This window comes from Chelmon rostratus, chromosome 23, assembly GCF_017976325.1.
Source record: "Chelmon rostratus isolate fCheRos1 chromosome 23, fCheRos1.pri, whole genome shotgun sequence".
In the NCBI taxonomy this organism is placed as follows: Eukaryota; Metazoa; Chordata; class Actinopteri; order Chaetodontiformes; family Chaetodontidae; genus Chelmon; species Chelmon rostratus.
In genome coordinates this window covers 1,705,232-1,766,179 of record NC_055680.1, presented here as the reverse complement: position 1 = coordinate 1,766,179, position 60,948 = coordinate 1,705,232, and the positions used below count along the sequence as shown (strand labels likewise).

The 60,948-nt window shown below is 41.1% G+C and overlaps 1 protein-coding gene and 1 long non-coding RNA gene across 2 annotated transcripts; one reads left to right on the top strand and one right to left on the bottom strand.

The window, feature by feature from the left end:
* The first annotated feature begins 2,352 nt into the window (after positions 1-2,352).
* On the top strand, positions 2,353-6,833 carry rwdd (RWD domain containing 4). The gene is made up of 8 exons (XM_041965294.1): positions 2,353-2,522; positions 3,132-3,212; positions 3,395-3,504; positions 4,079-4,229; positions 4,704-4,812; positions 5,889-5,938; positions 6,059-6,061; positions 6,150-6,833. Exons 1-8 carry the CDS (start codon positions 2,499-2,501, stop codon positions 6,180-6,182), a joined length of 561 nt encoding a protein of 186 aa, XP_041821228.1. The 5' UTR covers positions 2,353-2,498; the 3' UTR covers positions 6,183-6,833.
* A 24,717-nt stretch (positions 6,834-31,550) lies between these two features.
* On the bottom strand, positions 31,551-33,009 carry LOC121626834. The gene is made up of 3 exons (XR_006007975.1): positions 32,867-33,009; positions 31,952-32,067; positions 31,551-31,872 (listed from the first exon to the last, which is right to left on the bottom strand). It is a non-coding gene; the product is annotated as an uncharacterized LOC121626834 (long non-coding RNA).
* Positions 33,010-60,948: the final 27,939 nt, after the last annotated feature.

The following is a 60,948-nucleotide window of genomic DNA, read 5'->3' as shown; positions in this document are numbered from 1 at the left end:
ATGAACCCTCTTTCAAAGTCGCTTCCATCTTTTCTTCTTGCCGTCTTGATACAAAATCCGAATCACCTGGGCCCGCTCAGCATTTTTATACACGCCACAGAGCATGGATGGATGTTCTGTGCTTAATTTTACCATGCAGAGCATGTGTGTTCGTTATGTTTCTCCACTGCTTTGTTCAGGGTTTTCCTTTAATTTGTCACCCCCTGTACACACCTGCCTTCCCTCCAAATGAAGCTATGCAATATACTGTAATGCCTTCCACACAACAGCACCGTAAACTGCAGCCTCAGAGCTGACAATGAAGTTGATTAAACACCATCCTGTTGCAGTGTGAACAAAGCAAATTCAAGCTGACACTGTGCTGTTACATTGCATTTTTTAATCAGAGTCAAGTCAGGTTTCTGAGACAGTCATTCCAGGGATTCAGGAAGGCAAACAAACGCACATTTGATTATTTTGCTTAGCAGCAGAAAAAAAGTTTTGCTCTTTTAACACTGATTTGCAACAGATGATTCATTTTCTGACAGGAAACACAGAGCGTAATAATAAGAAGGGGTAGAAGACGATAACGAGGGAGAAGAAGAAAAAGACAATTAAAATCTCCACATGCTGAAATGTTAAGCTGAACTTTAGAAGTTTTACACAATGAAGACTGTTGGTTTTGTCCCTGTGTCTTTCAGTAAGTGATTTCAGAGAATAATTACAGTGCTCAATAACTTATGGCTACATGAGGATTGTATTATTATAGACTTGAAAATGGGAACCTAACCCAACAATAGCTAAAGGCACAAACCTGTTGTAACTTAAAGGATAAGTCTTGTGACAGTCTTGATGTCAAATTTCATATGTAGAGCCAAACCAACAATGGACTGATCCTATTAATAAGAACTGTGTGTGTATTAAAGCCTGATATATCTTCTTCCTCTGTGCCACAGAGCTCCACTGTCATCCAAGAGCTTAAAAACATATCAATGAGCCACACTGTTGCACTGGATGACATGCCCCTCACTGTGGGTCATTTAGACTGAATTTCTTCCTGTTTGAGTAATGCTTGGTAAAAACTACAGAGACCAGCTGTGGAAACTGCTGAGCCTTATTTTTTAAATGGAAATATTGGTGAGACCTTTTTGAAGATTTTTGAATCTTCAGTAGGAACCAGTTGACCAGGAGCTGAGAGCCACAGACAGAGTGGAAGTCAGAAATACCTGTTTCCAGGCCTATTTGACGAAGTAAACCTCTCCATCTTATCACAGTAGTGCGATAACTGAATTCACTTCACACTAAAAGCCAGAACCTTCTCAGCAACCTCCTCCCTCTTCATCTCTCTTGATCCTCCTCCACCATAGCTGCCTTCTTCACCTGAGGGGAATAACTCAGAAGATCAACGTAATCACAAGTCACACACCATGTGTCATTTTCAGCTGCACACTGGAAATTATCACTGCTTTCCCCACGCTCAATAGAGCTGCAGGCATTTAACCTTATACTCTCATCTGCCTGTGTATTATTGGTTCATTACATCAAAAGTAATTCACTTTCACGCTGTGGCTTGAGTTAAGCAGACGTATTCTGACTTTACCTTAGTATTGCACCAGTTGTCTTTGTCAGAGCGGTTTGGATGTCGTGTTATAGCATGTAGTAGTACATGTTAGAGCAGATTGTAGTTTAAGATGAGACTGACTCATGAAAGTTTTTCTATGCTCAGCTATATGCTTCTCCTACTATAAATGCTCAAGGTAAATCCAAATTATGATATAGGAATTAAAAATGAAATTAACATTTTTTACTTAAAAAAGGAAGGCAGATGTGAGCAGCAGGTAGTTCATGAAAAAAGTCCAAATGGGCATTAGCAGGCAGATAAGAGGGCAGAAAGAGGCAACATCAGAAGCAGCTTTACTGGCCGAGTGTGAGGACACATACAGGGAACTGTATTTGATATTGCATTGTATTTTTGCTGCCCTGTTCTCACAGTTCCCTGAACAATTCACAGGACGAAAGAAAAAGGCATACAGCGAAAACAAGGACAACAAAGTGAGCAAGATAAAAAGGCAGGTAAAAATAAACATAGAAGATGGTAAGACAATATGTGTATAAATGTATATAAAAAGCAACAATGATTGACAATGATAATGTGTACATACAGGTGAACATATCATCAAATTTTAAGTTGATATGATGAACTTGATGAACTTAGTGTGTACACATGCTTTGCCAATAAAGCTAATTCTAATTTTATTTACTCTAATATTCACACATTTCTAAAAAAAAAAAAAAAAAAAAAAAATGCCGCAACTGATGATGTGGTTCAAAGTTCACGTAGCGTTCCCGACTGCGCATGCGTGTACTATCATGGTGGCACTGGCAGTGGTTCCAGCCGGGGAAGTTGGGGAAATATTACATAGTAAAGTTTTAATGGTAGACATGGGTTGTTAACTCTGGAATCTTTATGATTGTGGGAGTTTGCACAGAGTGACTCATACAGAAACAGAAGGAAAGTCATGACAGCCAACGAGGATCAAGAGGTATGAGTGGATGATGATGCAGTAGTAGGCTAGCTGCTGTTAGCAGGTAACTGCTAATCACTTGACACTAGCGTGACGGCTAACATGTTGGTCTGGGTTGACGAGCCCGGTTCACAGCTTTCCTGCCAGGTACACAGCAAAACCTGGCAGCTTTTATTCAGCGTGCAAAGACACATGAGAAGCTGAAACAACGGTCAGGCCAGAGTGTCCAATGTCTTTCTAGCTGCTGTGAAGCCTTGACAAGCGTCTTTCATAGCGGGGAAAATGTCACGCCAAACTCCATTCAAAAGTCTGCCAAATTAAGGGGTTTGAGGAGTGCGTGCTACCGAAACCACAAGTCAAGACCGTTTCTGGTGACAAAACGTCCTCGAATCCATTCGGTGTGTGTGTTATCCATCAAACAGCAGCATTAGCGTTATACTATTTAAATATATATTCATATATACAATAACCTTAACGTTAATAGCCAAATGGTTGACAATGGCAAGTTTAAGTCGTTTAAGGCCTGGAGGTTTACATGAATGTTGATTTAATAAATGGGTCTTGTGTTATGGTTCTGTCTTGCTATTTTACTAACATCTTGTCGCTCCCTCTCTTCTACACTCACAGATGGAGTTGGAGGCTCTTCGCTCCATCTATGAGGGGGATGAGTGTTTCAAGGAAGTTAGTCCAGTGTCCTTTCAGTTTAGGGTGAGTACCATCCTCTATACTCTCCAAGCCTTCTTTATAAAAGACTGTATCCTTCCCCAACACCGTTTCAACAGGATATACAACAGATCAAACCACACAAGATGCTTTTTCACTTGTACTTTCTGAAACTTTGACAAACTGTAATACGTGGTCTCACCTTCTGTTTTAATGTTACACGACAGATAGGAGACCTCGAGGACACCAAGGCGTTCATACTGGATGCCACATGGCCAGAGACGTACCCAGAGACAGCCCCACAAATGTCCCTTGATGCCTTTTTCAACAACAGAATGTAAGTTGCATTCTGTAGTGCTGCATTGTCAAATATCCTTCTTCCTCATTAGTTTACATTGGAAACACTGATGGTGGGTGAGAGGACGACAGCAGGGTTCTGACCTGCATGACTGTACAACAGCTAACAGATATAGTTTGAAGGAGTATCAATACTGTCATCTATTGACAGTATTATGATTCATGTATGTATCATTGAAGTTATATGTTTGTTGGAAATTACATTTAAAGTCATATATATGTCTCTTTTCCTTTCAGATTATTCTGAAAAATAATTGAATTTGAAAATGAGTGCAGTCTATCAGGGTTGCAACCAGGAATTTGGAAACATGGAGGTCATGAGACACCAGACACAAAAAGAATGTTTTTAAAATTATTTAGATACGTTTTATTTTGTTTATTGCACCAAAATGTGAAATTTCCAAAGCCTGCACATGGGGTATTTAAATAAGCCTAAATAACTAGCAGCGTTTGTTTACCTTGAGTTCATGGCTGCAGTTGACACTGCTGTGGTTGAACACATACTTTACATGATGGCCGTGTTGTTTCTTTCCCTTACGTTGATTTAATAACAGCTCTGCAGAGACAAAGCAGCTGATCCTGTCAAAGCTGGAAGAGCAGGTGGAGGCCAACCTGGGCACTGCAATGATGTACACTCTGTTTGAGTGGGCCAAGGAGAACCAGGAGGCCCTCATGGAGAACCACAAGCCTATAGTCACTGCTGTGGTCAGTATATCGCACTACTCTTACTAAATCCATCAGTACAGTTTTCAAAGTCCTGTGTCTGGGCTTCTGTGCTGCTCAACCACAGAGAGCTCTTGTCTGTCAAACACTGTGGGCATTGTGTGACAAGTACAATTTAATTATTAACGGTTATTATAGGGTTATATTGCTAACACTGTAGATCGTTGTCTGTTACCATTTGAGGATGGTTTAAAGGCATAGAAAATGGTGATATTGCCCAGCACTCCAGCTAAATATCGCATAAACTGCAACAAAGAAGATGCCATGCAGGATTTTCACTTTCATTTACATTTTATACAGTTACATGTGGAATATTTTCTGCCAAAATTCCATCAAAAGCAACAGTTTCAGATTAGAGGAAGAGCCTGATCATTGATTGTTTGAATGATTGTTAAGGTAATAACCAGTGTCATCAGGTTTGAACAAAATGACATGATTATTTCATGCTTGTTGCAGACGTTGACACCCAGTAGTGAGGTGACGACTACCACCACGACAGCCAAGAAGAAGGAGAAGAAGGAGCAGCTGACTAAAGCTCAGAAGAGGAGGATCATCAGCAGAACAGGTACATGAAAACACTCATTTTAGCATTTTAGTGTCATACATTATCATCAGCAAAGAGCAGTGTGCAAATCTGCTGCTTTTCAGAAACGCCCCTCTTACAAATACATCTCCACTGCAAACCTCTTCCTGTCTGTGATCACAGTGATGCAACAACTTCAGCTCAATCAGTGCTGTTATTAACAATGGCAGGGGAAAAGTCTCCATAATGAGACAAACCTTCCCAGTGGGAATGTCATAGTTTTCAGGAGGGTTCAAATCTCCAGCATTGTTGTAGCAGCTAACAATAGCTAAAGTGGTGAGAGTATGATAGTATCTTAGCAGTTAATATTGGCATCTAGCAGTTAACATTAACAGTATAGGTAAATCTAGCTTTATTGTCTTCTTCTGTTCCTCTTAGCAGGTAGCGGTTAGCACTTAACATTAGCTAAATGGTAGCATCGGAACTGTATTGTCTTCTTCTGTTGTTCTTAGCGGTTAGCATTAGCATTAGCTAAATGGTAGCATCGGTACTGGCCACTACCTGGAGCATCTCTGGGTCAGTTGAACGTGGCGGTGCTGTTTGGATTGTGTAGGAGCAGTGTGAACTGGCACTAGGGAGGGTGACTCTGGGACGCCGGAGTTCACCGCCTAGCCTCCTGGAGGTGTAGTGGGACTAAGTAGGCGAAACACCGTTGAAGGGAGGTTTCCACCTGATGACCCACAGAGACGTGTTAGGAATCACTGCTCTTTGGCAGGTATAGAGGCAGATTAGAGCTCCAAGGTTCTTCACTGAGAATGAATCCTCTTTTTGAGCACAAGTATCTTGTGTTTAAATTAACTAACACTTTTATTGTTATTGGCAGCGGTGTCAGATCGACATCTCGCAATGGGGTGTACATCATTTTGTACACCATTTCTGAAGATTCATTTGATAGCTGTGAAAAATTTGGGATCTCCAGTTGTCAATCCTCCCGCCTGGGTGTCACTGTGTAAATTTGTCTGATTTCAAATTCATTAGTCGTAGTTATAACCACAGCCTGTATTTTGAAGTCAACAGACAGCATAACAAACGCACGTCACATTGATTTCTGCTTTCAGATAACAAAGGGGAACTGCCAAGAGGATGGAACTGGGTTGATGTTATTAAAGTAGGTGCATTTTACCTTTTCTTCACAAGATGGTGCTCTTATTCAGCCTGAAGTGAAATTTCATCATCAACCTTTCCATGTTTTTCTCTCTCTCACCATCCCCACTTCCCGGTCTTGCAGCATGTAAGTGAAAGCCACCAAAGTTAAAACCGATTTCAAATCCTTCACACACTGCCACATCTCATTGTTTTCTTCTGTGTTTCTGTTGCAGCTGAGTAAAACAGGAGGCAAGGATGATGAGTAGGCCTGAGGGCAGTGATCCGGTGCTGCTTTGTACGAGGAAGTGCAGTGAAGTCGCTGCAGCCTGTTGATGCTGCTGCTGACCCTGTCTAGACGCCTTCACATCCTTCAACTTCAATGTTCATCACTCAGCATGGCTGCTTCCACCTCGAGAACCAAAGCTGGCTCCGTAATGGTGGACTCCAGGAAGGACACACACACAAACACACACACTTACACACAGCCAAACAGAGACTTTGAGCTGCAAATAACTGTAAAAGCCCTTGGAGTGTTTTCTGTGTTAGTGGAGAGCAGCCATGTGAAGGGGACCAGAGCGTCAGCTTTTGTTTGTCATACATTGTTACACAGCGCTCAGATATTCATCGGGGTGGAGTGTGCTTCAAGTACTCGCTGTCACTGCCATGTTTTCAGGCTGCCAGGCACTTTAGCCAGAAATGTTGGAGTGTAGTTCTAAATGGATGCGTCAGAGTGTGAAGAAGCATCCTGCTGTGACTTCAAGGTATCGTGTTACTTTGTGAAAGCAGAGAAATTTTTAATGATACAAAATGTTACTTCTTTCCCCAGTTTCTTATTTTGACACGTGTTTCTTTTTCCCGATGAATTGAAAACCTTAAAAGTTTTATATACAAATAAAACCATATTTGGTCTAATTTGGTCTGGGCTTGTCTTACAATTTCTGTTCCTGCTTTGCTCTGCTTCGATGAATTCATGGAAGTTTCTCCTGTGACAGTTTTGTGTATGAACACAGATCCCATAATTTCTATAAATACATGATACAGATTGACAGCAGCTGTCGTCGAGCACTTCATTGTGTAATACATGTTATTGAATTTATAGCAATGGTGACAGTTTTCAAGCTACAGTGCAGCGTAAATTTCAAAGTGTGAAGCAACGAAACTACAAAGGAAGTGGAGTGATTTTGCCGTAGGAAACACAATTTGCCTTCGGATCTACAGCAAGAACATCAACAAATGCTGATCATTATCATATTCAAATTCCTTTCATCAGACATGAAAAGACTACACTGTAATTAGGTGGTTTATTAACAAGCAGTGCTGTCCTCAGCTCTTCCATCGATCGCCTTGCTGCTGTGTGTTTGACACGTGAAGGCTCAGGTTGAGCTCCAGAGCTCCGAGCCTGAGCTTTAGCTTTACCCCCACTGATAAACCTCCCTGTGGCAGCTGGGTCCATGTAACTCTAACTGCCTTTAGTCATTATGGCTAAAGGCACCAGACTCATCATGAGAGCCAACCCGACCAACAAAAACACATGTTATCAACACCTGCACCCGATCCCACCTGCAAATCACCAACTTTATGCATTGCAGCAGCACGACTGTCAGGATGGCGCTGCGATCTGCTTCCTGCTCTCCAACGGGCCGATCCTGCTACTGGAGCAGATACTGTCAGAGTGCTGCTGCCCCCCCCCCACACACACACACTGATGGGAAGGTTTACATCTGACATCAAATTGTTACAAATTTGCTCTGAATTGTTGAACAACAGCAAAACAAGTAGTCCTTCATCAGAGACATTAAGTCTGTATCTCGCCTCTTCTTCCTCTCGTTATCTCCCTCTGGTCCCTTCATGTCGTAACAGTGAATTTGAACAGAACATCGGTCCACATGTGGAGGGCTCGACTGTATGTTTTTAGCTGCTGTTTGGCTGCTCTGTGTAGGCAAAGAATGGAGTCAAATAAACTATTGTTATGTAAAACGTTGCACAGCTGACAGCAACTGCTTTCTCAAGAATTTTAGAGAGAAAGGGTAGGTTAGATGTAGGTCTGTAGTTGGTTAAGACCCGTGGATCAAGAGTAGGCTTTTTGAGGAGAGGTTTTATTAGAGCTACTTTAAAGAACTGTGGTACATAGCCTGTTGACAGAGACAGGTTGATCATGTCTAACACAGAAGAGCCAATTAAGGGTAAAACATCTTTTAACAGCTCGGGATCTAAGATACAGGTTGATGATTTTGATGAGGAAATTGTTGAGATTAGTTTGTGAAGCTTGACAGGAGAGAAGCTGTCTAAAAATACGACAGGTTTAAAAGCTACTGCCATGGTTTCTGTATTTGAAGATAAATCAGTACCCACTGAGGGCAGTAGTTGCTGAATTCTGTCTCTAATAGTTAGAATTCTTTCATTAAAGAAACTCATGAAGTCGTTACTACTGAGGCTTAAGGGAATACGTGATTCAATTGAATTATGACTGTCTGTCAGCTACAGTGCTGAAGAGAAACCTGGGACTGTTTTTATTTTCCTCTATTAGTGAAGAGTAATAGGCTGCTGTAATGAGATCACACCCTTAAATTTAGCTATAGCACTATCTGATAGGCATCTGGTGCAGGATTTTTTCCTCATGGTGGGTAGTTTGGTAATAGGAATTCAAAAGTAATCAAATGATGATCCGACAAAAGAGGATTCTGTGTTGAAATTATTAAGTGTTCATTTTTCTATGCCAATTTCTGCCAATTATCAATGAAACCCACACCGTTTGCCGGACACCACCTCGACAGCCAGTGATTGAGTGATGACATGCGGCTCAACATGTCATCGCTGGTCAGATTTGGCAGGGGTCCAGAGAAAACTACGGAGTCCGACACTGTCTTTGCATACAACACACCGACTCCACATTAGCTTTAGTGTCATTACCGCCCACGTGAATGACAGTCTTACTGTATTTACGCTTATCCTTAGCCAGCAGTTTCAAATTTAATACAGCGTCGCCCGCGCTGGTGTTTCCCGGCTGCTCGGGAGCTGCCGAGGGACGGTTAGCAGGAGTTACACTTGGTCGGTCCTCACCGACTTCAGGGGCCTGGCTAGCTACCCCTATGGACTGAATTTCCATGGTGCGGAGCCGCGTTTCCAATTCACTAAGCGTCGCCTCCAGCAAAGCAAACAAACTACATTTCTTTCATGTACCAGTGTGTTTGTCATGTACCAGAGAAGCCATCGCTAGCTGCTAGGCTAGGCTAATGTGTCTGGCAGACCGAACAAGTGTGTGAATAAATGAGATTATAATACGGTCGCTAGAGAGATAGACTTGTGAGTGCTTGAGCAGAACTAACGTTAGTTTAAATAGCGGGGGATTAACCGCTGTGACAAAAGAGCATTCACGCAGTTTCACCTCAGACGAGCGTGAGCAGCAGGAGTGTACAGCTACTGACGCAGCAACCGGAAACAGGAAATGGGACAATACGCTTACCTCAGCACGTCAGCACGTCCCTAAAAAAATAGTAAAAGTAAAGGCAAGGTTAGGAAATTGTGAATGGAAGAGATTTGAAGCATTTTCACCAGAGCTCTGCTTGGGGTCTGCTTGCTAAAAGGTGGGCCTGCTTGTGATAGGGGCTCCAGTGTGGCTGCGCCGTCTGTAGCCACGTCCCTGTAGCAGGTAGGTGATGTCAATCTGATTTGGGGGCGGAGCTAAGATTATCCGTTGGACTGTGATGTCACTGAGCGAGTGACGTCACACATGAAAGCACACGTTTGTATGATACACAGATCAGGTTACACTACAGTGCGTATTATCTCATTGACAACCGTAGAACAACTTGCTTTATTGAATTTACTATAAACGTACACATACGTACACATACACATTTTTCATTTATTCGGAGGTAGACAAAAAATCAAGGTCAGATGGATCAGTGGCTGAAAGGCAGAGAAGACACAGAAAGTCTTCTTGACAACATTTGTTTAGCTCCTGAGGAAATAGACGCCTCAGAGCTGCACAATATGTTCTTGGATCAACAAGAAGACGGCAGACAGTTTAACTGTCTGGACCTAGAAGGGAGATATCAATGGCTAACAGCTAGGAAAAAAGTAGTCAGCGATTTAAACAAAGACCTTCACAAGAAAGTTCGCAAGCTGCACATTAAACTCAAGCATCAGGTAGAATTAGAGGAAAATTGTAGGCTTGTTGAAGAAGAAACACAAATCATGACCCAAAACTGTGAGAGTCTCGAGGAAGAAACTGTGGAAGTAGAGGGGCAAATAAAGGACCATCAAGCCTTGGAGAGTGAATACAAGAAGACACAGACTAAAAACAAAACCTTGAGCCAGCAGTGGAAGAAGCTCAAGCACACGGTTCAGGACCTCAAGCAGAAAATATTCAGGCAAAATGACTTGAAGAAGAAAATTCAAACAACGCAGGAGAAGAACCTAACCTTGCTCTGCCTCATCAATGACAGGGAACATCAGCTAGAGGATGTGACCAAAAAGCTTGCCAACGAAAAAGAGATGAAGATTAAGTATGCATCAGTGAACGCTGAAAAAAAGGAAAGGAGGCGCCACAATCACATCCTCCGATGCAGAATCCGAGAGTTGGAAAAAGATTACGAAAAGGTGAAACCCTGTCTCGCTCAGTATCAACAGAACAAAGCCGAGTTGGATGAGCTCAAGGACGAGAACGCTGCCCTCACTCAGGAAGTGCGGGAAATTCAGAATAAGATCAGAGAGCAACAGTCTCTTCGCTCAGTCAAGAGTTCCAGAATATAATTTAATTTAATTCTTTTCTTTTTTTAAATTTGATTCACTTTATTGATCCCAAACTGGGAAATTATTCTCTGCATATGACAAGAATGATGCGCAGATAGGAGGAAGGTCAGACGCTGGAGGGCTGGACAACAAGCTGCGAAACGAGACTGTTAGGGCTGCAAACATCAAAGTCAAAGGAAGGAAGGAGGAGGACGTGAGTTTCCACTCCCAGCCCTGCTTCCTTCCTCCCTTCCTTCTTCTTTCAGCTGTGGGGTTTTCTCCGGGTGCTCCGGTTTGCCCGTCGACTAATTCAGTCCAAAAAAATGTTGCAGTCCACAGGACTTGTTTCCAAAATGCATCAGGCTTGTTGAAATGTCCCTTTGCAAACTTCTGACACTGAACTTTGTGGTGAGGATGCAGGAAAGTTTTCTTCTGATGACTTCCATGAAGGCTGTGCAGGTGTTGCTGCACAGTAGAACAGTGCACCACGACTCCAGAGAGGAAATAAACTTGGTATCTTCCTGAAGATCTTTTCTCTGTCAAACAGGGGTGTTATTCTACACTTCCAGCAATCCAGCGAGCACTTTTCTCTCAAACTTTACTTTGTTTTCCAGACTTCTAAAATAAATAATAGTAATAATAAAATAAAACTCAACTTCAATCTTACATCTTCTACTCACTTAAGTCTTTATTGATGAGCACCGTTTTGCTGATTTGCATGACAAAAATATCTATGTATCTAAATAATAAATATCTAATATATATATTTATATATTTTGTTTCTTTTCTTGAAAGATAGCTGTGCTACATATTTGTTGTTTCTAGGTATTTAAATGAATATAATCGGTGTCAAGCAAGTCTCAACAAGCCTACACTTGAAAGAAGAGTAACTGAAATGCTGTTGAAACGATGGTTATATGTCAGTAAAGTATTTGTATCTAACTGACTAATTGAATCGAGATGCTTCACTATAAGAAACTGCCAAGAAACTGTCCAGAACATAACCCACCTAAAACTGCAAACTGCACTTTGTTTTTATGCCCACTAAACTAACAAGATATAGCCCGACATGTTAGTAGTGACATTTAAAAGTGTTGGTACACTGAAAAAAAGTTGGAGTGTTATTTACTTACTTAAGAAAACTTTGGATAGTTTTTGCACTTGGATAAATTCAGCAAGGGCGATCATCAAGTAAACGGATATCAGTTTTTTTACTCGCACACCTCAGGTAATTTAATGTTGATTATTAATATGGTCATTGAATTTTACTCTCTCCTTCTTTGTAAGTTTTACTTCAAACTGAAAAATCTCACCTAAAATCAATGGCTTTTAAAGTTCACTTTAAAAAACTTTTATGACATTTACATTTATGGACAATTTGAACATTTACACAATATTTTACAGCTTTAATTGTCTAAATTACTGTTTTAACACCTTTCTTAAGTGATTTTTTTCAATAAAACATTGTTCAATAGGTTTTGCATTGCAAAAAAAGGTATATTTCACCCTGAAAAAACAATAAAACAAACACATTTGACATGCTTCAGGAATCGTCAGTGCATCTTAAAAGACATGCTTATTAGAAGGTTTCATTATAAAGAACAGTGTTTTTCCCTGAGGTTCTCGGCATCTGTTTCTGTATCATAACCTACAAAAAACAGAGCATCTTGACAGTAAAAAGTGTGATATTTCGCCCCTCCTTCTTTTCATGCCCACACTCACATCCGTGACCCATTAAAAATGGTTCCACGATCATTTGAGAACCTTTGGTTTAACTTTGAAAATTCTGATCTAACTTCCCCTCCTTCTTTTCTCTGATGATTTTATCTCAAACTCAAGTAATATTAATGAAGCCCTTTCAGTTTCCATAACAGCAAAGGAGATTCTGTACATGAACCTGTACAAGTGGGTGAAAAATTCACCAGATCTGAGAGCCAAGTGGAGCACACAACAGAAACAGACACTTGTGCTGGAAGTGTTAGGATTAGTATGGAGATCAGAGAAAGATGAGTTTGTGTTTGATTTAAATGGACTACTGGATATTTAAAGGGCAAAGCAAATGCAAAGATTGAGGGAGAGCTAACTTCGGAGGAGCTCACTGTAGCAGTGTACTGGGTGAAGATGACACAAGAGCAGAGTTTCAGCCAAGAAATCTGTCAGCTGATATCTGGTCAGAACATCAAGAGATTTTAGTTTCAGGGAGCAACACCCATATGTGCTGCCTACAAATCACAGATGTCACGAGAGAGCGATGCATTCTGGGGTCAGGGATACTCTAGTTCAAATGAGGGAGAGATACTGGGTTTTAAAGGGGAGACAGCTAGTTACGCAGCTGGTCTCACATTGTTAAATCTGCAGAGGAGGTTAAAGGTGAAACCAGCTCAGCAAGTTACACCTCCATTACCCAGAGACCGAGTCACAGAATCCCCACCATTTGAAATGACTGGAATAGATTTTGCAGGTCTCCTGTATGAAAGGTCTGTGAGAGTCCAACAAGCAACGAGGACCATCGTTATTCAAGGATTGATTTTGATAAGCAGACAGATAAAACAGTGGAAACATGCAGCACAGTGTACAGTGAAGACATTCCTGCAGGAAACTAAAGGCCAGAGAGCCGTTAAACCTGAGCTTTATCTCCCTGATCTGAGAGGTTTCGTCAGGTCTGTGACTCAGCTGAGGAAGAAGAACGATGCGTTCAGTGAACAGGAGGTTTACCGGCTGAAGACAATTGTGACAAAGTCAGAGCTCAGTTAACTGAAGATGACGTATAAATCCAAAATGTCCGTCCACATACTACTCGTATGTGTTTTTGCTGTAGTGACTCTCTTTTCTTTTCCTATGTGTGATTTAAAAATAGGCTCTTTGAACATCAATGGAGCCAGAAGTGATGTGAAAAGAGCTTCTCTGTTCGAACTGATAGAAATAAAAAGCTAGATGTGGTTTTTGTCCAGGAGACTCACAGCGACACTGACAATGAAAGGCAGTGGAGGACAGAGTGACCTGGGGACGTCTTTCTAAGCCACAAAACGTCCAAATGTGGTGGAGTCGGGCAGCTTTTTTCAAAGGGCTTCAGTCCCTGTGCTGTACAGGTGGAGGAAATTTTACTTGGTGATTTTAATTTCATGTCGATGACCACTCTGACTCAAGAGCTCTGGAGTTTCTGGATCTCGTCGCCTCTCTCAATTTTGTTCAACATGTCCACAGCTCCACCCACTCTCATGGGAGTACACTTGACTTAGTAATGACTAAAAGCATTCCTGTTGACATTTCAGCCATGACCGAAATCCCTGTGTCTGACCATTTTTGTGTCTTTTTCAATGCTACTCTTTTTACTCCTATTTACAGCGCTGAGACCATGGTTGTAAAGCTCTACATTAATGATGATGTCATTGACAGTTTTTCACATATGGTGAATACTTTTCCTCCATCTGATACTACCTCAGTTGACGAACATGTTCAGGATTTTAATGATAAACTAAGAGTCTCATTGGATACTGTTGCTCCTGCACATATTAAAAAGAGACAAAAACATCACAAACAACCATGGAAAAATGCTGAAATTAGTCAGCTAAAAATAAACTGTCGGAAAGCTGAGAGACGATGGAGGAAAAGCAAACTACATGTTCACTTAGAGATTTTTAAAAATCAAGTTTTAATCTACAACAATGCAGTCAGGAAAGTGGGACAAGCCTATTTCTCAAAAATTATTTCAGAGAACCAAAACAATCCCAAAGTTCTTTTTCTGTAATTGACTCTCTTTTAAATCCATCATCTGCCCTCAGTCTTCACAATAACCCAGCTCAAAGATGTGAAGAATTTGCTTCCTTTTTTAAAGAAAAAATCATTTCTATCAGAGCTAACATTACAAACCCCACATCACAACTTCCCTTGATTTTCCCATCTGTGAGCCAACAACTATAATGTCTTCTGTTAACAATGTGTCTGATGAAGACGTCAGAAAAGTAATTGACAGTATGAAATCTACCACCTGCATTTTAGACCCTATCCCAACCACTCTTTTTAAATCTTGTTATCATAGCCTCTCCTCAGACACTACATTTATTATTAACTCCTCACTTAAGTCAGGCATCTTCCCAAATACAATCCAAACCCCTTCTTAAGAAATCCAACCCAGATCACTCAGAGCTGAATAGTTACAGACCCATTTCAAATCTTCCTTTTCTTGTTCATCTGACTAAGAATAACATTTGAGAAAAATTCCAATCTGGTTATCGAGCCAACCACAGCACAGAAACAGCCTTACTGAAAGTTGTAAATGACTTGAGAGTTATAGTGGACTCAAACAATGTGTCTGTACTTTTTCTTTTAGACCTTAGCGCAGCGTTTGACACAGTTGACCATAAAATTTTAATTGACAGACTTGGGTATTGGGTGGGTCTCTCCAATTGTGTTTTAGCTTGGTTTCAATCTTATTTAAGTGATATACAGTTTTTTGTCAGCCTGGGTGATCATGTATCAGAGACTCACAGCACTCAACATGGTGTTCCTCAAGGTAGCATTCTTGGCCCAATTCTGTGTTCGTTATACATGCTCCCACTAGGAAATATCATCAATCACCACCAGGTCAACTACCATTTTTATGCTGATGATGCTCAATTGTATATCTCTATCTCACCTACTGACCCCACTGCACTGCATCGTCTCACTGCCTGTCTCTCTGACATCAATGTGTGGATGAGCAAAACTTTTTAAAACTAAACGAAGAAAAAACTGAAATTCTTTTAATAGGACCCATAGCAGCAAGAGACAAATTGCACTCAATGCTTGGTGGTTTTAGCAGTCATATCAAAACTCAAGTTACGAATTTAGGAGTGATTTTAGACTCAGATTTAAATTTAAATTTTAACAAGGTCATTAAAACATCTTTTTTCACCTTAGAAATATTGCAAAAGTCAGACCTTTTTTAACTCAGAAAGACGCAGAAATGCTTAGTCATGCTTTTATCACTAGCCATACTGTAACTCTCTTTTTACTGGTTTGCCAATTAAGTCCACAAGAAAACTACAGTTAGTCCAGAACGCTGCAGCCAGAGTCCTGACAAAAACAAAGAAAATCAATCATATCACTCCACTCCTTAAAACACTACACTGGCTCCCTGTTTCCTTCAGAATAGATTTTAAAGCTCTTTTATTCGTTTACAAAGCTTTAAATAACCTTGCTCCTCCGTACATAAGAGATTCTCTGTCATTTTATGTACCAACCAGAACACTGAGGTCCTCTGCTGCTTTCCTTTTGAAAGTTCCTCAAATGCTCCACAAAAGTACAGGTGAAGCTGCCTTCTGTTTTTATGGCCCTAAACTGTGGAACACATACTTTTTGACATCAGAATGGCAAGCTCTCTCTGTATTTTTAAAAGGAAATTGAAGACCTTTCTTTTTAATCTGGCTTTAAATTTGGAATAATGTTATAACCCAGGCTGACAAAACACTGCTGGTGCTGGGCAGCAGCAGGCATTCCTCATCTCCCTCTTCTCCCAGCCGGCCACACTTTGTTCAGCTATTGTAAAAATCCTGTTTACTTGTTAACTTGGTAGGGGTTGACTGCCAGTTTTGGTTTAACCGTTCGTTTTCTCCTGTTTTGCATATTTAAGGAGGTAAGAGTTATGTCTTCTGGTTTCTTTGTTTTTATTAGGTAAGTTATATCCTCCCCAGTGAGAATTGTTTTGTTACAGACAAACTGCAGTGTGACTGTACAGAAGCTAACTGAATGTACGCTATAAATAGAAACTACTGTACTGTCAACTTATGCTGAATAGACATGTATGTGTTGCATGAAACCAAAGATATGTGTAACCCTTAATGTATTTGCTGTCTGTGTGTGCAATGTGGATGTCATGAGGTCAAAAAGGTAAACTAAATGGACAATTAAATGACAGGTGGACATAACAGGGACAAAGAATAGTAGAGACGGACCAACAATCCAGCAGTTCTGTCCACACTTGATTTGAATAAATGGCTTTCAGCAAGTCAGCATTCAAAATGTTGTAAAGAGGATGATGAAAGGTGGAGTGTTGTTAATGGCAAGAAGCTGTTATCATCAGCCTGTTAGCCTTTTGCTTTGCTTTCATACTTACTGCCCTCAGAATATTAATAAGGTCACATGTTAAAGGTACTGAACACTTCTGATGTTAGAGATTCATTCAAAGTGATGAACACATTCCTTGTTTTTGTGATAAATAAACCTTTGAATCTTGAATCGGGCTCAGGAAACTTGTGACAGACTCAACATTGAAGCAGAGAAAGCACAGTTTGTATGAATATACAACGTTTATTACAAAACTGGATTTTTTACAGTGATGGCAAGTCTGACTGCCACCCAAACAAAAGGCCGACAGCATGAAGTGATGAAGCAACATTTCCTCTCTGAGCTGTCGTTCAACATGTTTCCTGAGTCTCTCTGGTGGCAGCAAACACAACACACGACTCCAGCTGCTCCTCTGATGGAGGCCTTCGGCTGCTTTTTCCTTTCAGATGGAAAGTCAGCGCTGCGGTGTTCAGGGCATCAGAGCCCAGGTTCTGTCAATAAAAACATTTACAGTCACTCATCTCTCCTGCTGAGTTTGTCAGAAACAAGAAAATCATTCAATGATAAATGACTTGAAGCAGAAACACAGAAAAGATGGACTTTGATCAGTCTTAATCTCAGGTCGCCTCACTGTGCTGTGGGTTCTGTTCCTCTGTATGAGCTGAATTACAGAAAAGAACATCTGACAACCAAAGACGAGGACAGCGAGGACAATAATCAGAGCGCCCAGGATCACACTCGTCAGCTTTGTTATTCCATCAAACACTTCAACAACAAAGATCAATAGATGAAGCTGTCTGTGGAATATTCTGCCTCTCGTAGGTTGAAATCAGTCTTCATTTGACAGGAACTAAAAATCTGTTTCTTTCCAATCAAAATGCAGACAAGACACAACAGCAATCTAACCTTGAACCTTTAAATATGTTGCACTGACAATTACTGGCTTTCCATCTGAGTAAAATCCACTGAAATACAGTCCAGAGTGGGATAAATCCACTCGACACATCCACTGAAGTGTGACTGCTAAAGGTGGAGCGCAGCAGTGTGACTTCTTCACCAGGCTGAACCTCCACAGAGTGAAACTCAGAAACTGAGACAGAGATCCAAACTGAACCAAACATGAGATTCATCCAGAAACCTGGAACCAAACAGTTATGTTATTATTATTCTGTGTTTTTCCTCAGCAGATGAACTGGCTCACTACAGAATTAAGAGAAATCCCTATGGAGTTCTGCACTGTGGCCACACTGTTCCTTCTCTCTTCTCTTCATCTCTCTCACCATGAAATTACAGTGTTTCAGATTTCATGATCATCCAGATTGCTTAATATGTCTGTTTGCTGTAAATTCAATATGTTTGATTGTTCTTAGGTCATTTTAAATAGCATTTTAATGTTAAATGTAGAGCACTGTGTGTTTATTAATGAACAAGACATTTTGAGTTTTTGACAAGCCCGGAGGCACGAGGTTTCAGGACTCAAAATGCAGACTCAGACACCACAGCGAGGTTTCAAAAAAAGGAAATGGTTTATTAAACAAAAGGTGCTCAGGATAATTAACAACAGCACATACAACGGATGGCAACAAAGTTCAAACAAAAGAGGCTAAGGATAATTTGGTAGGCAATGAAAAAACTCAAAAAGGGCTCAATTGGCTCGATACAAAGTAACAACAGAATCAAATACTAAGACTAGAATAATACTAATAATCAACAATGACTTACTTACAAAAAACACTAAGCACAAACAAGGAGACAAGGATCAAGAGAGCTCGATAAATCAAGGCTTGGTTCGAGGACATGGCACGAGACAATCTGGCACAGGTCAAAGGGAGACGCGGACTATATATACAGGAGGAAACATGAACAGGTGGAGACAATTAGGGCGGGGTAGACAATCAGACAGGCGGGAAACACACCGGGAAGTCAAGGGCCTGAAACGAGAGGAGAGTTAGGTTTCACAATAAAACAGGAAGTGTAAGACAAGACATGACGCTCGTGAACAAAAACACTTAACAGATCTGACGAGACATTTTGAGTTTCGCCTCTATTTCAAATCACTTGTGTGTAGTTTTTGGAGTCGAGTCATCTTGTCCAGGTTAACAGTATTTTATTTCTCGTTGAACAGAGTGATGCACATGGAAAATGCTCTCTGTTGTTTTCTTGACACTGAGCTTCACCACTTTGTCTGTCCAACATACTTTTCAGTCATGTGTCTGTAGGAACTGAACAACCAGCAGGTGGCGCTTCAGTCCACTTCATTTTATTATTGGGCCTCAATCACCTTGAATCCATCACAAATGATGATTGTGAACTTTTCCTTCACGGCTCTTCTTGTGATACAGCTCTGACAGCACATAAGATTTCATTCAATGTCAAAATACTGAAAGCATTTTTCAAAAACATTCATAGTTCTCGAGCCCACTTTTAGTTTCAGTGGATGAAACTGAACAGAGAAAATAAGAGGAACATGACAATAGCAGACAGCAGCTCTAACAGGCCAACAGCTTCATTCATGAGCAGCACAGACAGTCACCTGGAAATGAGAAGATGATGAGATACTACAGAGGAAAAATACCTTCATGAAGCCTCCAACAAGTTTGTCATAAACTCACTGCCGACTGTCACAAAGTGTTTAGAAAGGGCCATTTGTCACAACCAGGCTCTTCAGGCCACGAGGGAGAACGGGAGACACACTGTTTCAAAGATGAAATAAAGTCATTCATTGAAGAAAAGTCAGTGAAGTATTTACACAAGAGAACATCAGGAGGTCTGACATGTGTGACGAGTCACAGTTATCTGTGAGCAGTGGTGGGTAGAGTAAACTACAACGGTACTCAAGTAAAAGTACTGTTACTTTATAATATAATGACTCAAGTAGAAGAAAAAGTACTCATAAAAATAAGTACTTTAGGAGGAGTAAAAAGTAACTTGTAAAAAATACTCAAGTAGTGAGTAACTTCAGATGCAATTTATTAAATCAAAAATCCATCACTCCCTGAAGGAGAGGCTTGGATACATTCATAAAAAAATGCACTTCCACTAAATTTTGCCACAAGAAATGATTCAGTAGCTGAACATAATAACTCCTTTCTCCAGTTTTTGGCTTGTTTTCAAAACCACAACTTTTGAAACCAGTCGCAAAGTAACAACAATTTCTAATCTCTTAACACAGAGTTATCATTGACTGAACCCTTGAACATCAAGTTTGTCCTCTTGTGTCTGTCTTGTCTGTGTCTCTATACAGCACCAAGTGTGTCTGTGTGAGTGTTACTCGGTGAGGTGACTGTTGAGCTTCAGAAGCAGTCGGCTCTCCAGATTCTTGCACTCAAGTCGTGATCTTTTTGCAGTGAACAGAACACCTGCATGACTAAAAAGTCTCTCACATGCTGCAGATGCTGGCAGACCTGTGTTGATCTTGATTGACAGCTTCTTTATTTGAGGAAAGGTATTCAGGAGATCCATACCTCCTGTGGACGGACACGCAAGGTACCTCTCAAGCTCTCCAACCTCTGAGTTTCCTGTCTTCACAGATGCAAACAAATCATCCTCATCAGAATGGCTGTCGTGTGAGGGAGCAACATCGTCGTCTATGCTGGTGGCGAGGTGACCTTTGATGTAGTCGAGTCCTGTGGAAAAATGAATATTTCATATTTAAATATAGTTTGTGTTGACATCATTCTGTAAGTCACCAAAGACAAAAGAAACCATGAAGTCTGACCTATTCACAGATTATTAGTCTAAGAAGCAAATTATTCTCTTTCATGAAGATATATTACCGGCTTTTAAGATGCTCTCATCTGTGGTCCAGCACATCCTGAACTTTGGCAGGAGAACAGCAGCAGCAATAAGCTCTGGGTCCTTCATAATGTCCCCAAAAGCAATTTCTCACCTTCTTTGAAAAAATGGTTACATTTTGTTTTTGATATTATATTATTATAAATAAAATTAATCTGAAAATATTATACACGAGCTACAACAAATCACATGACTGCTGCTACTCAGGAATCAATAAAATAGATACTTTATTCATCTCCAAAGAGAAATTTGCAGTTGAAATGCACTTGAATGAACTTTCTGTGTCATGTTATCATGACTTTGTCTGTGTTGAAGTCTTTAGAAGAGAATGAAAGGTCTTTAGGAGGGTCTAACCCTCCCCAACCCCAACCCAATGCTCCAAACACATGTTTCCTATTGTTCATGTTGGATATTGTTCATCACTTGAAACTGTTCCACATTGTTTGTCCATCTTTTCTATTCTCATGTTCCCAGGAAAGATTTGCAGGGACTAGACAGCTGACTGAAAATGTGTTCCACCAGTTTCAGCCTCCAGAGCTCAGGAGACATGAGAACATGACTTCAACATCACTCAAATAAGAGCAGACTGTCAATTCAAGAAACATCATCAAACCACTTTCAAACTCTGCACTCCTGACCTCTAGTGGCTGAAGTCAGTGTGACGTGCTGTCACATGACACACCTTCTCATTCACTCCATTCATATATTAACATCGTCAGTGTATGAATCCACTTGGTGGAACATGGGAAAACTATCAGAGTAGAAAAGGCTTCACATATTTATTCCAGTCATTATCACTGACATATGAACTGTGGGAAAACCAGATGAATGGAATATTATACTGCGACAGGGTGCAACACCACCGTTTTCTGTTGTGGAGCAGAAACACCAGGCAACAAAACCCAGGAGAGGAAAACTTGAAATAAAAGTAATTCTTTATTACAAACGTCTAAAAGGAGGAAAGTCTTCAAAGGAGAGTCCATGTTGTGCCCTTCAATAAGGGGAATAATGTTAAGAGAGAGACGAGGAAAATAACATGAAGCAACTCTTTGGCTCACTCTTTAGTCGTGAATTGTTTGATATCATTGAAACAAAACTCATTCAATCACATTCAAATAACATTCAATATCAGGACGCCATGTCCTCGCAAAACACGTTTTTAACACTTTTTAAATTATTCACAATGTCTTTTTTAACTAAATTATATAACCAATGTTTGTATGCTTATTTTCTTATTTATTCAAATCACCTTTAACTTATCAAATGTCACATCCAACATCTCAACATCAGACTTCTAGTGCAAATAAGGGGTGTCATGCTGCGTATCATCAATAAACACTGAAGGCACAATTTTACTGTGACTCTGCTACATATGACCTTATATAGTGCAAAAGTACAGACTGGAACTCTTTTCATACATTTTCTTAGTGCAAAAGTACAGACTGGAACTCTTTTCATACATTTTCTTAGTGCAATAGTACAGACTGGAACTCTTTTCATACATTCCTTCATTTGAGTTCATACTCAGTGCTCCTGTATTTTCAGTCCAGTTTGATCAACAGTGTCCATCAAGCCGCAAACCAGTTTCAAACAGTCCTCTGATAGTCCATCACTGCCCTTTAAACAATTCTGTTTGTGCAGCATGTCCAACTCAGCAACACTCTCCTTTAGCACAGGTTCATGAGTGTGATGTGACTGGTTGGAAAGTGTCACAAAAAAAGTGTAACCACAGTCCATCATATGTTCAACAGTCCATTTGTGTGTGTGTGATGTGTTCAACAGTCCATTTGTGTGTGTGATGTGTTCAACAGTCCATTTGTGTGTGCATACTCTCAGTTCAATGGTATGCGATGTTTCTAGTGTAGGAAGTGGTATGGCTGCACAGAATATGTCCACGGCACAGTACAGGTGGTATGCTGTTGCAGAGTTCTCAGGTTGTAACAGGCTGGTGAACCAAGTCTATCATATGTGAAAACCTTGGGTCGTCTGTGTTGTCGCCTCGGCCGCTGGAGCTCCTCATTGCTGGAAACACTTGGCACAGGTGAGGGGACAGCAGGCAGATCCTCAACACTGGTATCCTCCAGTTCTGGTTAGTTCACCTCCTGATTTGTCGGCTCTTGGTTAATCTCTGGCTCAGGTTGCGTGTTTTCCACAGGATTCAGTGTCTCAGGGAAAAACAGTCTGGATTGTTGCCGAGGTAACACTGGATAATACTCATCATCGTCGTCGTCGTCATCCTCTCCATCCGACTTTCAGCTTCTTGAACTCCTTCCTTTCTTTGCTTTGGTCGTGGCTGTACTGAAGTTTCCAGTGGCAGGTGGTCACAAGGGAGAAGAAGATGACGATGTAGGATCCTGGATCTCCCTTTTCCTTTCTCGGGTCTGAGTTCATACACAGGAATATCTTTACTTACTTGGCGCACAACTGTGTGGACAGTATCCTCCCAGTGGTTTCGCAGTTTACCTGGACCGCCACGAGGTGTCAGATTTCTGACTAAAACACGATCACCTGGCTGTAAAACTGAGGTTTTCACCTTACTGTCAGAAAGTCTCTTACTTCTCATGGCAGCCTTGTGAGCATTTTCCCTTGTGATTTCATCTGCTTCTTCCATGCCCTGTTTCCACTTTTCCATGTAGCTGTGATGATTACCATCTCCGTGCACTGAGGGGGGGCTGAAAAGCATGTCAACTGGCAGTCGTGGAGAGCGCCCACACAACAAATGGAAGGGTGAGAAACCTGTAACTTCAGAGCGAGTACAGTTATATGCATAAATCAGTTTGTTCAGTGACTCTTTCCAGTTGGTCTTTTGTCTCTCTGTGAGCGTCTTTAACATCTGAAGTAGAGTGCGATTCAACCGCTCAACCTGCCCGTTCCCTTGGGGATGGTAGGGAGTAGTTCTTGAACCTGCGACTCCACAGTACTTTTTCAGTTGTCAGAACAGTTGGTTTTCAGATTCAGCACCCTGATCATGGTGTATTCTTGTTGGAAAGCCAAATCTCAATGCACAGTCATTAAAGATTTTGTTTGCAGCTGTTTTACCAGATTTGGCCAATTTTGACTTCTGTTTACACTTTTCCTGTGCATCACTCCACTTTCATCCAGCTTGTCCCATTCTCTGAGAAGACATGTCATTGTGTACCAAGTCGTCTTAGTTCTGGGCCTGATGGCTTTGTTGCAGCAAGTTTGTACTGAATCACTGGTCCGACGGGGGGATCATTCCTTTGATCTTGTTTGATCTGGTCTGTTGTCAGTGGAATGAGGGGTACGCCTTCATTTACTGCTGCACATTTGACTGAGACACCCATGGACCAAGACACACTCAATTCATCCTGACTTCCTCTGAACACTCGTTCATGTATGCTTCCATGTCTAAAGGCATTCTGGACAGACTGTCTGCATCAATATTTTCCTTTCCAGGGCCATATTTGATTGTCAAGTGGAAATCTGCCAGTTCTGCAACCCATCTGCAACCGGTAGCATTCAGTTTGGCAGTAGACAGTACATAGGTAAGTGGATTATTGTCACTGTACACGCTGAAGAATGGTGCGTAGTAGAGCTAATCCCAAAATTTCTCTGTGATAGCCCATTTGAGGGCTAAGAACTCTAACTTTCCCGAATGTAGATGATCATTTTTCTCTGCTACAGTTAGAGTACGTGAGCCATAAGCAATCACATGCAGCTTTCTGTCCTGTCTTTGATACAAAACTGCACCCAGTCCCTGGCTGGAAGCATCAGTGTGGGGGATAAAGGGATGCAAAAACTCTGGGAAGCCTAGAACAGGAGGCTGAATGAGGCAGTCTATCAACTGTTCCAGGGTTGACTAATGCACATCCTTCCACTCAATGGCTGTGCTGGCTGGGATTCCTCTGCCGCTTCTTTTTGTTTGCCACTTCCTGTTTGCTTTGTGAGGGGTCTCAGCCTGTGCAGGTGCTTTAAGCAGGTCATACAAGGGGCTGGCAATACGTGAAAAATCTTTGATATACTGCCGATAATAACTCAACAGTCCCAAGATGGCTCTCAACTCACCAACAGTACCTGGCTGTTTATTTTTCAGGGCTGTGACTGCGACTGTATCAGCTGGGTCCATCCTACTTCCGTCAGCTGACACAATCCTGCCAAAGTATCGTACTTCTGGTTTAAACAAGTCACATTTTCGAGGTTTCAGTTTTATTCCATGCTCTCTTAAGCGCTGCTCTGACTCTGGGTAGTCCTTGCTAAGTCCACTTTCAATTTGTCTGGCCAGGCTAGAAAAAGTGAGCCTATCTTTTTGTCCTGGCTCGCCTATTTGGCCTGATACCTTAAAGTCTTTGCGCCACACGTTGCCATTAGGGGGGGCTGGGGGCGTGGTTTTTACTGGGGTACTGGACTTTACAGGGTTTAGGTTCACAAGTCCATGCAGGGCATTCTCTTTTTCTTGTAATGACAACCTCAGAGCCTCTCGCTCTTTCTGGAGGTTTTCTTGTTCATCAGCTTGACTCTGGTTTTCACTTTCAATCAGATTTGTTGTCATTTGAATTTTTTCTATCACATCTTGAACATTAAGGAGATCTGACATGCCCTCATCTTCTAAGGTGGCCAGCTCTTCACGTTCAATATGCTTATGATGTGTGCAATTAATTGACTGCGAGTTTTACCGCTCACATTTTCTTTTGATGGTCCTGATATCTGAAGTATGTTGCATACTTTAATCAGTTGCTCTACTGTCAGTTTGTACAGAGCTCCTTTAATCTCCAAATGCAGAATCTCAAATTCAGACTCCATTTGATCAGAATTGGACAGAAATAGTAAAACAAGGGATTTTTTGACTTTAAAGGCCCTCTGCTGCTCCCTAGTGGTCACTTTTGCTCACTTCAGGATACAAGTCGCCAGTATTGGTCTGAAGACCGCCTTGTCCACCTTTCTGGGGTCCTTTCTCTGATGCCTGGGTAATTTTGAGGGATGATCGACGAGAGGGTTCCACTACAGCTCAGGGATGGTCCTCCAGCCAAGCATCCCAGCGGTGCCTCCAAATTTTGTGCCCTTCAATAAGGGGAACAACGGTAAGAGAGAGACGAGGAAAATAACACGAAGCAACTCTTTGGCTCACTCTTTAGTCATTAATTGTTTGATATCATTGAAACAAAACTCATTCAATCACATTCAAATCACATCAATATCAGGACGCCATGTCCTCGCAAAACGCGTTTTTAACACTTTTTAAATTATTCACTTTTTTAACTAAATTATATAACCAATGTACAACGAAATGTTTTTAACTTATTTTCTTAGTTGTTCAAATCACCTTTAACTTATCAAATGTCACATCCAATCTGATAAACTCCAATCCATAACAACAGAGCAAGTAGACTAAACACACAACAGGAAGTAGCTCAGAAGGCGAAGTTGCTGAAGCTGACAGACTAATACGGCCGCGCCGCCACGCGGTCTCCAGGAGCTAGCTTACAAGCAACAAAAATTAGCAAGAAACTCTTCAACTCTTAAAACATAATTTTTCTGTCACATACAGAATCACAAGACACATATAAAAGCATTGGTAACACGTCCTCACGTGTACAGTGCTTTGTGTACATTAATTACCTTCAATAAGGGGAATAATGGTGAGAGAGAGACGAGGCTCTGGGCTTTATCTCCTGCTGGCTTCCTCTCTTGACCAGAGGTGGAGGGCTGGGGGCTGGGGCTACGGTCTCTCTGTCTTCTCTCCTGGAGCTGCTCTCCTGCTCCCTCTTACGGTGGCCCTGAGGGTCAAAACACAACAGCATTTCTGATCATGGAAAAGGAGGGAGCAGCACTTCTGGTGGCAGTCTCAGCTGCCACCCACGTGACACGGCAGACTCTGCTGTTTTAGGCAGCTGCCACTGATCTGCAGCTGTTACTGGCAGCTGCCATCGCTGCAGAGGAGATGCCACAGTTACTGTCGCTGTTCATCTCCTCATGACACTTTTTCTCTGCGTTATCAGTCGTTTCTGTTGTGTTGGACTATTATCAGTTATCAGCTGGATTTTTACTGCATGAGAACATGGACGTGTGTGAGGATCACAGCCAATGGGTGACTGTTGACAGAAGACGTTTTGTTGCCTCAACCTGACCAAACTAATAAGAACTGACTCATACGGGACACAAACCCTGATCTCCAGGGTGACGGTCGAGTGTTTGCCTCCTTCATCCACCACTATTCTTTTACTTAAAACAGCAGCAAGTCAGTGGCAGCTAGGTTGTTCACACGTTTGTTCATACGTTTGAAAGTTTCCTTTTCAAAAGCTGCTTTAGTTCTGCTGTTGCAACAAACACAGTGTTGTTAGTGCTGCTACAAAATCTGCTGCTGCTGCTTCTCAGGAATGAATGAAATGAAGCACATTAACTTTCTGTGTCATGTTATCATGACTTTGTGTTGAAGTGTTTAGAAGAGAAGGAAAGGTCTTTAGGAGGGTCTAACCCTCCCTAACCCCAACCCTCTGACAATGTTCCATCCAAATACATGTTTCCTACTGTTCATGTTCTCATGTCAAGATTCAAAAAGACACGACATGAACAAGCTTTTAAACACTTCATGTCTGGAATATTTGTTCAGAATTCAGTCAATTTACACACAGCTAAATCATTTCAGTATTAATTAGTGTCATTATGAGAGAATATTTTCAGGTCGTCTGACGTCTGTGATGTTTGCACTCCAACAAAATAAAGATTTGAATGGAACATTGTCTGCAGACCCTCTTAAAGCTCTTTCCTTCTTCTCCAAAGTCAAAAGTTACTGAAAAAGTCAAACTTGAATTGTTTCTCCTGATCAAAATCGTTCAGTCAAATTAATGAAATTTAAATTTAATCTATAAATTGTTAGTAATTTTATCACTCCTGATTCTGACACAACAGCTGCTGATGTTCACATTCAATACTTTTTGTTTTTTCCCTTTGAAATGTGAACAGTGACCTAAACTTTGATCTTTGTATTTTTGAAGCTTTTTAAACAAAGTGTAGAAGGTATCTCTGAATGGTTTAAGTGCTTGTCGACAAACTAAAAAGGAATGAAAGAGTTAAGACTTTTCTACAAACTAAGAAAAAATGAACAAGTTTAAACTAACTTCACCCACAAACTACAAATGAATGAAAGAGATAAAACTGATCAACTAAGAAAACAATAAAGAGTTCAAACTTATCCACAGTGGATGCTAATGAAGAAGTTTTTTTGTTTTTTTCAAAGAAGGACAGAAAGGGAGTAAGTTTTTTCAACAAAGTGTGAAGGTATCTAAAGGTCGGCTAAAGAAAAGAAGAAATGAGACAAAACTGATCTAAAAACTAGGAAGAAAAAAGAGTTCAAACTGATCTACTTAAGGAAGATTTTTTTTTTCTTTTTTTGTTTTTTTTTTTTAGAAGAAGGAAATAAAAAATTAGAAGCCGGAAACAAAGGTTTGGATTGTGTGTGTGTGTTTGTTTGTGTGTGTGTGTGTGTGTGTGTATGTGTGTGTGAATGTGTTTGTGTGTGTGTGTGTGTGTGTGTGTGTGTGTGTGTACTTTTGCAGCTACTGGCTGCTCCAGCTGTGGAGCTCTGCACCTGGCCTGAGGCTCACATCTCTGGGTTGTATGGAGAGTCTGTGAGCCAAGCCATCAGCATCTCCGCCACTGCATTAAAAGCAGCGGGTGGGAGACCGACAGGCTGGGCGGGGGGCTGGGGGACGGGGCTCCGCTCCCGCCGTCGTCCCCGCGGAGGCTCCCGGACGTCTCCGGAGCCGCTCTCCCGCTCCCTCCGTCTCCTCCTGCGTCCAGCAGCCTGTTAGAGACATGAACAGAGGGACAAAGCAAAGGACCAGGTCAGACTAGTTCAGTTAGAGTCCTTTCAGACTGCTGCTGGAACATCAGTGGATCCATCTGCTTCATGATAAAATGCTCCAGTGAAGGCTGAACACTGCTGAGTACACTTACTTCACAAATATATACAGCCAACTATGAGAAGAACACGACAACTAGAACATATACTGGCACAAAGTGCAAGTTCCACTTGAGGAAACAGATGGAAGAACTGAACACTTTACTTGTGCTGTAAAAGTCATTATTTTACAAACTGTGAAAAATGAAATCTTAAATCAGCAGCTCATATTTCCAGTCAAACTAGATGGGACATGAACACAGCATCACCACTTCAGTCTGCTCTGACCAACATCAGCTGACGATAGAAGAAATAACAACTCCTACATTATGGGGACGCTTCAGTTCAGCTTGAAATTATTTGTGGTTGGTCTCCAAGCAACAGCAAAAGCCACTGCAGCACATCCCATAATGACATAATTAGCTAATTAGTGCCAACTGGAACTGTTGTCTTCATTGTTTAACAACATAAATCAGTCATCAAGCTCGCCACTAGTGAGCAACACAAACACTAGTAAACAACAGAGATGTTGACCAGCTGCTTCAACAACTTCCTTCCTCACTCTCTGACGCCTCATCCGCTGTTTCCCGTGTTTCCCCACAACGTACAGCACTAGAGGGGTAAAGGAGATATGACGCCATCGACAGGACACCAAATGAAACGCACCGTGACCCCGAATAACACGACAGATTCCTCTGGGTGGGAACATTGTTGGAAACATTTGGGATAATGGAAGCACACAACTCAACATCATATATAACACAGGTCTCCTTGTTTTTAGACATTTGAATGTGGAAAGGTTTCATATTATGTCTGTAATGAGTGTGGCTGTTGTTTAGGCCATCAAAGATGAACCAAATCAGCAAACAATCTGAACTCTGAAGTGACACAAATTCCCTCAACAAAACAGCTGGGTGATTACTTGTTCACTGTTTCTTTATTTCCATTTGATCACGTTTGACTATTGTTTTGGGATTTTCGTGAGCAAAGACTGTCTTCATCTTGACTAAAAGACGTCCACATTTTCATTTTCAAAACACTGTGTTGTTCCAGAAAGTGTTCAAAGTCAAAACAGGGTTGATTGTGTAGTGCATTAGTGGACAGCGTGATAATTCATCATGATATTGTGCTTTTCAACTCATAAAAATCTTTGTTTTGGTCTTTTTTGGAGGAATTCTGCTTTTTGGACGACTAGATGTCATCAAAAAGACACTTTCAATGTCCACAATTGTCAGTTAACATGTAAAATGTAGTAAATGTTGAAAATAACAGGATCCACACTTTTCCTGTGTGCATCCTTTCAATCATAGACAGAAAAGCCAGGTGTCTTACCCTGGTGCTGCTGGTGGTGGTGGTGCTGGTGGTGGTGGTGGTGCTCCTCTGGCTCCTGCTGGGCTCTCTCCTCCAGTAGCTGTGGTCATGGAGGTGGGACTGAAATGATTAACAGAAAGTTTTAGAAACAGACTCTACTGAATTCATCACAAATATGTTGAACTTTGCACGCAAATGTTTCTTTTTATCTCTTTAACCGCCTGCAATGTCACATTAAACTTTCAACAAGTCGACACTGGAACAATTAGCTTGAAAAGCAGCAGCAGGATTTCACTGAACAGACTTGGCCACTGAATGAAAGTGGGAATGATTAGAAACTGCTTCTATTCTCACATTCTCCATGATGACAGTAACAGCAGTGAACTGGGGTCTGCTGGGTCCTTTTCTCAATGAGCTCTTGTTGAATATTTTCTCTCTTATTCTCAAACTTTCTCCTCCGAAGTCGCAGAATAAAATGGCGGTTTAAGAACTTTCTGGAATGTTTATGGACTCACAGCAACCAGTAACCACAGCAACCATCATCAAGGAACAGACCTCTGCTAATTGTACCTGGACTGATTGACACTTCACAGTCTTGTTTTTATTGACATGTTATTGATTTATTGATGGAAAATCAATTATTCCCTCCAACATGTGTTCAGTAGCCTAACATCCATTATGTTTGTATGTCTGAAACCAACGTATGTGCTTCTTTATGGGTTGATAAGCACTAACGCAGTTAGCCAAGTTAGCTGCTAAAGTTGTTAGCTATAGCTCACTTGTCAAATATGGAGCCATATTTCTAATTGAACACGTTTCAGACAGCAGCTCATTCCCCCTGGTCTGACAGGCATTGTGCTGGACCTGTGTCACCTGCTGACTCAACTCATTTGACTGAAACAGACTGTTAGCTAGCATCCTTTCTGTAAGTACCTGTAGGCTAATAACACCTGGACAAACTGGGTCAAAGGACATCTAACTTCAGTGTTTGAAGACAGAATAAGAGACAAAGCAGGTTCACCTGGTCGCTGCTTCACTGCAGAACATCCTCTGTTATCTTTAGTTTGGTCTAGTAGAGCTCAGAAAAAGCAGCTGTTGCTTCATGAAACATCTGGAGAAAGCTGGCAAGTCAGTGAACGCCACAAACGCCAGTCAGACGATCTGAAGCTGGAAGAAACTCTGAATCAGTGTCTTATGTGGCCTCTTAACTTACTGACTGTGCTCGCTTATTTTTTCTACTACCTTGCTGCCAGGTGGTACAATACAGTCAGTAGTACTCATTACTTGTTAGCAAGACTGAGAGTCCCAGAAGTCCAGGAAACACTGTGATCAGAAGCTGTGCTGCAGACAAGGGACCAATCAAGTTCCCTACAAGATTAGCACAAAGATGAGCATTTGTTTCCCTTGATCAGCTGTTGTCAGCTTTTGTCTTTTTACTGTTTTTGTTGTTTAGTTGCTGTCACAAAGTCTCTTAACATTATTCATTCAATAACTGTGGTGACACTGAAAATATCTTTGTGTTGAATGACACCAAAACAGCTGAGTTACACTGACATTACTCAGACTCCATCAAATCTACTTGTCTGTGCTGAATCTGGTTTTACCAAAATGTAAATCTGGCAACCCTCATTCAAAGCCTGTAAGATAAAGTATCTTATTTTTCAAGCTTTATTTAAAAAGGGGGATGAATGTGGTCAAGTTTTCCATCGGAGAGGATGAAACCCCCCCGCCATCCCTCCTCAAATCAACCCCTGACCAGCTCAGATACTGCAACACAATAACATTCACAATGTATGAACACACAGTGCGAAAGACAGGTTTTAAAGTGTATTTATAGTTATTTAAAGTTTTATTACAATGCAATGTAGGAAAAAACACACACTAAGTCAGAAAACAATGAATAAACAGAAAATATTGGCTGGCAGTGAAGGATGAAGTTTTTCCTCCGCTTTGCATTTCTCTCCATGTTGATGTGGTTTGCATGAGGCGAACAGAAGAATAATACTCTGGATCTCAAGAGTTTAGAGGCTGAAAAAAAACCTACAACTCAAGAGCAAACATTTGAGGAATGGATTGAACTTTGTCTTCATGTCTTATGGAGAGGAATGTGTCAGTCTCAGGCTGAGGGAGGAAAGTGGCCACAGCCTCCATCTGTCCACATCAAGTGCCTGGAGCTGTCCACGGTGCTGAAAGTGCTGAATCACTTTGCCCCACTGTTGAAAGACAAACATGTGGTGGTGAGGACAGACAACACACTTTTTGACACTTTTCCCCTGGTTCTCCATTCCTCACCTTTTAGCGCACATCACATTTTTCCTCCTCCTCAAAGAAATGAGATGGAAGAAACATCACATGGCCTCTGTCCATCACGATGTGGCAGCGCAGCAGACTTCAGACAGACACAGCAGCTGTTTGTGCATTACAGAGAGCATCCTCAGGGAAAGCCTCTGATTACACAAGCAAATAAGCAGTTTCCCAAACTGTGGAACAGTTCCTTTCAAATCACAGTGTGAACGTTAAAGACACTTTCTCATCAACAAAGCGTGGAATGGTTTGGCACACCTTGTCAGCTTTGATCTTCTCGGCTTGGCCGGGCCGTGGTGAGGCCTCGGAGCTTTGAATAGCAATGACCCATTAACTTTACAGACCCAGAAACACAACTAGATCCAACAAGGACAGATAATAAAAGACAGAGACAAGGACTTCCCCAAGAAAACTAAATATATGAATATTAAATACTGTGGACTGGAACAAGCAAAGCAAAAGTTTAGACAATTAAAAAATCTGGAATTTTTCATTTTAAATCTGTTATATCTAAAATGTATTTCATGATACAAAAAATACCACATATACACACACACTGAGAGACAAAAATCAATGAGTTTGTATTAATTAATGAGCGTCAGACATCTGGTAGTGGGACAGATGAATAATGGGAGAGATTACCCTCTCTATTACTTTCCTTATGAATTGAGCTGCTTTTAAACTGCACAGCATCAATCAAGCAATAAGTGAGATTATAATACGGTCGCTAGAGAGATAGACTTGTGAGTGCTTGAGCAGAACTAACGTTAGTTTAAATAGCGGGGGATTAACCGCTGTGACAAAAGAGCATTCACGCAGTTTAACTTCAGACGAGCGTGAGCAGCAGGAGTGTACAGCTACTGACGCAGCAACCGGAAACAGGAAATGGGACAATACGCTTACCTCAGCACGTCAGCACGTCCCTAAAAAATAGTAAAAATAGTAAAAATAAAGGCAAGGTTAGGAAATTGTGAATGGAAGAGATTTGAAGCATTTTCACCAGAGCTCTGCTTGGGGTCTGCTTGCTAAAAGGTGGGCCTGCTTGTGATAGGGGCTCCAGTGTGGCTGCGCCGTCTGTAGCCACGCCCCTGTAGCAGGTAGGCGATGTCAATCTGATTTTGGGGGCGGAGCTAAGATTATCCGTTGGACTGTGCTGTCACTGAGCGAGTGACGTCACACATGAAAGCACACGTTTGTATGATACACAGATCAGGTTACACTACAGTGCGTATTATCTCATTGACAACCGTAGAACAACTTGCTTTATTGAATTTACTATAAACGTACACATACGTACACATACACATTTTTCATTTATTCGGAGGTAGACAAAAAATCAAGGTCAGATGGATCAGTGGCTGAAAGGCAGAGAAGACACAGAAAGTCTCCTTGACAACATTTGTGTAGCTCCTGAGGAAATAGACGCCTCAGAGCTGCACAATATGTTCTTGGATCAACAAGAAGACGGCAGACAGTTTAACTGTCTGGACCTAGAAGGGAGATATCAATGGCTAATAGCTAGGAAAAAAGTAGTCAGCGATTTAAACAAAGACCTTCACAACAAAGTTCGCAAGCTGCACATTAAACTCAAGCATCAGGTAGAATTAGAGGAAAATTGTAGGCTTGTTGAAGAAGAAACACAAATCATGACCCAAAACTGTGAGAGTCTCGAGCAAGAAACTGTGGAAGTAGAGGGGCAAATAAAGGACCATCAAGCCTTGGAGAGTGAATACAAGAAGACACAGACTAAAAACAAAACCTTGAGCCAGCAGTGGAAGAAGCTCAAGCACACGGTTCAGGACCTCAAGCAGAAAATATTCAGGCAAAATGACTTGAAGAAGAAAATTCAAACAACGCAGGAGAAGAACCTAACCTTGCTCTGCCTCATCAATGACAGGGAACATCAGCTAGAGGATGTGACCAAAAAGCTTGCCAACGAACAAGAGATGAAGATTAAGTATGCATCAGTGAACGCTGAAAAAAAGGAAAGGAGGCGCCACAATCACATCCTCCGATGCAGAATCCGAGAGTTGGAAAAAGATTACGAAAAGGTGAAACCCTGTCTCGCTCAGTATCAACAGAACAAAGCCGAGTTGGATGAGCTCAAGGACGAGAACGCTGCCCTCACTCAGGAATTGCGGGAAATTCAGAATAAGATCAGAGAGCAACAGTCTCTTCGCTCAGTCAAGAGTTCCAGAATATAATTTAATTTAATTCTTTTCTTTTTTTAAATTTGATTCACTTTATTGATCCCAAACTGGGAAATTATTCTCTGCATATGACAAGAATGATGCGCAGATAGGAGGAAGGTCAGACGCTGGAGGGCTGGACAACAAGCTGCGAAACGAGACTGTTAGGGCTGCAAACATCAAAGTCAAAGGAAGGAAGGAGGAGGACGTGAGTTTCCACTCCCAGCCCTGCTTCCTTCCTCCCTTCCTTCTTCTTTCAGCTGTGGGGTTTTCTCCGGGTGCTCCGGTTTGCCCGTCGACTAATTCAGTCCAAAAAAATGTTGCAGTCCACAGGACTTGTTTCCAAAATGCATCAGGCTTGTTGAAATGTCCCTTTGCAAACTTCTGACACTGAACTTTGTGGTGAGGATGCAGGAAAGTTTTCTTCTGATGACTTCCATGAAGGCTGTGCAGGTGTTGCTGCACAGTAGAACAGTGCACCACGACTCCAGAGAGGAAATAAACTTGGTATCTTCCTGAAGATCTTTTCTCTGTCAAACAGGGGTGTTATTCTACACTTCCAGCAATCCAGCGAGCACTTTTCTCTCAAACTTTACTTTGTTTTCCAGACTTCTAAAATAAATAATAGTAATAATAAAATAAAACTCAACTTCAATCTTACATCTTCTACTCACTTAAGTCTTTATTGATGAGCACCGTTTTGCTGATTTGCATGACAAAATATCTATGTATCTAAATAATAAATATCTAATATATATATTTATATATTTTGTTTCTTTTCTTGAAAGATAGCTGTGCTACATATTTGTTGTTTCTAGGTATTTAAATGAATATAATCGGTGTCAAGCAAGTCTCAACAAGCCTACACTTGAAAGAAGAGTAACTGAAATGCTGTTGAAACGATGGTTATATGTCAGTAAAGTATTTGTATCTAACTGACTAATTGAATCAAGATGCTTCACTATAAGAAACTGCCAAGAAACTGTCCAGAACATAACCCACCTAAAACTGCAAACTGCACTTTGTTTTTATGCCCACTAAACTAACAAGATATAGCCCGACATGTTAGTAGTGACATTTAAAAGTGTTGGTACACTGAAAAAAAGTTGGAGTGTTATTTACTTACTTAAGAAAACTTTGGATAGTTTTTGCACTTGGATAAATTCAGCAAGGGCGATCATCAAGTAAACGGATATCAGTTTATTTTACTCGCACACCTCAGGTAATTTAATGTTGATAATTAATATGGTCATTGAATTTTACTCTCTCCTTCTTTGTAAGTTTTACTTCAAACTGAAAAATCTCACCTAAAATCAATGGCTTTTAAAGTTCACTTTAAAAAACTTTTATGACATTTACATTTATGGACAATTTGAACATTTACACAATATTTTACAGCTTTAATTGTCTAAATTACTGTTTTAACACCTTTCTTAAGTGATTTTTTTCAATAAAACATTGTTCAATAGGTTTTGCATTGCAAAAAAAGGTATATTTCACCCTGAAAAAACAATAAAACAAACACATTTGACATGCTTCAGGAATCGTCAGTGCATCTTAAAAGACATGCTTATTAGAAGGTTTCATTATAAAGAACAGTGTTTTTCCCTGAGGTTCTCGGCATCTGTTTCTGTATCATAACCTACAAAAAACAGAGCATCTTGACAGTAAAAAGTGTGATATTTCACCCCTCCTTCTTTTCATGCCCACACTCACATCCGTGACCCATTAAAAATGGTTCCACGATCATTTGAGAACCTTTGGTTTAACTTCGAAAATGCTGATCTAACTTCCCCTCCTTCTTTTCTCTGATGATTTTATCTCAAACTCAAGTAATATTAATGAAGCCCTTTCAGTTTCCATAACAACAAAGGAGATTCTGTACATGAACCTGTTCAAGTGGGTGAAAAATTCACCAGATCTGAGAGCCAAGTGGAGCACACAACAGAAACAGACACTTGTGCTGGAAGTGTTAGGATTAGTATGGAGATCAGAGAAAGATGAGTTTGTGTTTGATTTAAATGGACTACTGGATATTTAAAGGGCAAAGCAAATGCAAAGATTGAGGGAGAGCTAACTTCAGAGGAGCTCACTGTAGCAGTGTACTGGGTGAAGATGACACAAGAGCAGAGTTTCAGCCAAGAAATCTGTCAGCTGATATCTGGTCAGAACATCAAGAGATTTTAGTTTCAGGGAGCAACACCCATATGTGCTGCCTACAAATCACAGATGCCACGAGAGAGCGATGCATTCTGGGGTCAGGGATACTCTAGTTCAAATGGGGGAGAGATACTGGGTTTTAAAGGGGAGACAGCTAGTTAAGCAGCTGGTCTCACATTGTTAAATCTGCAGAGGAGGTTAAAGGTGAAACCAGCTCAGCAAGTTACACCTCCATTACCCAGAGACCGAGTCACAGAATCCCCACCATTTGAAATGACTGGAATAGATTTTGCAGGTCTCCTGTATGAAAGGTCTGTGAGAGTCCAACAAGCAACGAGGACCATCGTTATTCAAGGATTGATTTTGATAAGCAGACAGATAAAACAGTGGAAACATGCAGCACAGTGTACAGTGAAGACATTCCTGCAGGAAACTAAAGTCCAGAGAGCCGTTAAACCTGAGCTTTATCTCCCTGATCTGAGAGGTTTCGTCAGGTCTGTGACTCAGCTGAGGAAGAAGAACGATGCGTTCAGTGAACAGGAGGTTTACCGGCTGAAGACAATTGTGACCAAAGTCAGAGCTCAGTTAACTGAAGATGACGTATAAATCCAAAATGTCCGTCCACATACTACTCGTATGTGTTTTTGCTGTAGTGACTCTCTTTTCTTTTCCTATGTGTGATTTAAAAATAGGCTCTTTGAACATCAATGGACAAAAACCACATAGATGTGGTTTTTGTCCAGGAGACTCACAGCGACACTGACAATGAAAGGCAGTGGAGGACAGAGTGGCCTGGGGACGTCTTTCTAAGCCACAAAACGTCCAAATGTGGTGGAGTCGGGCAGCTTTTTTCAAAGGGCTTCAGTCCCTGTGCTGTACAGGTGGAGGAAATTTTACTTGGTGATTTTAATTTCATGTCGATGACCACTCTGACTCAAGAGCTCTGGAGTTTCTGGATCTCGTCGCCTCTCTCAATTTTGTTCAACATGTCCAGAGCTCCACCCACTCTCATGGGAGTACACTTGACTTAGTAATGACTAAAAGCATTCCTGTTGACATTTCAGCCATTACCGAAATCCCTGTGTCTGACCATTTTTGTGTCTTTTTCAATGCTACTCTTTTTACTCCTATTTACAGCGCTGAGACCATGGTTGTAAAGCTCTACATTAATGATGATGTCATTGACAGTTTTTCACATATGGTGAATACTTTTCCTCCATCTGATACTACCTCAGTTGACGAACATGTTCAGGATTTTAATGATAAACTAAGAGTCTCATTGGATACTGTTGCTCCTGCACATATTAAAAAGAGACAAAAACATCACAAACAACCATGGAAAAATGCTGAAATTAGTCAGCTAAAAATAAACTGTCGGAAAGCTGAGAGACGATGGAGGAAAAGCAAACTACATGTTCACTTAGAGATTTTTAAAAATCAAGTTTTAATCTACAACAATGCAGTCAGGAAAGTGGGACAAGCCTATTTCTCAAAAATTATTTCAGAGAACCAAAACAATCCCAAAGTTCTTTTTCTGTAATTGACTCTCTTTTAAATCCATCATCTGCCCTCAGTCTTCACAATAACCCAGCTCAAAGATGTGAAGAATTTGCTTCCTTTTTTAAAGAAAAAATCATTTCTATCAGAGCTAACATTACAAACCCCACATCACAACTTCCCTTGATTTTCCCATCAGTGAGCCAACAACTATAATGTCTTCTGTTAACAATGTGTCTGATGAAGACGTCAGAAAAGTAATTGACAGTATGAAATCTACCACCTGCATTTTAGACCCTATCCCAACCACTCTTTTTAAATCTTGTTATCATAGCCTCTCCTCAGACACTACATTTATTATTAACTCCTCACTTAAGTCAGGCATCTTCCCAAATACAATCCAAACCCCTTCTTAAGAAATCCAACCCAGATCACTCAGAGCTGAATAGTTACAGACCCATTTCAAATCTTCCTTTTCTTGTTCATCTGACTAAGAATAACATTTGAGAAAAATTCCAATCTGGTTATCGAGCCAACCACAGCACAGAAACAGCCTTACTGAAAGTTGTAAATGACTTGAGAGTTATAGTGGACTCAAACAATGTGTCTGTACTTTTTCTTTTAGACCATAGCGCAGCGTTTGACACAGTTGACCATAAAATTTTAATTGACAGACTTGGGTATTGGGTGGGTCTCTCCAATTGTGTTTTAGCTTGGTTTCAATCTTATTTAAGTGATATACAGTTTTTTGTCAGCCTGGGTGATCATGTATCAGAGACTCACAGCACTCAACATGGTGTTCCTCAAGGTAGCATTCTTGGCCCAATTCTGTGTTCGTTATACATGCTCCCACTAGGAAATATCATCAATCAACACCAGGTCAACTACCATTTTTATGCTGATGATGCTCAATTGTATATCTCTATCTCACCTACTGACCCCACTGCACTGCATCGTCTCACTGCCTGTCTCTCTGACATCAATGTGTGGATGAGCAAAACTTTTTAAAACTAAACGAAGAAAAAACTGAAATTCTTTTAATAGGACCCATAGCAGCAAGAGAAAAATTGCACTCAATACTTGGTGGTTTTAGCAGTCACATCAAAACTCAAGTTACGAATTTAGGAGTGATTTTAGACTCAGATTTAAATTTAAATTTTAACAAGGTCATTAAAACATCTTTTTTCACCTTTTTTAACTCAGAAAGACGCAGAAATGCTTAGTCATGCTTTTATCACTAGCCATACTGTAACTCTCTTTTTACTGGTTTGCCAATTAAGTCCACAAGAAAACTACAGTTAGTCCAGAACGCTGCAGCCAGAGTCCTGACAAAAACAAAGAAAATCAATCATATCACCCCACTCCTTAAAACACTACACTGGCTCCCTGTTTCCTTCAGAATAGATTTTAAAGCTCTTTTATTCGTTTACAAAGCTTTAAATAACCTTGCTCCTCCGTACATAAGAGATTCTCTGTCATTTTATGTACCAGCCAGAACACTGAGGTCCTCTGCTGCTTTTCTTTTGAAAGTTCCTCATATGCTCCACAAAAGTACAGGTGAAGCTGCCTTCTGTTTTTATGGCCCTAAACTGTGGAACACATACCTTTTGACATCAGAATGGCAAGCTCTCTCTGTATTTTTAAAAGGAAATTGAAGACCTATCTTTTCAATCTGGCTTTTAATTTGGAATAATGTTATAACCCAGGCTGACAAAACACTGCTGTTTTAAACTATTTTAATTTCAAACACTGTTGTTTTTGCCCGAGTCTATTTCAACTTTTTTTCTTACTGTTTTTATTCTTGTATTGTTTTATTACCATTTTATCATTTTGCTTTTATTGCCATTTTATTGTTTTATTGCCATTTTATTGTTTTGCTTCTTTCTTGATGTTTTTATTCTGTTTTGTGAAGCACTTTGGGCTGCATGATTGTATGAAAAGTGCTATATAAGTAAAAGTTGAGTTGAGTTGAGTTGATGGTGATGTCATTGAGGCCCCTGTAGTCAATGCACGGTCGCAGGGTCTTGTCCTTCTTATCCACAAAGGAAAATCCAGCACCAGCAGGAGAAGAAGAGGGGTGGATAATGCCAGCAGCTAAGGAGCTCTGGATGTATTTTTTCATGGCTTCCCTCTCTGGGGCTGACAGGGAGTCGAGGTGGCCCTTGGGGGGAAGGTCCCATGGAGAAGGTCGATGGCACAGTCATATGGTCTGTGAGGAGGCAGAGAAGTTGCACGAGCCTTGTTGAAGACCTCCTTCAAATCCATGTAAGCAGAGGGAACGCCAGACAGATCAGGGAACTCTGAGGAGGGGTCAACAGGCTTGGGGAGATCAGCAGATAGGAGACAGGATGAATGACACTGGTTACTCCAGCCCAGGATAGTGCCAGTAGTCCAGTCTATATGTGGATTGTGCCTGGTTAGCCATGGAAAACCAAGAATGAGAAGGAGTTCAGGAGAGTCAATAATGTAAAAAGAAATGAATGGTTACCTGACATGAGGAGAGCAAGAGCTGGAGTCTGCAGAGACACATGACAGATGGATGATTTAGTAGCTGAACATAATAACTCCTTTCTCCAGTTTTTGGCTTGTTTTCAAAACAACAACTTTTGAAACCAGTCGCAAAGTAACAACAATTTCTAATCTCTGAACACAGAGTTATCATTGACTGAACCCTTGAACATCAAGTTTGTCCTCTTGTGTCTGTCTTGTCTGTGTCTCTATACAGCACCAAGTGTGTCTGTGTGAGTGTTACTCGGTGAGGTGACTGTTGAGCTTCAGAAGCAGTCGGCTCTCCAGATTCTTGCACTCAAGTCGTGATCTTTTTGCAGTGAACAGAACACCTGCATGACTAAAAAGTCTCTCACATGCTGCAGATGCTGGCAGACCTGTGTTGATCTTGATTGACAGCTTCTTTATTTGAGGAAAGGTATTCAGGAGATCCATACCTCCTGTGGACGGACACGCAAGGTACCTCTCAAGCTCTCCAACCTCTGAGTTTCCTGTCTTCACAGATGCAAACAAATCATCCTCATCAGAATGGCTGTCGTGTGAGGGAGCAACATCGTCGTCCATGCTGGTGGCGAGGTGACCTTTGATGTAGTCGAGTCCTGTGGAAAAATAAATACTTCATATTTAAATATAGTTTGTGTTGACATCATTCTGTAAGTCACCAAAGACAAAAGAAACCATGAAGTCTGACCTATTCACAGATTATTAGTCTAAGAAGCAAATTATTCTCTTTAATGAAGATATATTACCGGCTTTTAAGATGCTCTCATCTGTGGTCCAGCACATCCTGAACTTTGGCAGGAGAACAGCAGCAGCAATAAGCTCTGGGTCCTTCATAATGTCCCCAAAAGCAATTTCTCACCTTCTTTGAAAAAATGGTTTCATTTTGTTTTTGATATTATATTATTATAAAAAAAATTAATCTGAAAATATTATACACGAGCTACAACAAATCCCACGACTGCTGCTACTCAGGAATCAATAAAATAGATACTTTATTCATTTCCAAAGAGAAATCTGCAGTTGAAATGCACTTGAATGAACTTTCTGTGTCATGTTATCATGACTTTGTCTGTGTTGAAGTCTTTAGAAGAGAATGAAAGGTCTTTAGGAGGGTCTAACCCTCCCCAACCCCAACCCAATGCTCCAAACACATGTTTCCTATTGTTCATGTTGGATATTGTTCATCACTTGAAACTGTTCCACATTGTTTGTACATCTTTTCTATTCTCATGTTCCCAGGAAAGATTTGCAGGGACTAGACAGCTGACTGAAAATGTGTTCCACCAGTTTCAGCCTCCAGAGCTCAGGAGACATGAGAACATGACTTCAACATCACTCAAATAAGAGCAGACTGTCAATTCAAGAAACATCATCAAACCACTTTCAAACTCTGCACTCCTGACCTCTAGTGGCTGAAGTCAGTGTGACGTGCTGTCACATGACACACCTTCTCATTCACTCCATTCATATATTAACATCGTCAGTGTATGAATCCACTTGGTGGAACATGGGAAAACTATCAGAGTAGAAAAGGCTTCACATATTTATTCCAGTCATTATCACTGACATATGAACTGTGGGAAAACCAGATGAATGGAATATTATACTGCGACAGGGTGCAACACCACCGTTTTCTGTTGGGGAGCAGAAACACCAGGCAACAAAACCCAGGAGAGGAAAATTAGAAATAAAAGTAATTCTTTATTACAAACGTCTAAAAGGAGGAAAGTCTTCAAAGGAGAGTCCATGTTGTGCCCTTCAATAAGGGGAATAATGTTAAGAGAGAGACGAGGAAAATAACATGAAGCAACTCTTTGGCTCACTCTTTAGTCATGAATTGTTTGATATCATTGAAACAAAACTCATTCAATCACATTCAAATCACATTCAATATCAGGACGCCATGTCCTCGAAAACACGTTTTTAACACTTTTTAAATTATTCACAATGTCTTTTTTAACTAAATTATATAACCAATGTACAATGAAATGTTTTTACCTTATTTTCTTATTTATTCAAATCACCTTTAACTTATCAAATGTCACATCCAACATCTTAACATCAGACTTCTAGTGCAAATAAGGGGTGTCATGCTGCGTATCATCAATAAACACTGAAGGCACAATTTTACTGTGACTCTGCTACATATGACCTTATATAGTGCAAAAGTACAGACTGGAGCTCTTTTCATACATTTTCTTAGTGCAAAAGTACAGACTGGAACTCTTTTCATACATTCCTTCATTTGAGTTCATACTCAGTGCTCCTGTATTTTCAGTCCAGTTTGATCAACAGTGTCCATCAAGCCACAAACCAGTTTCAAACAGTCCTCTGATAGTCCATCACTGCCCTTTAAACAATTCTGTTTGTGCAGCATGTCCAACTCAGCAACACTCTCCTTTAGCACAGGTTCATGAGTGTGATGTGACTGGTTGGAAAGTGTCATTAAAAAAAAAGTGTAACCACAGTCCATCATATGTTCAACAGTCCATTTGTGTGTGTGTGTGATGTGTTCAACAGTCCATTTGTGTGTGTGTGATGTGTTCAACAGTCCATTTGTGTGTGCATACTCTCAGTTCAATGGTATGCGATGTTTCTAGTGTAGGAAGTGGTATGGCTGCACAGAATATGTCCACGGCACAGTACAGGTGGTATGCTGTTGCAGAGTTCTCAGGTTGTAACAGGCTGGTGAACCAAGTCTATCATATGTGAAAACCTTGGGTCGTCTGTGTTGTCGCCTCGGCCGCTGGAGCTCCTCATTGCTGGAAACACTTGGCACAGGTGAGGGGACAGCAGGCAGATCCTCAACACTGGTATCCTCCAGTTCTGGTTAGTTCTCCTCCTGATTTGTCGGCTCTTGGTTAATCTCTGGCTCAGGTTGCGTGTTTTCCACAGGATTCAGTGTCTCAGGGAAAAACAGTCTGGATTGTTGCCGAGGTAACACTGGATAATACTCATCATCGTCGTCGTCGTCATCCTCTCCATCCGACTTTTCAGCTTCTTGAACTCCTTCCTTTCTTTGCTTTGGTCGGGCTAGAGTGCGATTAAACCGCTCAACCTGCCCGTTCCCTTGGGGATGGTAGGGAGTAGTTCTTGAACCTGCGACTCCACAGTACTTTTTCAGTTGTCAGAACAGTTGGTTTTCAGATTCAGCACCCTGATCATGGTGTATTCTTGTTGGAAAGCCAAATCTCAATGCATAGTCATTAAAGATTTTGTCTGCAGCTGTTTTACCAGATTTGGCCAATTTTGACTTCTGTTTACAGTTTTCCTGTGCATCACTCCACTTTCATCCAGCTTGTCCCATTCTCTGAGAAGACATGTCATTGTGCACCAAGTCGTCTTAGTTCTGGGCCTGATGGCTTTGTTGCAGCAAGTTTGTACTGAATCACTGGTCCGACGGTGGGATCATTCCTTTGATCTTGTTTGATCTGGTCTGTTGTCAGTGGAATGAGGGGTACGCCTTCATTTACTGCTGCACATTTGACTGAGACACCCATGGACCAAGACACACTCAATTCATCCTGACTTCCTCTGAACACTCGTTCATGTATGCTTCCATGTCTAAAGGCATTCTGGACAGACTGTCTGCATCAATATTTTCCTTTCCAGGGCCATATTTGATTGTCAAGTGGAAATCTGCCAGTTCTGCAACCCATCTGCAACCGGTAGCATTCAGTTTGGCAGTAGACAGTACATAGGTAAGTGGATTATTGTCACTGTACACGCTGAAGAATGGTGCGTAGTAGAGCTAATCCCAAAATTTCTCTGTGATAGCCCATTTGAGGGCTAAGAACTCTAACTTTCCCGAATGTAGATGATCATTTTTCTTTGCTACAGTTAGAGCACGTGAGCCATAAGCAATCACACGCAGCTTTCTGTCCTGTCTTTGATACAATACTGCACCCAGTCCCTGGCTGGAAGCATCAGTGTGGAGGATAAAGGGTTGTGAAAACTCTGGGAAGCCTAGAACAGGTGGCTGAATGAGGCAGTCTATCAACTGTTCCAGGGTTGACTGATGCACATCCTTCCACTCAATGGCTGTGCTGGATTCCTCTGCCGTTTCTTTTTGTTTGCCACTTCCTGTTTGCTTTGTGAGGGGTCTCAGCCTGTGCAGGTGCTTTAAGCAGGTCATACAAGGGGCTGGCAATACGTGAAAAATCTTTGATATACTGCCGATAATAACTCAACAGTCCCAAGATGGCTCTCAACTCACCAACAGTACCTGGCTGTTTATTTTTCATGGCTGTGACTGCAACTGTATCAGCTGGGTCCATCCTACTTCCGTCAGCTGACACAATCCTGCCAAGGTATCGTACTTCGTCCCCACCCTTCCACTTTCACCTGAAGCTTCCCCCCGCTCGCACCGTGCGTCTTCACCGTCTCTCTGGCGAGTGGCGCCCGGTTTCCCCCCGGGCGTCAGCAACAGCTCCTTCAGCCCTGCAGCAGGTGAGCACGTCCTGCGTCGGGATAGCTCTTGTAACGCCATTCAACCGCACCTGGAACGAGACGCCTTCTCGCCGTCGCAGCCGTCCAACCGGCGCTGCTCAAACAGCGTTTCCCCTGTGCATCTGTGTGTGTGTGGTATTGTTGCAGCTACTGGATGCTCCAGCTGTGGAGCTCTGTGGAGATTCTGTGAGCCGATCAAGAAGCATCTCCACCACTGCATTCAAAGCGGACGTGGGGGGCCACCAGGCTGGGGCCCGGAAGGGCCAGGCCAGACGGGCTCCTGGAGGGCTCCGGGCTTTATCTCCTGCTGGCTTCCTCTCTTGACCAGAGGTGGAGGGCTGGGGGCTGGGGCTACGGTCTCTCTGTCTTCTCTCCTGGAGCTGCTCTCCTGCTCCCTCTTACGGTGGCCCTGAGGGTCAAAACAAAACAGCATTTCTGATCATGGAAAAGGAGGGAGCAGCACTTCTGGTGGCAGTCTCAGCTGCCACCCACGTGACACGGCAGACTCTGCTGTTTTAGGCAGCTGCCACTGATCTGCAGCTGTTACTGGCAGCTGCCATCGCTGCAGAGGAGATGCCACAGTCACTGTCGCTGTTCATCTCCTCATGACACTTTTTCTCTGCGTTATCAGTCGTTTCTGTTGTGTTGGACTATTATCAGTTATCAGCTGGATTTTTACTGCATGAGAACATGGACGTGTGTGAGGATCACAGCCAATGGGTGACAGTTGACAGAAGACGTTTTGTTGCCTCAACCTGACCAAACTAATAAGAACTGACTCATACGGGACACAAACCCTGATCTCCAGGGTGACGGTCGAGTGTTTGCCTCCTTCATCCACCACTATTCTTTAACTTAAAACAGCAGCAAGTCAGTGGCAGCTAGGTTGTTAACACGTTTGTTCATACGTTTGAAAGTTTCCTTTTCAAAAGCTGCTTTAGTTCTGCTGTTGCAACAAACACAGTGTTGTTAGTGCTGCTACAAAATCTGCTGCTGCTGCTTCTCAGGAATGAATGAAATGAAGCACATTAACTTTCTGTGTCATGTTATCATGAATTTGTGTTGAAGTGTTTAGAAGAGAAGGAAAGGTCTTTAGGAGGGTCTAACCCTCCCTAACCCCAACCCTCTGACAATGTTCCATCCAAATACATGTTTCCTACTGTTCATGTTCTCATGTCAAGATTCAAAAAGACACGACATGAACAAGCTTTAAACACTTCATGTCTGAAATATTTGTTCAGAATTCAGTCAATTTACACACAGCTAAATCATTTCAGTATTAATTAGTGTCATTATGAGAGAATATTTTCAGGTCGTCTGTGATGTTTGCACTCCAACAAAATAAAGATTTGAATGGAACATTGTCTGCAGACCCTCTTAAAGCTCTTTCCTTCTTCTCCAAAGTCAAAAGTTACTGAAAAAGTCAAACTTGAATTGTTTCTCCTGATCAAAATCATTTAGTCAAATTAAATGAAATTTAAATTTAATCTATAAATTGTTAGTAATTTTATCACTCCTGATTCTGACACAACAGCTGCTGATGTTCACATTCAATACTTTTTGTTTTTTCCCTTTGAAATGTGAACAGTGACCTAAACTTTGATCTTTGTATTTTTGAAGCTTTTTAAACAAAGTGTAGAAGGTATCTCTGAATGGTTTAAGTGCTTGTCGACAAACTAAAAAGGAATGAAAGAGTTAAGACTTTTCTACAAACTAAGAAAAAATGAACAAGTTTAAACTAACTTCACCCACAAACTACAAATGAATGAAAGAGATAAAACTGATCAACTAAGAAAACAATAAAGAGTTCAAACTTATCCACAGTGGATGCTAATGAAGAATTTTTTTAGTTTTTTTAAAAGAAGGACAGAAAGGGAGTAAGTTTTTAAGAAGTTTTTCAAACAAAGTGTGAAGGTATCTAAAGGTCGGCTGAAGAAAAGAAGAAATGAGACAAAACTGATCTAAAAACTAGGAAGAAAAAAGAGTTCAAACTGATCTACTTAAGGAAGATGTTTTTTTTCTTTTTTTTTTGTAGAAGAAGGAAATAAAAAGCTGAAATCCGGAAAAAAAGGTTTGGATTGTGTGTGTGTGTGTGTGTGTGTGTTTGTTTGTGTGTGTGTGTGTGTGTGTGTGTGTGTGTGTGTGTGTGTGTGTTTGTTTGTGTGTGTGTGTGTGTGTGTGTATGTGTGTGTGTGTGTGTGTGTGTGTGTGTGTGTATGTGTGTGTGTGTGTTTGTGTGTGTGTGTGTGTGTGTGTGTGTGTGTGTGTGTGTATGTGTGTGTTTGCGTGTGTGTGTGTGTGCGTGCGTCTGTGTGTGTGTGTGTGTGTGTGTGTGTTACTGTTGCAGCTACTGGCTGCTCCAGCTGTGGAGCTCTGCACCTGGCCTGAGGCTCACATCTCTGGGTTGTATGGAGAGTCTGTGAGCCAAGCCATCAGCATCTCCGCCACTGCATTAAAAGCAGCGGGTGGGAGACCGACAGGCTGGGCGGGGGGCTGGGGGACGGGGCTCCGCTCCCGCCGTCGTCCCCGCGGGGGCTCCCGGACGTCTCCGGAGCTGCTCTCCCGCTCCCTCCGTCTCCTCCTGCGTCCAGCAGCCTGTTCGAGACATGAACAGAGGGACAAAGCAAAGGACCAGGTCAGACTAGTTCAGTTAGAGTCCTTTCAGACTGCTGCTGGAACATCAGTGGATCCATCTGCTTCATGATAAAATGCTCCAAATGTTCACAAGTTGTGAAAATTTGGAAAAAACTGGAACTGTTGTCTTCATTGTTTAACAACATAAATCAGTCATCAAGCTCCGCCACTAGTGAGCAACACAAACACTAGTAAACAACAGAGATGTTGACCAGCTGCTTCAACAACTTCCTTCCTCACTCTCTGACGCCTCATCCGCTGTTTCCCGTGTTTCCCCACAACGTACAGCACTAGAGGGGTAAAGGGGATATGACGCCATCGACAGGACACCAAATGAAACGCACCGTGACCCCGAATAACACGACAGATTCCTCTGGGTGGGAACATTGTTGGAAACATTTGGGATAATGGAAGCACACAACTCAACATCATATATAACACAGGTCTCCTTGTTTTTAGACATTTGAATGTGGAAAGGTTTCATATTATGTCTGTAATGAGTGCGGCTGTTGTTTAGGCCATCAAAGATCAACCAAATCAGCAAACAATCTGAACTCTGAAGTGACACAAATTCCCTCAACAAAACAGCTGGGTGATTACTTGTTCACTGTTTCTTTATTTCCATTTGATCACTTTTGACTATTGTTTTGGGATTTTTGTGAGCAAACACTGTCTTCATCTTGACTAAAAGACGTCCACATTTCCATTTTCAAAACACTGTGTTGTTCCAGAAAGTGTTCAAAGTCAAAACAGGGTTGATTGTGTAGTGCATTAGTGGACAGCTTGATAATTTATAATGATATTGTGCTTTTCAACTCATAAAAATCTTTGTTTTGGTCTTTTTGGGGGAATTCTGCTTTTTGGACGACTAGATGTCATCAAAAAGACACTTTCAATGTCCACAACTGTCAGCTAACATGTAAAATGTAGTAAATGTTGAAAATAACAGGATCCACACTTTTCCTGTGTGCATCCTTTCAATCATAGACAGAAAAGCCAGGTGTCTTACCCTGGTGCTGCTGGTGGTGCTGGTGCTGCTGGTGCTGCTGGTGGTGGTGGTGGTGCTCCTCTGGCTCCTGCTGGGCTCTCTCCTCCAGTAGCTGTGGTCATGGAGGTGTGACTGAAATGATTAACAGAAAGTTTTAGAAACAGACTCTACTGAATTCATCACAAATATGTTGAACTTTGCACGCAAATATTTCTTTTTATCTCTTTAACCGCCTGCAATGTCACATTAAACTTTCAAAAAGTTGACACTGGAACAATTAGCTTGAAAAGCAGCAGCAGGATTTCACTGAACAGACTTGGCCACTGAATGAAAGTGGGAATGATTAGAAACTGCTTCTATTCTCACATTCTCCATGATGACAGTAACAGCAGTGAACTGGGGTCAGCTGGGTCCTTTTCTCGATGAGCTCTTGTTGAATATTTTCTCTCCTTATTCTCAAACTTTCTCCTCCAAAGTCGCAGAATAAAATGGCGGTTTAAGAACTTTCTGGAATGTTTATGGACTCACAGCAACCAGTAACCACAGCAACCATCATCAAGGAACAGACCTCTGCTAATTGTACCTGGACTGATTCACACTTCAGAGTCTTGTTTTTATTGACATGTTATTGATTTATTGATGGAGAATCAATTATTCCCTCCAACATGTGTTCAGTAGCCTAACATCCATTATGTTTGTATGTCTGAAACCAACGTATGTGCTTCTTTATGGGTTGATAAGCACTAACGCAGTTAGCCAAGTTAGCTGCTAAAGTTGTTAGCTATAGCTCACTTGTCAAATATGGAGCCATATTTCTAATTGAACACGTTTCAGACAGCAGCTCATTCCCCCTGGTCTGACAGGCATTGTGCTGGACCTGTGTCACCTGCTGACTCAACTCATTTGACTGAAACAGACTGTTAGCTAGCATCCTTTCTGTAAGTACCTGTAGGCTAATAACACCTGGACAAACTGGGTCAAAGGACATCTAACTTCAGTGTTTGAAGACAGAATAAGAGATAAAGCAGGTTCACCTGGTCGCTGCTTCACTGCAGAACATCCTCTGTTATCTTTAGTTTGGTCTAGTAGAGCTCAGAAAAAGCAGCTGTTGCTTCATGAAACATCTGGAGAAAGCTGGCAAGTCAGTGAACGCCACAAACGCCAGTCAGACGATCTGAAGCTGGAAGAAACTCTGAATCAGTGACTGATGTGGCCTCTTAACTTACTGACTGTGCTCGCTTATTTTTTCTACTACCTTGCTGCCAGGTGGTACAATACAGTCAGTAGTACTCATTACTTGTTAGCAAGACTGAGAGTCCCAGAAGTCCAGGAAACACTGTGATCAGAAGCTGTACTGCAGACAAGGGACCAATCAAGTTCTCTACAAGATTAGCACAAAGAAGAGCATTTGTTTCCCTTGATCAGCTGTTGTCAGCTTTTGTCTTTTTACTGTTTTTGTTTTTTAGTTGCTGTCATAAAGCCTCAACATTATTCATTCAATAACTGTGGTGACACTGAAAATGTCTTTGTGTTGAATGACACCAAAACAGCTGAGTTACACTGACATTACTCAGACTCCATCAAATCTACTTGTCTGTGCTGAATCTGGTTTTACCAAAATGTAAATATGGCAACCCTCATTCAAAGCCTGTAAGATGAAGTATCTTATTTTTCAAGCTTTATTTAAAAAGGGGAATGAATGTGGTCAAGTTTTCCATCGGAGAGGATGAAACCCCCCCGCCATCCCTCCTCAAATCAACCCCTGACCAGCTCAGATACTGCAACACAATAACATTCACCATGTTTACCATTGTATGAACACACAGTGCGAAAGACAGGTTTTAAAGTGTATTTATAGTTATTTAAAGTTTTATTACAATACAATGCAGGAAAAAACACACACTAAGTCAGAAAACAATGAACAAACAGAAAATATTGGCTGGCAGTGAAGGATGAAGTTTTTCCTCCGCTTTGCATTTCTCTCCATGTTGATGTGGTTTGCATGAGGCGAACAGAAGAATAATACTCTGGATCTCAAGAGTTTAGAGGCTGAAAAAAAACCTACAACTCAAGAGCAAACATTTGAGGAATGGATTGAACTTTGTCTTCATGTCTTATGGAGAGGAATGTGTCAGTCTCAGGCTGAGGGAGGAAAGTGGCCACAGCCTCCATCTGTCCACGTCAAATGCCTGGAGCTGTCCACGGTGCTGAAAGTGCTGAATCACTTTGCCCCACTGTTGAAAGACAAACATGTGGTGGTGAGGACAGACAACACACTCTTTGACACTTTTCCCCTGGTTCTCCATTCCTCACCTTTTAGCGCACATCACATTTTTCCTCCTCCTCAAAGAAATGAGATGGAAGAAACATCACATGGCCTCTGTCCATCACGATGTGGCAGCGCAGCAGACTTCAGACAGACACAGCAGCTGTTTGTGCATTACAGAGAGCATCCTCAGGGAAAGCCTCTGATTACACAAGCAAATAAGCAGTTTCCCAAACTGTGGAACAGTTCCTTTCAAATCACAGTGTGAACGTTAAAGACACTTTCTCATCAACAAAGCGTGGAATGGTTTGGCACACCTTGTCAGCTTTGATCTTCTCGGCTTGGCCGGGCCGTGGTGAGGCCTCGGAGCTTTGAATAGCAATGACCCTTTAACTTTACAGACCCAGAAACACAACTAGATCTAACAAGGACAGATAATAAAAGACAGAGACAAGGACTTCCCCAAGAAAACTAAATATATGAATATTAAATACTGTGGACTGGAACAAGCAAAGCAAAAGTTTAGACTATTAAAAAATCTGGAATTTTTCATTTTAAATCTGTTATATCTAAAATGTATTTCATGATACAAAAAATACCACATATACACACACTGAGAGACAAAAATCAATGAGTTTGTATTAATTAATGAGCGTCAGACATCTGGTAGTGGGACAGATGAATAATGGGAGAGATTACCCTCTCTATTACTTTCCTTATGAATTGAGCTGCTTTTAAACTGCACAGCATCAATCAAGCAATAAGTGAGATTATAATACGGTCGCTAGAGAGATAGACTTGTGAGTGCTTGAGCAGAACTAACGTTAGTTTAAATAGCGGGGGATTAACCGCTGTGACAAAAGAGCATTCACGCAGTTTCACCTCAGACGAGCGTGAGCAGCAGGAGTGTACAGCTACTGACGCAGCAACCGGAAACAGGAAATGGGACAATACGCTTACCTCAGCACGTCAGCACGTCCCTAAAAAATAGTAAAAATAGTAAAAATGAAGGCAAGGTTAGGAAATTGTGAATGGAAGAGATTTGAAGCATTTTCACCAGAGCTCTGCTTGGGGTCTGCTTGCTAAAAGGTGGGCCTGCTTGTGATAGGGGCTCCAGTGTGGCTGCGCCGTCTGTAGCCACGCCCCTGTAGCAGGTAGGCGATGTCAATCTGATTTTGGGGGCGGAGCTAAGATTATCCGTTGGACTGTGCTGTCACTGAGCGAGTGACGTCACACATGAAAGCACACGTTTGTATGATACACAGATCAGGTTACACTACAGTGCGTATTATCTCATTGACAACCGTAGAACAACTTGCTTTATTGAATTTACTATAAACGTACACATACGTACACATACACATTTTTCATTTATTTGGAGGTAGACAAAAAATCAAGGTCAGATGGATCAGTGGCTGAAAGGCAGAGAAGACACAGAAAGTCTTCTTGACAACATTTGTGTAGCTCCTGAGGAAATAGACGCCTCAGAGCTGCACAATATGTTCTTGGATCAACAAGAAGACAGCAGACAGTTTAACTGTCTGGACCTAGAAGGGAGATATCAATGGCTAATAGCTAGGAAAAAAGTAGTCAGCGATTTAAACAAAGACCTTCACAACAAAGTTCGCAAGCTGCACATTAAACTCAAGCATCAGGTAGAATTAGAGGAAAATTGTAGGCTTGTTGAAGAAGAAACACAAATCATGACCCAAAACTGTGAGAGTCTCGAGCAAGAAACTGTGGAAGTAGAGGGGCAAATAAAGGACCATCAAGCCTTGGAGAGTGAATACAAGAAGACACAGACTAAAAACAAAACCTTGAGCCAGCAGTGGAAGAAGCTCAAGCACACGGTTCAGGACCTCAAGCAGAAAATATTCAGGCAAAATGACTTGAAGAAGAAAATTCAAACAACGCAGGAGAAGAACCTAACCTTGCTCTGCCTCATCAATGACAGGGAACATCAGCTAGAGGATGTGACCAAAAAGCTTGCCAACGAACAAGAGATGAAGATTAAGTATGCATCAGTGAATGCTGAAAAAAAGGAAAGGAGGCGCCACAATCACATCCTCCGATGCAGAATCCGAGAGTTGGAAAAAGATTACGAAAAGGTGAAACCCTGTCTCGATCAGTATCAACAGAACAAAGCCGAGTTGGATGAGCTCAAGGACGAGAACGCTGCCCTCACTCAGGAAGTGCGGGAAATTCAGAATAAGATCAGAGAGCAACAGTCTCTTCGCTCAGTCAAGAGTTCAAGAATATAATTTAATTTCATTCTTTTTTTTTTATTTTATTCACTTTATTGATCCCAAACTGGGAAATTATTCTCTGCATATGACAAGAATGATGCGCAGATAGGAGGAAGGTCAGATGCTGGAGGGCTGGACAACAAGCTGCGAAACGAGACTGTTAGGGCTGCAAACATCAAAGTCAAAGGAAGGAAGGAGGAGGACGTGAGTTTCCACTCCCAGCCCTGCTTCCTTCCTTCCTTCCTTCTTCTTTCAGCTGTGGGGTTTTCTCCGGGTGCTCCGGTTTGCCCGTCGACTAATTCAGTCCAAAAAAAATGTTGCAGTCCACAGGACTTGTTTCCAAAATGCATCAGGCTTGTTGAAATGTCCCTTTGCAAACTTCTGACACTGAACTTTGTGGTGAGGATGCAGGAAAGTTTTCTTCTGATGACTTCCATGAAGCTGTGCCGGTGTTGCTGCACAGTAGAACAGTGCACCACGACTCCAGAGAGGAAATAAACTTGGTATCTTCCTGAAGATCTTTTCTCTGTCAAACAGGGGTGTTATTCTACACTTCCAGCAATCCAGCGAGCACTTTTCTCTCAAACTTTACTTTGTTTTCCAGACTTCTAAAATAAATAATAATAATAATAATAAAATAAAACTGAACTTCAATCTTACATCTTCTACTCACTTAAGTCTTTATTGATGAGCACCGTTTTGCTGATTTGCATGACAAAAATATCTATGTATCTAAATAATAAATATCTAATATATATATTTATATATTTTGTTTCTTTTCTTGAAAGATAGCTGTGCTACATATTTGTTGTTTCTAGGTATTTAAATGACTATAATCAGTGTCAAGCAAGTCTCAACAAGCCTACACTTGAAAGAAGAGTAACTGAAATGCTGTTGAAACGATGGTTATATGTCAGTAAAGTATATGTATCGAAAAAGCTTTCATCTTACAACCAGATTTAGGCCAGTTTCCACCTGTACATACAGAGAAGTGATAAATTATTGAATTGAGATGCTTCACTATAGAAACTGCCAAGAAACTGTCCAGAACATAACCCACCTAAAACTGCAAACTGCACTTTGTTTTTATGCCCACTAAACTAACAAGATATAGCCCGACATGTTAGTAGTGACATTTAAAAGTGTTGGTACACTGAAAAAAAGTTGGAGTGTTATTTACTTACTTAAGAAAACTTTGGATAGTTTTTGCACTTGGATAAATTCAGCAAGGGCGATCATCAAGTAAACGGATATCAGTTTATTTTACTCGCACACCTCAGGTAATTTAATGTTGATTATTAATATGGTCATTGAATTTTACTCTCTCCTTCTTTGTAAGTTTTACTTCAAACTGAAAAATCTCACCTAAAATCAATGGCTTTTAAAGTTCACTTTCAAAAACTTTTTAAACTTTTATTTATGGACTATAAATAACATTTACACAATATTTTACAGCTTTAATTGTCTAAATTACTGTTTTAACACCTTTCTTAAGTGATTTTTTTCAAAAAAAACATTGTTCAATAGGTTTTGCATTGCAAAAAAGGTATATTTCACCCTGAAAAAACAATAAAACAAACACATTTGACGTGCTTCAGGAATCGTCAGTGCATCTTAAAAGACATGCTTATTAGAAGGTTTCATTATAAAGAACAGTGTTTTTCCCTGAGGTTCTCGGCATCTGTTTCTGTATCATAACCTACAAAAAACGGAGCATCTTGACAGTAAAAAGTGTGATATTTCACCCCTCCTTCTTTTCATGCCCACACTCACATCCGTGACCCATTAAAAATGGTTCCACGATCATTTGAAAACCTTTGGTTTAACTTCGAAAATGCTGATCTAACTTCCCCTCCTTCTTTTCTCTGATGATTTTATCTCAAACTCAAGTAATATTAATGAAGCCCTTTCAGTTTCCATAACAGCAAAGGAGATTCTGTACATGAACCTGTACAAGTGGGTGAAAAATTCACCAGATCTGAGAGCCAAGTGGAGCACACAACAGAAACAGACACTTGTGCTGGAAGTGTTAGGATTAGTATGGAGATCAGAGAAAGATGAGTTTGTGTTTGATTTAAATGGACTACTGGATATTTAAAGGGCAAAGCAAATGCAAAGATTGAGGGAGAGCTAACTTCAGAGGAGCTCACTGTAGCAGTGTACTGGGTGAAGATGACACAAGAGCAGAGTTTCAGCCAAGAAATCTGTCAGCTGATATCTGGTCAGAACATCAAGAGATTTTAGTTTCAGGGAGCAACACACATATGTGCTACCTACAAATCACAGATGCCACGAGAGAGCGATGCATTCTGGGGTCAGGGATACTCTAGTTCAAATGGGGGAGAGATACTGGGTTTTAAAGGGGAGACAGCTAGTTAAGCAGCTGGTCTCACATTGTTAAATCTGCAGAGGAGGTTAAAGGTGAAACCAGCTCAGCAAGTTACACCTCCATTACCCAGAGACCGAGTCACAGAATCCCCACCATTTGAAATGACTGGAATAGATTTTGCAGGTCTCCTGTATGAAAGGTCTGTGAGAGTCCAACAAGCAACGAGGACCATCGTTATTCAAGGATTCATTTTGATAAGCAGACAGATAAAACAGTGGAAACATGCAGCACAGTGTACAGTGAAGACATTCCTGCAGGAAACCAAAGGCCAGAGAGCCGTTAAACCTGAGTTTTATCTCCCTGATCTGAGAGGTTTCGTCAGGTCTGTGACTCAGCTGAGGAAGAAGAACGATGCGTTCAGTGAACAGGAGGTTTACCGGCTGAAGACAATTGTGACAAAGTCAGAGCTCAGTTAACTGAAGATGACGTATAAATCCAAAATGTCCGTCCACATACTACTCGTATGTGTTTTTGCTGTAGTGACTCTCTTTTCTTTTCCTATGTGTGATTTAAAAATAGGCTCTTTGAACATCAGTGGAGCCAGAAGTGATGTGAAAAGAGCTTCTCTGTTCGAACTGATAGAAATAAAAAGCTAGATGTGGTTTTTGTCCAGGAGACTCACAGCGACACTGACAATGAAAGGCAGTGGAGGACAGAGTGGCCTGGGGACGTCTTTCTAAGCCACAAAACGTCCAGCAGTGGTGGAGTCGGGCAGCTTTTTTCAAAGGGCTTCAGTCCCTGTGCTGTACAGGTGGAGGAAATTTTACTTGGTGATTTTAATTTCATGTCGATGACCACTCTGACTCAAGAGCTCTGGAGTTTCTGGATCTCGTCGCCTCTCTCAATTTTGTTCAGCATGTCCAGAGCTCCACCCACTCTCATGGGAATACACTTGACTTAGTAATGACTAAAAGCATTCCTGTTGACATTTCAGCCATGACCGAAATCCCTGTGTCTGACCATTTTTGTGTCTTTTTCAATGCTACTCTTTTTACTCCTATTTACAGCGCTGAGACCATGGTTGTAAAGCTCTACATTAATGATGATGTCATTGACAGTTTTTCACATATGGTGAATACTTTTCCTCCATCTGATACTACCTCAGTTGACGAACATGTTCAGGATTTTAATGATAAACTAAGAGTCTCATTGGATACTGTTGCTCCTGCACATATTAAAAAGAGACAAAAACATCACAAACAACCATGGAAAAATGCTGAAATTAGTCAGCTAAAAATAAACTGTCGGAAAGCTGAGAGACGATGGAGGAAAAGCAAACTACATGTTCACTTAGAGATTTTTAAAAATCAAGTTTTAATCTACAACAATGCAGTCAGGAAAGAGGGACAAGCCTATTTCTCAAAAATTATTTCAGAGAACCAAAACAATCCCAAAGTTCTTTTTCTGTAATTGACTCTCTTTTAAATCCATCATCTGCCCTCAGTCTTCACAATAACCCAGCTCAAAGATGTGAAGAATTTGCTTCCTTTTTTAAAGAAAAAATCATTTCTATCAGAGCTAACATTACAAACCCCACATCACAACTTCCCTTGATTTTCCCATCAGTGAGCCAACAACTATAACGTCTTCTGTTAACAATGTGTCTGATGAAGACGTCAGAAAAGTAATTGACAGTATGAAATCTACCACCTGCATTTTAGACCCTATCCCAACCACTCTTTTTAAATCTTGTTATCATAGCCTCTCCTCAGACACTACATTTATTATTAACTCCTCACTTAAGTCAGGCATCTTCCCAAATACAATACAAACCCCTTCTTAAGAAATCCAACCCAGATCACTCAGAGCTGAATAGTTACAGACCCATTTCAAATCTTCCTTTTCTTGTTCATCTGACTAAGAATAACATTTTAGAAAAATTCCAATCTGGTTATCGAGCCAACCACAGCACAGAAACAGCCTTACTGAAAGTTGTAAATGACTTGAGAGTTATAGTGGACTCAAACAATGTGTCTGTACTTTTTCTTTTAGACCATAGCGCAGCGTTTGACACAGTTGACCATAAAATTTTAATTGACAGACTTGGGTATTGGGTGGGTCTCTCCAATTGTGTTTTAGCTTGGTTTCAATCTCATTTAAGTGATATACAGTTTTTTGTCAGCCTGGGTGATCATGTATCAGAGACTCACAGCACTCAACATGGTGTTCCTCAAGGTAGCATTCTTGGCCCAATTCTGTGTTCGTTATACATGCTCCCACTAGGAAATATCATCAATCAACACCAGGTCAACTACCATTTTTATGCTGATGATGCTCAATTGTATATCTCTATCTCACCGACTGACCCCACTGCACTGCATCGTCTCACTGCCTGTCTCTCTGACATCAATGTGTGGATGAGCAAAACTTTTTAAAACTAAACAAAGAAAAAACTGAAATTCTTTTAATAGGACCCATAGCAGCAAGAGACAAATTGCACTCAATGCTTGGTGGTTTTAGCAGTCATATCAAAACTCAAGTTACGAATTTAGGAGTGATTTTAGACTCAGATTTAAATTTAAATTTTAACAAGGTCATTAAAACATCTTTTTTCACCTTAGAAATATTGCAAAAGTCAGACCTTTTTTAACTCAGAAAGACGCAGAAATGCTTAGTCATGCTTTTATCACTAGCCATACTGTAACTCTCTTTTTACTGGTTTGCCAATTAAGTCCACAAGAAAACTACAGTTAGTCCAGAACGCTGCAGCCAGAGTCCTGACAAAAACAAAGAAAATCAATCATATCACCCCACTCCTTAAAACACTACACTGGCTCCCTGTTTCCTTCAGAATAGATTTTAAAGTTCTTTTATTCGTTTACAAAGCTTTAAATAACCTTGCTCCTCCGTACATAAGAGATTCTCTGTCATTTTATGTACCAGCCGGAACACTGAGGTCCTCTGCTGCTTTCCTTTTGAAAGTTCCTCATATGCTCCACAAAAGTACAGGTGAAGCTGCCTTCTGTTTTTATGGCCCTAAACTGTGGAACACATACCTTTTGACATCAGAATGGCAAGCTCTCTCTGTATTTTTAAAAGGAAATTGAAGACCTATCTTTTCAATCTGGCTTTTAATTTGGAATAATGTTATAACCCAGGCTGACAAAACACTGCTGTTTTAAACTATTTTAATTTCAAACACTGTTGTTTTTGCCCGAGTCTATTTCAACTTTTTTTCTTACTGTTTTTATTCTTGTATTGTTTTATTACCATTTTATCATTTTGCTTTTATTGCCATTTTATTGTTTTATTGCCATTTTATTGTTTTGCTTCTTTCTTGATGTTTTTATTCTGTTTTGTGAAGCACTTTGGGCTGCATGATTGTATGAAAAGTGCTATATAAGTAAAAGTTGAGTTGAGTTGAGTTGATGGTGATGTCATTGAGGCCCCTGTAGTCAATGCACGGTCACAGGGTCTTGTCCTTCTTATCCACAAAGGAAAATCCAGCACCAGCAGGAGAAGAAGAGGGGTGGATAATGCCAGCAGCTAAGGAGCTCTGGATGTATTTTTTCATGGCTTCCCTCTCTGGGGCTGACAGGGAGTCGAGGTGGCCCTTGGGGGGAAGGTCCCATGGAGAAGGTCGATGGCACAGTCATATGGTCTGTGAGGAGGCAGAGAAGTTGCACGAGCCTTGTTGAAGACCTCCTTCAAATCCATGTAAGCAGAGGGAACGCCAGACAGATCAGGGAACTCTGAGGAGGGGTCAACAGGCTTGGGGAGATCAGCAGATAGGAGACAGGATGAATGACACTGGTTACTCCAGCCCAGGATAGTGCCAGTAGTCCAGTCTATATGTGGATTGTGCCTGGTTAGCCATGGAAAACCAAGAATGAGAAGGAGTTCAGGAGAGTCAATAATGTAAAAAGAAATGAATGGTTACCTGACATGAGGAGAGCAAGAGCTGGAGTCTGCAGAGACACATGACAGATGGATGATTTAGTAGCTGAACATAATAACTCCTTTCTCCAGTTTTTGGCTTGTTTTCAAAACAACAACTTTTGAAACCAGTCGCAAAGTAACAACAATTTCTAATCTCTGAACACAGAGTTATCATTGACTGAACCCTTGAACATCAAGTTTGTCCTCTTGTGTCTGTCTTGTCTGTGTCTCTATACAGCACCAAGTGTGTCTGTGTGAGTGTTACTCGGTGAGGTGACTGTTGAGCTTCAGAAGCAGTCGGCTCTCCAGATTCTTGCACTCAAGTCGTGATCTTTTTGCAGTGAACAGAACACCTGCATGACTAAAAAGTCTCTCACATGCTGCAGATGCTGGCAGACCTGTGTTGATCTTGATTGACAGCTTCTTTATTTGAGGAAAGGTATTCAGGAGATCCATAGGGAGGGAGCAACATCGTCGTCCATGCTGGTGGCGAGGTGACCTTTGATGTAGTCAAGTCCTGTGGAAAAATAAATACTTCATATTTAAATATAGTTTGTGTTGACATCATTCTGTAAGTCACCAAAGACAAAAGAAACCATGAAGTCTGACCTATTCACAGATTATTAGTCTAAGAAGCAAATTATTCTCTTTAATGAAGATATATTACCGGCTTTTAAGATGCTCTCATCTGTGGTCCAGCACATCCTGAACTTTGGCAGGAGAACAGCAGCAGCAATAAGCTCTGGGTCCTTCATAATGTCCCCAAAACGCTTCTGGATGCCCAGTAGTACGGACCAAGGAGTGGTCCACAGACTTTGCAGGTTGGCTGCAGCCTTTTCAACTTTTCCTGCAGCTGGTAGAGAGTCGGCAGCAGGAAAGCCATGTGGACAGACGAGTCCCCTTGGAGAATATTTAAAGCCGTGGTAACCGGCTTCATTACTGCAGCATATTCCCCCAAAAAGGCCAATTCAGCCGGATTGAACCTGAACACAGTTTAAAGGATCCCACAGATATCAGGAGAAAAGCTGTAATTTTCACACACAAACATGTAAAATCATTCTGTAGCAGGCAGAGACTTGTTTTTTGCTTGATCACTTTTTAAATTACTTTTATAATTACTTTTTTATGTAAATCCATGTATTTTATAAATAACCAGCAGCTAGAGGCCCTCAAGATGATATTTCTTGCTAAGTTAATAGCAGAAGAAGCAGAAAAACAACATAACCAGAAAATCATGCGGCAATTTCTCACCTTCTTTGAAAAAATGGTCACATTTTGTTTTTGATTGATTGATATTATATTATTATAAAAAAAATTAATCTGAAAATATTATACACGAGCTACAACAAATCCTTCGACTGCTGCTACTCAGGAATGAATAAAATGCACTTGAATGAACTTTCTGTGTCATGTTATCATGACTTTGTCTGTGTTGAAGTCTTTAGAAGAGAATGAAAGGTCTTTAGGAGGGTCTAACCCTCCCCAACCCCAACCCAATGTTCCAAACACATGTTTCCTATTGTTCATGTTGGACATTGTTCATCTCTTGAAACTGTTCCACATTGTTTGTCCATCTTTTCTATTCTCATGTTCCCAGGAAAGATTTGCAGGGACTAGACAGCTGACTGAAAATGTGTTCCACCAGTTTCAGCCTCCAGAGCTCAGGAGACATGAGAACATGACTTCAACATCACTCAAATAAGAGCAGACTGTCAATTCAAGAAACATCATCAAACCACTTTCAAACTCTGCACTCCTGACCTCTAGTGGCTGAAGT

Coding starts and splice junctions, on each gene's coding strand:
- rwdd (XM_041965294.1), top strand. CDS start 2,499: ATGACAGCCAACGAGGATCAAGAG. Junction 2,523..3,131: donor CAGCCAACGAGGATCAAGAG/GTATGAGTGGAT, acceptor CTACACTCACAG/ATGGAGTTGGAGGCTCTTCG. Junction 4,813..5,888: donor GAGGATCATCAGCAGAACAG/GTACATGAAAAC, acceptor TTCTGCTTTCAG/ATAACAAAGGGGAACTGCCA.